The 72,089-nt window shown below is 40.5% G+C and overlaps 2 protein-coding genes across 3 annotated transcripts; both read right to left on the reverse strand.

The window, feature by feature from the left end:
- Positions 1 to 7,815: 7,815 nt before the first annotated feature.
- Positions 7,816 to 13,871, reverse strand: LOC104216145 (small ribosomal subunit protein bS6m-like). 2 transcript variants are annotated; one of them, XM_009766144.2, is made up of 3 exons: positions 13,682 to 13,871; positions 9,611 to 9,823; positions 7,816 to 8,272 (listed from the first exon to the last, which is right to left on the reverse strand). In XM_009766144.2, the coding sequence occupies exons 2-3, from the start codon at positions 9,791 to 9,793 to the stop codon at positions 8,012 to 8,014; spliced, it is 444 nt and encodes a 147-aa protein (XP_009764446.1). In that variant the 5' UTR covers positions 9,794 to 9,823; positions 13,682 to 13,871; the 3' UTR covers positions 7,816 to 8,011. The 2 variants fall into 2 exon arrangements, with proteins under 2 accessions (XP_009764446.1, XP_009764448.1); XM_009766146.2 differs by having other exon boundaries at positions 9,611 to 9,819; positions 13,682 to 13,768.
- A 13,726-nt stretch (positions 13,872 to 27,597) lies between these two features.
- LOC138868420 (uncharacterized) lies at positions 27,598 to 28,008 on the reverse strand. Its single transcript, XM_070145972.1, has one exon. The coding sequence runs from the start codon at positions 28,006 to 28,008 to the stop codon at positions 27,598 to 27,600; it is 411 nt and encodes a 136-aa protein (XP_070002073.1).
- Positions 28,009 to 72,089: the final 44,081 nt, after the last annotated feature.

Below are 72,089 nucleotides of genomic sequence, written 5' to 3' on the forward strand. Positions count from 1 at the left end.
AATTCTTGCTTTACTTGTTCATGTATCTACCCCGGTGGGTGATACTGTTGTTGTAGACCATGTGTACAGGTCATGTGTGGTGACTATTGGGGGTCTGGAGACCCGAGTGGATCTATTGCTATTGAGCATGGTGGATTTTGATGTCATTTTGGGCATGGATTGGTTATCTCCGTGTCGTGCTATTCTAGACTATCATGCTAAGACAGTCACTTTGGCTATGCCGGGGTGTACCGCGGATAGAGTGGCGTGGTGTGACTGATTATGTTTCTAGTAGAGTGATATCTTTCTTGAAGGCCCAACGTATGGTTGGGAAGGGTTGTCTTTCATATCTAGAGTTTGTGAGGGATGTTGGAGTTGAGACTCCTAGTATCGATCCTGTCCCAGTTGTGAGGGATTTTCCCGATATGTTTCCTGCAGACATCCAGGCATGTCATCGGACAGGGATATTGATTTTGGTATTGACCTAGTGTCGGGCACTCAGCCCATTTCTATTCCGCCATATCGCATGGCACCAGCAGAGTTGAAGGAATTGAAAGAACAACTTCAGGAACGCCTAGATAAAGGGTTCATTCGGCCTAGTGTATCACCTTGGGGTGCACCGATTTTGTTTGTGAAGAAGAAGGATGGCACGATAATAATGTGCATTGATTATAGTCAATTGAACAAAGTAACAATTAAGAACAAGTATCCTTTGCCTTGCATTGATGATTTATTTGATCAGCTTCAGGGAGCGAGAGTGTTCTCCAAGATTGATCTCCGTTCCGATTTTCACCAGTTAAAGATCAGGGATTCAGATATTCTTAAGACTGCCTTCAGGACCAGATATGGTCATTATGAGTTCCTTGTGATGTATTTCGGGCTAACCAATGCCCCAACAGCATTCATGCATTTGATGAACAGCGTGTTCCGGCCTTATCTGGATTCGTTCGTTATTGTATTCATTGATGATATTCTGGTGTACTCGCGTAGTCAGGAGGAGCACGCGGAGCATTTGAGAGTTGTGTTGCAGAGATTGAGGGAGGAGAAACTTCCTGCAAAATTCTCCAAGTGTGAGTTTTGGCTCAGTTCAGTGGCTTTCTTGGGACACGTGGTGTCCAGTGAGGGTATTCAGGTTGATCCAAAGAAGATAGAGGTGGTTCAGAGTTGGCCTAGACCGTCCTCAGCCACAGAGATTCGTAGCTTTCTTAGGTTGGCAGGCTATTATCGCCGGTTTATTCAAGGATTCTCATCCATTGCATTGCCCTTGACCAAGTTGCCTCAGAAGGGTGCTCCATTTGTATGGTCGGACGAGTGTGTGGAGAACTTTCGGAGGCTCAAGACAGCTTTGACCACAGCTCCAGTATTGGTTTTGCCATCAACTTCAGGTTCATATACCGTATATTGTGATGCTTCGAGAGTTGGGAATTGTTGTGTATTAATGCAAAAGGGTAGAGTTATTGCTTATTCTTCTCGTCAGTTGAAGCCCCATGAGAAGAACTACCATGTTCATGATTTGGAGTTGGCTTCCATAGTTCATGCATTGAAGATTTGGAGGCATTATTTGTATGGTGTATCTTGTGAGGTATTCACCGATCATCGCAGTCTTCAGCATTTGTTCAAGCAAAAGGATCTTAATTTGAGGCAGCGGAGATGGTTGGAGTTTCTTAAGGATTATGATATCACCATATTGTATCATCCGGGAAAGGCCAATGTAGTGGCCGATGCATTGAGCCAAAAGGCAGTGAGTATGGGGAGTTTGACAGATATTCCAGTTGGGGAGAGACCTCTTGTAGTTGATGTTCAGGCCTTGGACAATCGGTTCGTGAGGTTGGATATTTCGGAGTCCAGTTGGGTGTTGGCATGTGTGGTTTCTCGGTCTTCCTTATATGATCGCATCAGAGAGCGCCAGTATGATGATCCGCATTTGCTTGTCCTTAAGGACAAGGTTCAGCATGATGATGCCAGAGATGTGACCATCAGTGACGATGGTGTGTTGAGGATGCATGGCCGGATTTGTATGCCCAATATGGATGGGCTTAGAGAGTTGATTCTAGAGGAGGCCCATAGCTCGCGGTATTCTATCCATCCGGGTTTCGCGAAGATGTACCAGGATTTGAGGCAACACTATTGGTGGAGAAGAATGAAGAAAGATATTGTGGGATTTGTAGCTCGGTGTCTCAACTATCAGCAGGTAAAATATGAGCATCAGAGACCGGGTAGCTTGCTTCAGCAAATGGTTATTCTTGAGTGGAAGTGGGAGAGGATCACTATGGACTTTGTGGTTGGACTTCCTCGGACTTTGAAGAAGTTTGATGCTATTTGGGTGATTGTGGATCGGCTGACCAAGTCTGCGCACTTCATTCCTATGTGTATTACTTATTCTTCAGAGTGGTTAGCAGAAATATATATCCGGGAGATTGTTCGACTGCATGGTTCCAGTTTCTATTATTTCAGATTGGGGTACTCAGTTTACTTCCCAGTTTTGGAAGTCTGTTCAGCAAGAGTTGGGCACTCAGGTGGAGTTGAGCACAGTTTTTCACCCTCAGACGAACGGGCAGTCCGAGCATACTATTCAGATATTGGAGGACATGTTGTGTGCTTATGTTATTGATTTCGGAGGTTCATGGGATAAGTTTCTACCGCTTGCAGAGTTTGCTTACAACAACAGCTACCGGTCGAGTATTCAGATGGCTCTATATGAGGCTTTTTATGGGAGGCAGTGTAGATCTCTAGTTGGTTGGCTCGAGCCCGGTGAGGCTAGGTTATTGGGGACAGATTTGGTTCAGTATGCCTTAGAGAAGGTGAAGGTGATTCAGGGTAGCGCACTCGCAACAGAAGAGTTATGCGGACCGGAAGGTTCGAAATGTGTCCTACATGGTTGGTGAGAAGGTTTTGCTGAAGGTTTCGCCCATGAAGGGTGTTATGAGATTTGGGAAGAAAGGAAAGTTGAGTCTGCAGTTCACTGGGCCTTTTGAGGTGCTTCGGAGGAGTGGGGAGGTGGCTTATGAGCTTGTTTTGCCACCTAGCATGTCGAGTGTGCATCCGGTATTTTATGTTTCTATGCTCCGGAAGTATATTGGGGATCCGTCTTATGTTTTGGACTTCAACATGGTTCGGTTAGATGATGATTTGACCTATGATGTGGAGCCAGTAGCAATTTTGGGTCGTCAGGTTCGAAAGTTGAGGTCAAAGGATATAGCTTCAATGAAAGTGCAGTGGAGATGTCGGCCCGTGGAGGAGGCTACCTGCGAGACCGAGCGGGAGATGCGGAGCAGATATCCTCACCTGTTTGAGGCTTCAGGTATGTTTCTTGACTCGTTCGAGGACGAACGTTTGTTTAAGTTGGGGAGGATGTGACGACCCGACCAGTCATCTCATGAGTTACTGCTCCGTTTTCCCATATTTTAGCTTCTTTACCCTTCGTTATCCGTGTTTTATGTGATCGGGTTGATTAGTTCGAGTTCGGAGAGGATTTGGTAAGAAATGAGACACTTAGTCTCTTTTAAGAAGGCTTAAGTTGAAAAAGTCAACCAGATGTTGACATATGTGTTAGAAGGATCGGAAGTGAGTTCCGATGGTTGGGTTAGCTTCGGGAGGTGATTTGTGACTTAGGAGCGTTATCGGAATTGGTTTTGGAGTTGTAGAGAAGATTTAGGCTTAAATTGGCGAAGTTGATATTTTGGCGGTTTCGGTTGATAAGCGAGATTTTGATATAGGGGTCAGAATAGAATTCCGAGAGTGGCAGTAGCTTCGTTGTGTCATTTGAGATGTGTGTGCAAAATTTTAGGTCATTCGGACGAGATTTGATAGACTTTTCGATCGAAAGCATAATTTAAGAGTTCTTGGAGTTCTTAGGCTTGAATCCCCTATTAAATTGGTAATTTGATGTTGTTGTGAGCGTCCCGATGTTTTGAACAAGTTTGAACGATGTCATAGGATGTGTTGGTACAATTGGTTTGAGGTTCTAGGAGTTCCGGGTAGGTACTGGGTAGGTTCCGAGATGTTTTAGGCCGAAAATCATAGCTGTAGCAGGTCCAGAAGGGTTGCAGGCCTCGGAACTCACCGCGCGGACCGCACAAAAAGGAGTGCAGCCGCGGTATGTGCGGCACAGACCGCACAAAATGAAGTGCGGCCGCGGTGGTTTTGTGCGGGCCGCGGTGGTTTTGTGCGGACCGCGGTGCTTTTGTGCGGACCGCGGTAGTTCTGTGCGGATCGCGGAGGCTGAGATCTGAGGGGTACTCTATAAATACGAAGTTTTGGGTTTTATTTAATATTTTGACCTAGAGAGCTTGGATTTTGGCGATTTTTCGAAGGTTTTTCAAGAAATTCATCGAGGTAAGTGATTCTAACTCAGATTTGGCTGGAGTACATGTATCTATCATTGAATTCATCATTTAATTCATGATTTGGGATGGAATTTGGAAAGAAAATTGTGAAACCTTTCAAAAATATATAATAATGATTTGAAGGACCAAATGGTATTGGAATTGGATAATTTTGGTATGGTTAGACTCGTGAGGGTATGAGGATTCTGAAAATATAAATTTTACCTGATTTCGAGACGTGGGCCCGGGGCTCGGGTTTTGCTAATTTCGGGATTTTTGATATTTTTCGAATGTTTTCGCTTGGGCTTTGTTCCCTTAGCATATTGTGACGTATTTGTTCTGATTTTGGATAGATTTGACGTGCGTGGAGGCCAATTCGAGGGGCAAAGGCGTCGCGAGCTAGAGAATTAGCCGGTTCGAGGTGAGTAATGATTGTAAATGATGTCCTGAGGGTTTGAAACCCCGGGTTGCACATCGTAGTGCTATATTGAGGTGAGACACGCGCTGAATGATGAGCATGTGGTCTTTTACTAGTGGAGATTGTGACTTGGTCCGTCCCGATTGATGATTTTACCGCGTATTTGACCAAAATTTATTTGTTATCATCACGATTTGAGCTAATTGCCATATTTGGGATTTGTGCCAACTATTTGAACCCTTCGGGGATTTTTATCACTATTTCCTCACTGCTTTGACTTATTATTTGAACTCACTCCTGTTGATGTCTACTGTTTTACAAACTCAGCCACTTTTACTCAAATTTGAAAACTTATATGATATTTCTAAATGATGCTTTGGGCTGAGAACTACTGTTTTACTAATGTCCGAGGGGCTTGTGATGATTTTCGGACTGAGTGAGGCCGAGGGCTATATATGAGGATATGTTGAGTGATGTGAGGCCGAGTGTCGAGTGATGTGAGGCCGAGTGCCCAGTGATGATGCCACGAGGTGACTTGATATAGCGCTTGGGCCGTAAGCGGCCCCTCCGGAGTCTGCACACCCACAGTGAGTGCGGGTACCCATTATGATCTGAGAGTGAGCCCGAGGGGCTGATACTGTTCTGAGCGATTGATACTGTGCCCGAGGGGCGGATTTCTACTTGTTATTTACCTGTTAATTTACTTGTTTTACTTGTTTTAAAAAGGGATATCATTTGATTTCTTCATTGATTTACTGCTTTAAGTGATTTTACTGCTTGATATGGAATTGCTTTGTGCCTTTACGTGTTTTCATACTTTCAACCATTATTTATAATTGTTACTCACTGAGTCAGATTACTCACATTACTCCTTGCACCATGTGTGCAGATTCAGGCATCGCAGAGTCCGCTTCTGAGTGTTGATTCTCCCAGTCCAGGCAGTGATTCGGAGACTACGAGATAGCTGTTGGCGTTCGCAGCCCCGTGCCTCTCTTATCTTATTATTTTCATGTTTGTTAGAACTATTGTATCAGATTTAGTATTCAGTAGACTTGTATCCGAATTTCTTAGTTGCTCATGACTTGTGACACCCCTGTTTGGGCTGTGTCGGAATGGTTCTTACTGAGGTTATCGTTAATTCCGCAAATTATGGATATTATATCATGCTTTAGAACTATTTATGATATTAACTGTTTAAAAGAGGTGTTCTGTTTGGTCTGGCTGGTCTTGTCTTCACGAGAGGTGCCATCACGACCGGGTTCGGGAATTGGGTTGTGACATGCATCTCCTGCTCTTCTGCTATTTGAGATATCAGCATCACTTGTTCTTCTAGAACATATGTAGTTATGTGCAATAATTGTTGATTGTCAATTTCCATTATTGCATTACCTTCTGGTTGTTGATTTTGTATTTCTGATATTTCAACAACAAATTTGGAACCTTTATAGTATGGATCATTTTTTAAAAGCATCATACACAAGGTGGGATCTTCATCTTTTATCATTTGTATTCCCTTAGCAGTACCTAGGTTGATGTTAAGCCATACTTTTGCTTCAAACTTGTTGTTGTCGAACTCTATAACTTGAAATTTTTTACTCATGAATTCTTCAAATGAAGTCCCATCATTTATAAGAAAAAGCTTTGTTTTATGATCTAAGTACTTGTAATATGCTGTCCATTTGCCATCGAATGCGTTAAGCAAGAAATTTGTATACATCCTGTATTTAATGAACCCAAATAATTAGATATTTAGAAGTAATATTATTTAAAAATATAACTCCAGTATAATAAGCTGAAATTATTTGAGATATTCATATTAATAAAGCAAATTCCAGCTTATTATTCTGGGGTTACTGCAGTCACACATACTTTCAGTAGAATATACTGGAAATGTCTAAGTTTTACATATTAAATTAACAAACGTCCAGTATTCTATACTGGTGTTTTGTTCTATAACATTTTTTTTTATAGTAGTTTGGATGAAAGATACTTCTAGTGTAATACATTGTAGCTTTTTGAATTTTGTAGATTAATACAAAAAGCTCCGGCGTATTATACTTGGTTTTGTTCATTTTTGGAATCAAGCATTGTAAAACCATTTTATGAGATTTTTCCAGTATAATAAGCTGGAAGTATCTCAACTTTAGATATTAATTTAGAAAGGTCCAGCAAATTATACTGGCGTTATGTTTTGCGGGATTTTATTTTATTTTTTGTGGTTTTGAACAATGTAGATTTTATTAGTTACGATCTAAATTACAGAAAAGAAGGTATATAATACAAATAAGCACAGATTAACGCATTGAGAAAATTAGACATTAACACAGATTAAAGCATTAAAAACAAACCAGAAAATTCGAAGAATCAAAATTTTTTACTGATACTTTGAATTTTCTGGTTTGAATTACAAAGAGAAGAATCATAGATTATCACAAATCAATTTGTGATTGTAGAAGAAATTCAAACTAGTTAAATTCAAATAATCAGACAAATAATTGAGAGAGCTTACTTGGATTTGCAGATTGACGTCGCAAGATTGTGCTAAAGAAGAATATGAGGTCAAGTCGCGTAAATTTAATAAACAAAGTAAGGGTATTTTAGTCAACAAATTATTACCGTGCTAACTTCGCGGCTAAGTATCGTTGACCTTTGATTTTGTAGCTAAATTTGATTGACCAGGCGTAAAACCGGCCATTTATAAATTTTTCGCAAATTATTTTCATTCACATATCTTGATCCAAAAATTATTGATTAAGGGCGAAAAGATCATATCATTCAGAGAAAAACTCATCCACATATAGTATTTACACAAAGCTGCAAAAATTTATCACATGATTAAGCAATAAATTAATATGAAAATCCATATTAATACCGTGATTAAGTGAAAAGTATATATTAAAAATGTGTGTTATACATTTATTTTTTTGGTGTAAACATCAAGTTCGAGTAAGTCTTTTTTCCGATATTTGGCTACAATGGATCAGCTCACTCCCAAGTTGGGTTTATTGATTAAACAAACTTTACCGTCTTTTTCATCCATGCGAATTTCCATGTGCTACCGAGTTTTGAAATCATACAGTGAACAGAGACTCATTGGTTAACAATCTGGATTATTTGAGAAAATTAAACTGTATATCTAGTTTCTAGGCAACAAAAGCCATGCACTAGAAAATTCTCAGACAGACTCCACATAGCTTCTTGGCAAACAATTATGTTCATTGAGATAGTACAATGATTGCTGACGAACAGGCAAAAAAAGTGTGAGCTCATAGTGAAATTCATCAGCCTTCTACACTTTGTTTCTCTCAGTTTCATCGGTTTCACCGTCGTCGTCGTCGTCATCATCTTCTTCTTCTTCATCCTCATACAAGTTGCTTCTGAACGAACTTAGTTCAGCCTTGGAATCATCTTCACTCAAAAAGTCCGATCCAAATTTGACGTCTCGATGCTTAACCAAAAGCCAGCGGAGCAAGCGGTCTTCTTTGTTCAGGTAATGCAGCTCATTGTTTAAACTGGGTGGTGTCATCACTGTCATTTGCACCAGTTTACCCTAAGAAACATGCAATATCCTTGAATTTATTAAGAATAATCAAACACTGAGGACAGGCACTCAAATGTAAAGTTTGACAAAAGAAAAATTAACTTCTTTCGTGAAAACGCAGGAGAAAGTCCAATCCTTAAGCTCTCAGAGGTGTATTGTCATTTGTGCATCACAGAAGAATGGTCATTGCAACAGTCCCTAAAGGGCTAAAACTAATTTGGAGTTTGGTTTATCAGGCACCAAAATAATGGAAAGCAGCAGAAGAAGAAATGAGGCTGGGGATAAATAGCTCTCAAACTGCTAAAAGGGAAGAACTCTTGAAAGTGCTGGACAGAAAATTGAAAATTGGAACGACTAAAGGTCAAAATTACAAGCATGAATGAAATGCTTATGAGGGTTTCAAGGATTTATCTATAAAAATGCTCGAGATTCAATTAAATGTTTACTAACCAACAAAACAAATGGCAGATTCTCCAATGGACTATAATTTTGTAGTAGTTTCTTTGAATTGATCTAGTATCTTGATTTTAAATCTTTTTGCCAGGTACCTTGATTTTAAATCTTGATCTGAAACTAGTTTTCATTTAGCAAGATTGCCTATGTTTTTTATTCTTGATACAGTGAATAATTTTATCAAATACAGCAAATAATTTTATCAACAATGGGAAAAGCTTCCGTATACAAGAGATAAATCAAAAACTTGAGAATCTATATCAGAACATGAATCTCGATGAAAGATACCCAGTCACATATACAAATACGAACCTCAAGGGTGCACCAACAAGCTATCAAGTCAAGAGGTTATTCCTCAAATGTACAAAATCATTTTTTTAGATTATATCATTTTCAATCCCCTAAATGTGCATGTGTAATATGTGAGACTGTGTTAATTTACATCTAAATGTACACAAATATTATTCTACGACATGCAGCCATTTGAAAATTTTATCTTTTCGCCATCAAAAAAATGCAGCCATCTGAAAAATTCTTTTTCTTTTTTGAGCAAGGGGAGGAGGATAGTGCAAAAAAAAAGAGTCTGGGAAGTTTGTCCACTGCGGAGTATGGGGATTAAAAGTAGGAATTTATCATATCTTTTATTAAACGGGCTTTTCCGATAAATGGCAGAATTTCATACATGGAAAAGGATAAGGTAAATATGGCAGTGATGATATGTCAATAGACTAATAGTTTTCTGCAGGGTTGTCCTTTGGGAATTTTGCAGGAAACCCCTTTGTTTTTCTGGGGACCCCACAGTTAAATGTTATGGGCCTTTCTGATAAATCATTTACCTATTAGGAAAAAAAGGGCTGATGTAACATTACTGAAAGGATAGGCAGAAAGGCATACCTGATAGTATCTTCCATCTAGTTTCTTAATGCCATAACCCAGTTGAACAGTTCCAAATGACTTTAAATCTGCAAGCACACCATTTCTTCGATAAACATGCTTCCCGACCTTTACAACAAGGTCCATCAGAGCCTCGTTCTTTACATGGGGTTTCAGCAAAAGCATACAGTCGTAAAGTGGCATTTTTTGTGTCCTCTTGATTCAACCAACTTCCTGAATCACAAAATTGAACTGCATCAGACCATGGAACATGCAAAGCTAAGAGTCTAAGACAAGATGCACACTGCAACATGCCAACAAGATGACTAACGCCAACTCAAGCAAGAAATCCATTAATGGAAAACATAGTCCGAAACTCTGTAACACGTCATAATATTTTCTTAAAAGCATAGGCAGAAACTTCATAACATGTTGTGATATTTTCTTAGTAGCACAACTGAAGTTGGAAACATTTTTTCAGATAAAGTAATATTTTATTGATATTCCAAGGATCCCCTTGGTATACAAATGGTTTACAAGACAAGATTCGTAAACATTTGAAGGAGAATAAAGAAGAATTCTCGTAAGAAATGTAAAAGCAGAACATAAAGGATGTTTCTTTCTTCTGTTAAACAACACAAGAAAATTCTAAACGTGACAAATCTGAATCATTTATGACACACACACCCGAGACAAAAAGAGTATGATAGATGCACAAGAGGGAAATATGAACAAAACATATAAAAAAGCAATAGATATCAACTTCCAATAAGGACCCATGAGAAATAACAGTTTGCACGTGCTCTGTATTTCCATATTTTATCTTTCAAGTCTCAATGTTTAAGAGGGTGTTTGGCTAAGCTTATAAGCTGGTCAAACTGGCTTATAAGCACTTTTTGGCTTATCTAATTAAAAGTGCTTATAAGTTAAGTGCTTATAAGCCAAAAACCATAAGTTGGTCTCCCCCAACTTATCAAATTTCAGCTTATAAGCACTTTAAGTTTGACCAAAATATTTACTATTTTATCCCTAAAATACTTCTTTTTAAAACAAAACTCTTCGTATACCCAGTTCTTCAGCTGCATATTATTAATTTCAGCACTTTTATCCAAACACATAACTGCTTATTTTTTAAATCAGTTTCAACACTTAAAAGTGCTTTTCAGTACCTAATGCTTATCAGCTACTCTAAATCATCTAAGCCAAACGGGCTCTAAAGATGGTCAAAAAATCTCACGCTCCCCCTAAGAAGTGATTGAAATTTTGTGGTTTGCATGAACTAAAGGGATGATTGGAGATGTTGATATAAGGAAAACTCAAACAAACTACACCCTTTGATCTTGCTTTGGGTTAGCTTAGGATGCACTTCCTAATAATGGGTCAAAAGATCCACGGCAATAACTTATGACATCTTCCTATTTCATTCTGCGTAGCTTTAAGAACTACCTTAAATAGAAGGTGACAGACTCCAAATGCACCAAAATACAAACACGGTTTTTTTATTTCACTTTTTGCTATAGTACAATCTCTATAATTTAATTTAGAATATATTTAAGCTCTTAAAAAATAAATAAGTCAAACTAGAGTGACCATCTCCTAATACCAGAGAATTATAAAAACCCAAGAACTTAGTGTTCTGCTGAGGCTCATCAGTAGCAAAGGTTGACATTGGAAACCTTGAAATCAAGGAAGAATGGTTCTTAGAATAGAAGCAATCCAATAAAAACACCAGCAGCCTAGATGTAACTCGATCTCTATTTCTATAGAATATTCAAAAGTAGCACCAAAAAGGACGCTAGCGCAGAGTACAATATGTAATTGAATAATTGAATGTTGTACCAGTTAGAACTAACTTCTTCCTTTCTTTTTTCTGAGAAGGTAAAAGACAGTTAGAACTAACTTTCTAACTTTGTTAAACTCTTTTTTTTTAACAAACTTTCTAACTTTGTCAAACTTTTGGAGCACCAAAGAAGTTCATGTAAGCATAAATGATTGGGTGCATTATGTGGAGCTATGTTTTAGTGTAGATTGTCCACTTGCTTGTATAGCACTTGTAAACTTAAGTTTTTCCTCCCCACCATCAAGAATATTTACCTTATCAAAATATAATATGGAATTGAATGGGGAGGCATGAAAATTAGCAGGTATAATATTTCTTTTTCTTTTTGATAAAGTAAATTTTTTATTGAAATCAAAAGCCACCGGCACTAAGATGGTGCTGAGCAATACAACTTCAAAGATTATAACAGCCATTCCTGCAAAGAGCTAACACATTCTATTAGTTTACCCTCATCAAACATATCAGTTAGATTATACCGTGAAGCTAAGTTACATAAGCATCTATACTTCAACATATCAATAGATATAGATTTGCTCTCAAACATATTTGTTTCTCTCCAAACTGTCCAAAAACCACAACATGGAGTTGATTTCCATATATTTATAGTAACATATTTAACCTTAATTATTTCCAAAATATACTATCACAACACATTGACAACTAGAAAGTAGACATTTGATCAACTTCATAAGTCGCAAGAGATGCCTTCACTTACCTAGCAAACCACTTTTAAAAAGTTTGTTTTTATGAAGTAACAAAATTCTATTGATGAAGGGTGCAAAAAAATACCTGTATACAATAAGAATACCAAAAAGTAGAAAACCTTACAAAAAGATATGATTTTCTACAAGTCACTCAATCTTCTATACAAATGAAAATTGTGCGGGTGCACCAAAAAGCGATAAGAGATAAGAGGCTACTCCTCAAGTATAAAAAATCATTTTCTACTCCTTCAAAAGCTCTCATATTTCTCTCCCTCCAAACCGTCCATATAAGTGCTAGAGCCACTAGTACTAAATGTATAAGTACTACTAGTACAGTATTCAAAGGAATTCCAATATATCTTCACATCAATCAATAAAAAGGAATCTAAACATGTGTCTTTGCCTGACAGCATATGGTACGAGCTAACTACTTTTTCTTCTCTCTGGTCAGAGTTATACTAAATGGATTGTGAGTCACTGAGTCTGGTTTTATCGCACTCCATCTCGCTTTTAAAATTATACTATGGCACTAAAAAAATTCAATTGAGGGAAAATTGGCACATCCAGTGTCTTTACAGTGTCCAATTAAAGGACTCTAGTATCTCATGACCAGGACAAAAGTTAAAAGTCTGAAAGAAAAAGAAAAAAAAAAGCTGAAAGACAATTGCCCCACAGATTGTTGTTGTTTTGTATTCCACGAATGTCGGTTTTGGACAAGAACAAGATAGGAAATTGACATTTATTCTAAATCAAAAAATGAATTCTTCCAGTACTGGTAATTTTTATTAGGCAGGGGAGGACATGAAGGACATGATTTAACATACACTTAAAGAAGAACCATGTAAAATATTGCTACCCCTTTCAAATGTAATCCAGTTCAAGGTATGCAACGAAAGCACAATCTATTAATGCGAGTATCGTTGGTCAAAAGGTTTAGATGAATAAGATTATAGAAATAACAATAGGAGTTAATGCTTAGGTCCATGATTTAATGGTTTTCTTTAGCAAATTATTTGCCCCACTACAAGGTTTACTAACAGGATAATGGCAAGACTCTCTGAAAATACAACAAAAAATTAAGAATTTTTGTTGTTAGAAATACCAAATAATTCCCTAATTCTCTCATCCTAGCTTTGAGGATTCACGTTAAATCTCCGGTAGAGATTCACTGAAACTCTACAAATTGACAACGACATGAACTGTGAATTCGTCCTTACTATAACTATTTATAAACCAACAAAGACACATTTTTATGAACAGTCATTTTAACAAAACATTCTTTCATGAAAAGCCGCATCATTTCAAGTGATACCTTTTTGAACATATCATTTCAAAAACATAGTTACATAGATCAGAAAAAAGGAACTTCTTCATACTGGCAGCTCACAGATACTAATTTTTAGCTGTCAGAAACTTCATATCATCGCTAATCGAACTATTTTAGCTTTAAATTCTAGCAATTTAAACCTCAGAATTTGCATTTACACAAGTGTTGGTTGCCTATATGTATTTCTACTAGAGTATAAGAGAGAATGATAACTGGAGTACCTGCAATGGAGGTCAGTGCGATTGCGAGATCGCCGGAGATTAACTCAGTCAGTTCAGTGAGTGGGTTTGAAGTCGGACTCAGGGGAGTTATTCGGCCTACTAGGTTTTTACTTCTCGTTCGGAAGTCGTATTGACCCTCAAACTTTTAGCGAAGATGCAATTTCGTCCTTCTAAATCTCAAATTGCGCCCGCAACATCCAATTGTTTTTTATGTTTATATTTGGATAAGTTAAAATAGTTTTGTTACTGCCCATGCCAAAAAGTACGTGCCCAAATGAATATAATTTGTGTTTAAATATTCGAAAATATGAATTTTGTATATTTATATGCTCACTTACTTTAATTATTTCTTATTGTTTCCATCGATAAATACTATTTTTATTTTATGTAACAAAGTTTGAGTTGTTACGGAGCTTAACAAAAAAAGAAATTTTTTTGACAATAGATATTTATGTGGTTAAAATATTCTTAAGAATAAAATGATAATTTTAGGTTAGCTATTTTCAAATTTAGAAAGTTGTCATTCTTTTTAAAATGAACTAAAAAAGAAATATTTATCACATAAAAATGGAACAAATGAAGTACTAGTAGTTAATGAGATGCTTACAGCGTTATTCAAAAATTTTGGGTTAAAGGATATCAAGTAATCGGTAAGCAAATAAATTTGAACAATGTCATAAGGATGATAACTATCTATCTATATCTATCTATATTATTATAAAAGCATGAATACAACGTCGGTTTACAAAAATAACCTTATAATATTAAGTATGATAACTCATAATAAAATGATATAACCGAAATTCTAGATATTAACCTTATAATCCTATTAGTTTTAGGACATAATACTACATGTTAATATTTAGGACTTTAAAATTAACTAATTTTTGGTTATTAAATCTTTCCTTATTGAACTAGGTAAGAATTCATAAATAAAAACATTAAATTTAACCTTGTATTGGAAGAACTTAAAGAGAGAATAGCCTAAATACGTATGGAAAGGCTTTGAAAAAATTTGGATTTAAAAAAATCGAAAGATTATAAACTCAAGAGTCCACTTTGACTCAACGTTTTAAAAACTAATAATAGTATATATATATATATATATTACCTTCTTTATTTATATTAGAAATTGAAGGAATGTTTTTTTTTTTTACTTTGAACAAAATACAGTTCCTTCATAAAAGTTGTAGTTGCATTTTATGTCGATTTTAATTAAAATTAGTTTTAAGATTATTTTATTTTATTTTTTGTTTGATCTTCATGATTTTTTCTATCTTTAATTATTTAAATATAATCAACATTTAACATTTACAAAAAAATTATTTACTTTTCATATCATAAATCAAACATGTTGTTTAATGCAAAATTTACCTGAGTTTTCAACATACCATATAATATTAAGTATAATAACTCATATTAAAAGGACATAACCGAAATTCTAGATACTACCCTCATAATCCTATCAGTTTTAGGACATAATACTACACGTTAGGAATTCTATTAGTATAATTACTTCCGGGCTATCTAATTCATATAAAATTGAACAAGTAAATGTCTTTAGTCATGTAATCCTATTACTTTTAGAATATACTTCTTAAAAATTCCTATTAATAATTTAATTTTAAAACGTATTATAATGTCCCATTACTAATTTAACTTGTGAATGTATTATATTGTCCAAATTTATTTAGAAAAAAGAGAGCCTATATTATTATAAAAGCATAAATACAATATTAATATACCAAAGTAGCCCTAAAATATTAAACGGAAGAACTCATAAGGAAAGGATATAACTGCAATAACTTATTTTTTGGACTACAATACCTTCTACACTAATTTTTAATATTTAAGATTTTAAAATTAATAAATTTTGGTCTATTAAATACTTACTAAAAATATGTAGGAAGGTTTAATAAAATTAATTTCATAAGAATCCTCCGTATTGGCAATACATTATCACTCCATAATATCCAATACCAAAAAAATAAAATTAATATTAAATGGACCGCATAAAGAGTCGAAACTGAGGGGGGGAAAATACTCCCACGCTAATATATTTTAATATTAGATTTGAACTATTTTCCTACTCAAATAATATATTTTTTTATTAATTTTTTGTGTAATATTTAAAAATTCCCAATTATTAAATAACAACTAAGAAAATATTTAAGAATATAAATGTGTGAGAAAGAAAAAAAAATCGTTGGTAAGAGTCAATACGACTAATGATTCTACAGACGTAATGATCTAAAAGTGAAATGTCATATCAATATTTTATTCTTTGAAAATAAAATTTATGGTGGATAAAATTATAATTAATATTAAATATTCAAAACAAGAGATGAACTAATATTAAGATCTGATCAGCATATAATAAATTTTTTTTTATGTTAAAACCAAATAATTAAATCTTTTAATTTTATTTAGCAAGAGAATCCAATTCAATTATTTTTTAAATTCATCATATGAGTAAAATTCTTATTCAAGTTAAAAAAAATCTTAGGGAACATAAATTTATTCCATAAAAAGAGCGTTAGAACACAAAGTAAAAATGTTAGTATATTATTAAGAATCAAAATGATATACAAGTGTCTGAAGAAGCACAGTCAAAGCTAAATCCTAAAAACGAACAAGCTTTCAAGACTATATTATAAAGAGTTGACTCTGCTATAACGAGACTATTCTTTGTAGATGCCTCCGGCGGAATCGAAATAATATTTCTATGTCATGCGTTACTTGCAAATATCATATCAAGAGGCATGAAGCTGTTAGCAATAATAGCAAGTGGTGTGCCAACAACTATTTTATTGTGGAACCACCCACTTTAGATTTGATATACCTCTTCAAACAACTTAAATAACCATCACAAATATATCAAAGCAGAGCAATGATGCTAAATTTATAAGGAAAGCAAAATTGATAATATGGGATGAAACACTTGTGGCCAAGTGTCAAACGATAGAAAAAAAATGCCCAGAGTTCTAGAGATATATTGGATATTAATGAACCGTTTGATCATCATTTAGATGATTATTGTATTATTATATATAAAATTTCTTTAATTAAATAAATTTTATTGTTCCTTCATATAAATAAATATTTAAATCATCACGTGTCATTATTAACGTGCAACGCACGTTGATAGATACTAGTACTATATTAAAAGCATGAAGGTCCTTAGCGAAATGCCGTTCGCCCTTTTTACCCTTTAAAAATCTATTTTACATTATATATATATAGGTTATAATTAGATTAATTATGCTAGTAACATTAGTTCATGGACACCATCAACATGTTAAGTTTGTTTGCTTAATATTTTATTTTATTTTATTTGCTATCATTTGAAATTCATTCTAGCTTTATTAACAGTTACGTCACACCATTTAATGCAACAATGTGTTAGATGTCTTGAGAGTAAAATTTGTTGACCAACTCAAATCCAGACGTCCGAAATAATATAACATATGCATCAAACTAACAATTAATTTGGTTATGATTTAGACAAGGTTAATCTGAAATTTGAACATGATTGTTGTGTTGAAATCATCCAAGGTAATGACAAATGTCAATAATTTCTTATGTAAAAATAGCACGGTATAGCCAGTTTTCGGACTGGTCTTTCAAAAATAGCCAGCGTTTACCAAGTCAATGAAAAATAGCCACTATTTTGTTGCAACAGAGACCGGTCCAGTAGAATATACTGGAGTTCGGTGCACCTGTATATGAACTCCAGCATATTATGCTGGACCGGTATACTTTGTTGGCTCCAGTATTATATACTAGAGACTGGAGCACTGGTGCTCCAAACTCCAGTATATTATGCTGGACCGATATACTTGCTGGAACTCCAGTATATTATGCTGGAGTTCTAGTTTACTTATGCTGGAACTCCATCATATTATGTTGCAGTTCCAGCATACTTATCCTGGAACTCCAGTATAATATGATGGAGTTTAAGTATACTTATGCTGGAACTCCAGCATAATATACTGGCGTATTTTCCGGGTTTTGAACAGTATTTTAGCCCAAATTTATCTTTACATGAAAAGTGGCTAAATTTCGATTACTTTTGAAATTGGGTTATTTTTGAACGACCAGTTATAAATCTGGCTATTTTTTAATTCCTCCCGTTTCTTATTCATCACGATTGATATCATAGGATGAGGTACTCGTTAATTTTAATGAACTAGTTACGATGAGCCCGGGCAAATAGTCAAAGTTGAAAGTCTTCTTTTCCTCCTCTACGTATTAATGAAGTATATATATTACATCTATTAGCTAAATATATAGTTGGGTATGTGACTATTTAAATTAATTCTTTTGAATAGCTTAAATGCTCATTAAATTCAAGCAAAGTTTAAAGAATTTGCTTCTTTCTTTTTCTAGACAAAAGCTAAATTTTCTTAAAATTTTAATTGACTCAAATGTTGCAGCTTTACGAATGAAAGCTCGCTATAATATAATCAAACCTTATCATAAACCTTATCGCTATAATTTTCTTAAACCTTATCGCTATATATATATATATATATATATATATATATATATATATATATATATATATATATATATATAATTTTGCTTTGGAGCTATTCTTATAAAGTTTTAGAGTTGAAAATTTTGATCTAAGGTCAAACTATATATTTTTACCTTTTTTTCTACATAAAGTTGATTAATGGTTTTTTATATTTTGTTTAGGTAAGGTTGTCGGGTTTGTAGCACTTTGACATTAGTTTTTTGTTTCTTTTTATGCCTTTTTTTTTATAACTAAACTTTCATGGATCCTTATTTTTAAAAATAAAAATAAAATAAGTTTATGTTGGATTTTTTACCATCTCATTCTCCTTTAATCCTGTATATTTTTGTATTTGACAGCGCTAATCAGCAAAGCAAAGTTGTAACCAAATTTATGTTTTCGATTTTTTTTTTGTTGGACAGATTTTGGCCATCTGATGTGGTTTCAAAAGAATCATATTTTTCTTTGGATAACTATTATCTTGTCAGAATTTTTCTTTACCGTTCTTCAATTTCTATGGCTTTATCTATCTTTTGTTTTGGGGTTTTATTTGTTTGCATGAATTTGGTTATTTTTCATGCCTTGGAATGTTATTTTAGTTATGAAACCTTTTAAAATCAATATTTTCATGCCTTGGAATGTTATTTTAGTTATGAAACCTTTTAAAATCGATATTTTCCTTGAAGAACTGGTATCATGTGTTTGACTCAAAAGATATTAAAACCTTTTTGAACAAATCAATCAAAGATGAAAGGGTAAATTTTAGCTAAATATAATAATCTCTAGAAAGAATAATAGGTAAACAGAAGATGGTCGTTAAGTTTCTTTTTATTCAAGAATAATAACATCTCTCCTTTGTTACAAGGTTATCGTTCCCCTTTTATACTAAGAGAGAAATTCTTCTAAATTGTAAAAGACAAAATACAAGGAATATTCGACGGAATATTCCTAATGCCCCCTAATGGGCTTATACTATTACAAGGGTCGTACAGTTTCTTCTTTGCCTTAAGGTCGTCTCCCTCGGGATGCCGACTCAAAGAGACCCCGTCGTTTGTCGTACTCGTCTTTGGTCGTGGTCGGTCAAATTTGGACTCATATAGTTAGTCCTTCCGCTTGTCGGGGTTGCAACCGGGTGCGTCCTCAATGAGAGGACTTCATGCATTCTTATGGAGAAATTTAATCTGTTGAAACATTACGGCGTGGCCAACAAGGGACGCTCAGCGTATTCAGCAAGACATCGAGTGATACACTTTACCGGGAAGTGATGTCAGCTTCACGTGCGTCATCATCACGTAGGTTTTCGAGGCAGGAATTGACGGCTTGATGCTTCGATTCTTGCGCTGCTTTGTGACCTTCCGCCTCGATTCTGGTGCCACCCAACCCTATAAATAGGTGAAGTGTTTGATTTTCAAAAAACTTTGGCCATTTCACTCTTGATAACTTCTTTCACTCTTCCTAATTTGCTCCCATATCCTTCTGTTTCTTCTTACATTCTTCGTTTGAAGCTTTTTCTTCCTTCTTCCTTTTGTGTTAACATTCCTTTGAACGATATTGTAAGCACGTGATTTTTGCCCTATATGAGAATTACTCCCAAAAAATTTCAAAAATAAAATGATTTTTCTTTGATGTGCAATTTGGTGATATTTTGTGATATTTTTGAATAATTATTTGTATTTGTCTGTGCATGTTTATTTGTTAAATTAATAAAAATACAAAAAAATATCGCATTTTGCATGTAGGATTTAATCCTACAATTATTAGTAATTAAGTTTGTTTTACAAAAGATGAAACATTACAAAAATAGGCATCGTTTGCATTTTTAGCATTTAATGTCCAAATATACAATTTTATGCTTAATTATTTCTTAATTGTGCGTTAATTGTTATTGGGAGTTAATTTGCGCTTTTATAACTTAATTCTTAATAATAGTTTTTAAGTATTTTTATAATTTAGTTTTAGAAAAATAAAAGAAGAAAAGAGAGCAAAAATATAAAGAAAGTCGGAATTGGGCCTCTTCTTCAAATTCAAGCCACAAGCCCAAAAAATGGCTCAACCTTCCCCACGACCCGGTCCATTTCAAACCGAGTCGACCCAATCCATAACCCAAATACCCAACACCCCCTATCTTGTAAAACAAAACAAAAGAAAAAAAAACAAAACCCTAAAAAAACCTAAACCATCCGCCGCCACCCCTCCCTATCTTCTTCTTCTCCAAGCATCCAAACACCCCTCCCATGGCTGCCCTTTACCCTCCATTATCACGTCCAAACGACCCCTCACGGCTTCATCTTCACCCTCACCATGGACGACCCAGTTGCGTCTTCATCTTCTCCATGTCGAGCTCAAAAAGCTCATCCATGGCTGCTCCTCCTCCTTCGTTCTTCGTCGAGCTTTAACCAACATTGCTGCTTCTTCTTCCTCACTTCAAGACAGCTGCTGCTGCTCGTCGAAGCTCCTGCTGCGTCGCTGTTGTTTCTTCTCCTCCGAGCTGCTGCTTCTCCGCCATGGACGAGCACGCACAGTTGCTCACATTTCTGCTTCGGCTTGCCGCGTCGCCTTCACGCTTTTGTTTTCTTGCTGCTTCTTCTATGGCCAAAGAATCCCAGTTGTGGTTGCTTCATCTTCTTCGTTGTTCGTCGTTTCATTTCCGGTTAGTTGGTTTTTGAATCTCATTTATTGTCCGTAATTTTGTTTGATATTTTTCGGATCCGAAATCGTTAAATGTTTGTTTCGTTCATTATTTTGTGAATTTTTCAGTTTGTTTCATGTTTGTTTTATCGTTCTTGTTTATTGTTTAGGTAAAAGTTGTTAGTTTAATGTTGGTTAGATACAAATTGAAGTTTAATTAATTGTTTCTTCAATTTGTTTCATGTATTTTATGTATTTTCCAGAAATTGTTAATATTGTTAAGTTCAAGTTTAAATTCATAATTGTTTCTTCTTAGGTTTTGTTTTGTTATTTGCCTAAAAGAATTTAGTTGTAATAGGGAAGTATGTTGGTTTTAATCATTTGAATCCGTCGTGTTGTTTTTGTAAACTTAATTTATGTTCATACTTTGTTTGGTTGATCTTGAATCCGAAATTTGTATAGTTTGATTTTCTTGTTTATTGTTTATCATTTATGATTATTTCTTGAGTTTGTCTCATAATCTTGTTTAAGTTTAATATAGGAATTGTTTGTTGTAATGTTGTTAGATTTGATTTTAAGTTCAAATGATTATTGAATTTAGAAATCTGAATATACTTGTTTGTTGTTGTTGTTGTTGAATCTGAAAGTAGGTTTGTTTGTTGCTAAAAATATTGTTCAATCAAAATTTTAGTTGTTCTTTGTTGTTCAATTTGTGTTCATGTGATATTGTTGTTGTGTTGTTCATCCATGTTCATATGATTTGTTATTTGAATTTGTGTAGAAATTGGTCATATTGGCTATATTTTGGTTGAGTTTGATTAATTGATTGGTTATAGCTGATGAGGGTAGTTTGGTAAATTGTAGTACGTCCGGGGGGGGGGTAAAATAGTAATTGCAATAAGGTCGGAGGGGTAGTTTAGGAATTATACATTTTGTAATTTTTTATGTTAAGCATGGGGGACAAAAGGTAATGAGGTGTAGGTGATATAGTTGTTTAATATAAATGGGGGACAAGACAAAATATAGTGGAGGGAATATGGTAATTGTTTATGGTAGGCATGGGGGACAAAATATAATGGGGTGGGGTTGATATATTTATTTAATGTAATGGGGATGAGTGAGAAGAATAATGGGTTTGGTAGGAAAACGTATTGATTTATTAGTTAATTAAAGGGTTTGGAAATGTGTTATATATAGGAAGTCTTGAAACATAGGACAGAGATAGACAAGAGGAGAATACAGAAGAAAATTTTAATAGAGAGGAAATTCCGAAAAATACTAAGACTTCAGAAAATAAAAAGAAAAACATTGTGGAAATTAGAAGAGAGAGTAGTACACACCTGATAAATATTTTGATATACGGGTTTAGAAATGAAGGGTTAAACATTAATTAGCCTTTCAAATCTGAAAATTCCCTTAGTTTCTGTCCGTTTTTTGTTGACAGTGTTTCTGGATTTTATTTTGATTTTTAAATCTGTCACTGAGATTTCTGTTGACTGGATTGCTGGTTATTATTGTTGTTGCTGTGTTACGTACTTCGTGGCTGACTTTCTTCTTCTTATATTGGCAATACCAGGTACACAACTGTAATTTTGGCCTTTTGTAAGCTGAAAGTGAAGAATGGAAGTTTAAATTTTTAATTTAGTTTTTTTTAATTAATTGCATTTAGATTATTCATGTATTATTATTCTGTAAATCACTGTCATTTGGCATAACTAGGCATGTTATAGCGATATATTAAATAACGCCTTAACCGGATTATTAGGAAATATATTTAAGCCTGATTACTAATTAAAACTGTTTAATAATCAAAATAGAAGAAATAACGTAAAAATGGCGTTATTGAATCAGTTTGGCAAAAATTGACTAAGTTCCTTATTCATAAGGTTTTTTGTCAACATTAAGTTAATCGGAATCATGTAGTTAATTTCAGTTAAAACATGAATTAGTTTGCGAATCAAGTATTAGGACATGAGGTGAATTAAAACAAGGTTAGTTAAGGTTAAATTGTTTAATTTTTAGAAATATGGTTTAGTAATCAAGTTTTTTTTTCAATTTTCAGTATTTGTAAATAATTAATTTCAATAAGCTTAAGTCATACTAACAATATGAATTTTAATCCAACTATGGGATAATTAGTTTTTATTTTATTTTTTGACAATTCCATGTTGTTTGTAATTATAATTTTAGTAATATTACTTTCCATTAATATTTGTTTTAAATTAGTAATTAATATGTTATTTTTAAGTATGTAGAGATTGACTTCATAATTATAGACAAACTTAGTAATAATAAAGATGTAGTCATTAAAGGGTATTCATAAAATAAGGGAGGATCTCGCTAAAAAATAAATAAATATAAATAATACAAAAATTGCAGTCCTCCAATCTTATTTTTTTTAATATAAGAAAATACCTAGATTCCGAGATGGGCGATTTAGTAAAATTCACAGTCCTACCTAATAGTATCATAACGCGTAGTATTTTGGCGCATATTTAATAAGGTTATTTTCTTAAATACGGGTGTACATTTATGTAACCCAAATCACGATCTTGACGAAGTCAAAATGCGTCAACAAATCACGTGTGCACTGGTTGTGGCGTGGTTCGAGATGCGTTTTCACGACGTTGCAATTTTGTATAAAATAAATAATGATAAAAGCGGTTTTAAAAGTTAAATTTGCATATAAGTTCTTAATTGTTTAAAAATCAGATAAATGAGCCAAATATGACAATTGAGCGACCGTGCTAAAACCACGGAATTCGGGAATGCCTAATACCTTCTCCCGGGTTAACAGAATTCCTTATCCGGATTTCTGGTACGCGGACTGTAATACAGAGTCATTCTTTTCCTCGATTCGGGATTAAAATTGGTGACTTGGGACACCCTAAATCTCCCAAGTGGCAACTCTGAAATAAATAAATAAATCCCGTTTCGATTGTCCTTTAATTGGAAAAAACTCCCTTGTACCCTCGCGGGGGCGGAAAAAGGAGGTGTGACAGATATTATGCCGAGGTCTCGTCGTTCTCATGAAGAGGTTCCTGAAGCCACCCCGTCGTCCATGATGCCCCCTTTTGGCGGCGAAGATACGGTGGTAGAAGAGGGTGACAACCTTCCTACAGTAGAGGAGTTACTACTGAGGCATCCCTCATCCCGGAGTGACTTCCTCAAAGATCCCCCTCCTGCTTCGGACCCCGTATTCTATGAGATAGAGCAAGTTCATATTGATGCTCTTCGTGTAAAGTATGGCATTCCCGCTCATGTAGAAATGGTTCCGGTGCGGAGAGATTACGTGGATGTCCACAGACCTGGGTATTGCGCTTTCTATGATTACCCTTTTATGATCGGTTATCTCTTCCTCTCTTCCCTTTAGCGGAAGAATTTTGTAGGTTCTACCAAGTTTGTCCAACATAACTTTCTCCATATACGCTCAAGGTACTTCTGCTATTGACCAAGTATGCAGAGTTGGCGGAGTGTAATGCTTTTGTCCACCACCTTTTGCACCTGTTCACGCCCGGCTTCCACAGGGGTACCATGGTGCATTTGAGGCTTCGTGGCACGAAAGGGCTAGTGGTTAGAACAGATGACCGGGCAAGCCGCAAGTTTTGACACAAGTACTTCTATGTCAAAATCGACATGTCGCTGATTCCGCCAGGTTCCCGGAGCGATGAAATGAGACTCGTAAGTGTCACCGCCCGCTTTATTCTTCCTTTGTCTGTATTCATTTTAAAGTTTGTTTCTTGTTCGCAGCTCTGGGACGTCCGCCTCGCCCTATTGCGGATATCAAGGGTTGGGTAGCCTATCTGTTGCCTCATACAGCAGAGACTCATGATTGGTCCGCTTTCGTGAGCATTACGGCCCTAGAGTCTCTTCTGGTAAATACTTTCCTTACCACTTTGTTGGTCGTACGACCTTGTTTATTAATACGACCCTTCGTGATGACAGGTCGTGGAGCTTCCAGGCGGAGGGCGCCAGTCCCTACGTTTCGATAGGCCGTTGCTGTCGCAGACGCGCAATTTGTTTTGAGTGAGTCTGTTCGAGAGGGCCATCCTCAACCTATTCATTTAGAAGGTCTCTCTCAAGTCATGGTAGTGAGGGACGAGTCCTCTAACAGGGATGAGTCGCTATCGAGAAAACGGAGGAGGATGGAGCTTGGGAAAGGCATGGTCGTGGATGCTGACAGAAGCAAGACGTTGCAGACGATACCTGTGCCCACTTTTATTGTTGATGCCATCTTGTCGGGGAGGTCTCCCCGAGTGGAAGGAGCTCACCCAGGAGTCGGCTCGGTACGCTCAGCTGAGGGCGGTGCATCATCCAATGTTGGAGGTTGCCGGGTTGAGGGTGATGACTCAGGCTCAGATGTCGACCCAGAGGATGTCAATGAGTTCGTAGGTTGCCATACTCATGTGGAGATCAGAACAGAAGGGTCTGATCGTCATATAGTCGTTCCGGGGGGCTACAACTTGTTGCTGAACTACGAGCAAGTGGCGTCTGCTCTAGCTCCTCTATGTGCTACCCCTGAGAATGAGGTACTTAGGGCAATGAGCGACGTGGAGTTGTCTCAGAAGGTCGCCGGTATGGCTTTACAGGTAGGTGCCTTTCCTCCCCTTTTCGTTGGGTTTGTATGATGATCGTCGTTTTGCATTATGTTTCTAACTTCTCCCCCTTTTTTGTCAGACCCTCATCATGGAGATTGAGCGAGAGCGTAGGGAGAGAAAATGAACGGGCCTTTATGAGAAGATGTCGTCCAAATATCAATAGTATCATGCTAAGCACTGTGCGATGGTCGACATTTATCATCAGGACCCTGAGTTTCAGTTATTTCGTGAGGGGCTCAAACAGCGGGAGGACCAACTAGAGCGTAAGATCGAGGAGTTGAAGGAGCGGGATTAGGAGCTCATGAAGGCTGTTGCTCGCAATAGTGAGCTCGAGGCTTCCTTTAAGGTAAAGGACGGCGAACTTGAGTTGAGTAGGGGGTGATGGCCGAAAATGCCGACTTACAGGCAAAGGTGGCCGGTTTGACTGTTAAGTTGAATGCGAAGGCAGCAGAGGTAGAGGGGCTTAAGGGCGAGCTGAGCGTTGGCACTGATAAGTTGGCGGCAGCTATTTCTGGAACCACATATTTGGAGAACGCCCTCCGCGTTTGCAGGTCGGAGCTGGCTGAAGAGAGGGAGTTCTCTGGTCGTAAGGTTGCAGGGCTCAAGGGGCGTGTCAAAAAATTATAGGCAGAGCTGACTGCGTTAAATGGACAAATGGCCTTTCTGAGGGCGTAGGATGCAAGTCGACATTCTCAGCCTTCTACGTCTCGTGCCTCAGCCAATATGACCGTGCCCCATCGTTTATATGAGTTGTGGGTCCTTGCTGAGGCTCGACTCGATGTGTATAAGGCTTTTCATGCCAAGGGAAGGGTTACTGAGGCGGAGCTTCAGGTTGTGCACACCGAAGCTCGTGCAACTCGTGAGGCATGTAGATACGACCCCCTCACACCTGATGGGGATGACATCAACTCTGATGATGCAAACCTCCTTGCTTCGGATTCGTGGTACGAAGATGCTTACCCCACCGGGGATGATGTGTAATCTTTGTTTGTACTTGCTTTTGTTTTGGGGTTTTTGCGGGGGGCATACTTGAGCTCGTTTGTAAGGGCAAGTGTAAATAATATTTTGATGTAATGTAAAATTTATTTTGTCGATTTGTTCTTTCTTGCATTTGTCGAACCCATGTTATCGTTGATGACCTTTGCCATTGGGATGTTGTTTCAAACTGTCGTTGAAGTAGGATCCCATCGTAGTTCGAGCGAGGTCGAACTCATATTATTGCTGATGGCCTTGGCCATTGGGATGTTGCTTCGAACTATCGTCGAAGTAAGATCCTGTCGTAGTTCGAACGAGGTCGAACTCATATTATCGTCGATGGCCTTGGCCATTGGGATATTGCTTCGAACTGTGGTCGAAGTAGGATGCCATCGTAGTTTGAATGAGGTCGAACTCATATTATCATCGATAACCTTGGCCATTAGGATGTTGCTTTGAACTGTTGTCGAAGTAGGATCCCGTCGTAGTTCGAATGAGGTCGAACTCATATTATCGTCAATGAACTTGGCCATTGGGATGTTGCTTCGAACTGTCATCGAAGTAGGATCCCGTCGTAGTTCGAACGAGGTCGAACTCATATTATCGTTGATGGCCTTGGCCATTGGGATGTTGCTTTGAATTGTCGTCGAAGTAGGATCCCGTCGTAGTTCAAATGAGGTAGAATTTATATTATCGTCGATGGACTTGGCCATTGGGATGTTGCTTCAAACTATTGTCGAAGTAAGATCTCGTCGTAGTTCAAATGAGGTCGAACTCATATTATCATCGATGGCCTTGGCCATTTCTTGTTGGGGATTTGATCGTATTCCCGCAGGAAGATATGTCGACTTTGTTCATGCAAAGGAGGTTTGATTAAATTATTGTGAGAATCACATGTCGACTCTGCACATACAATGGAGATTCGATTAAATTCCTGTGAGAATCACATGTCGACTCTGCACATACAATAGAGATTCGATTATCTATATCCATTCCCTTCATTACTTCACTCCGGAGATCATGTCGTCGGGTCAAGGTAATGAACAACACTTCGATCCTTGAGGCGTTTCCCTTGACGCCTCGTTAAAAACTTCCCTGGGAAAACCCGATTGGGACAAAACCCGAGTGAGGGAAAAAGAGTATGACTTAGGTGACACCTTCTTTTAGAAGTGGAAGTACTTGAGATGGGCGATATTCTAGTTGTTTTGGAGTAGTTTTCCCCCCATTGTTTCTAATAGGAATGCTCCTTTGTTTGCTGCAGCTATGATTTTGTATGGTCTATCCCAGTTCGTTCCCAATTTTCCCTCATTAGGGTCTTTCGATGCTTGTGTTTTAGCTTTAAGGACGTAGTCTCCGACTTTGAGAGGTCGCACCTTGGCTCTCTTGTTGTAGTATCTTTCTACTTGCTGCTTCTGGGTTACCATTCTTATGTGGGCCATGTCTCTTCGTTCTTCCGCTTCATCCAGATCTTGTAGCCTACTTTCGTCGTTGCTTGGCCCGCTCTCGTTGGAGTATCTCAAATTGGGTTCTCCGACCTCGACGGGTATAACTACGTCAATCCTGTAGACCAGTGAATATGGCGTTTCTCCTGTGCTGGTTTTTGGCATAGTACGGTATGCCCATAATACTTCTGGTAGTAGTTCAAGCCATAGCCCTTTAGTATCCTCAAGCTTCTTTTTCAATATATTCCATATTACTTTATTGGAGGATTCAGCTTGACCATTGGTGGCAAGGTGATATGGCGTGGAGAGTATTCGTTTAATGTGCCATTTTTCGAAAAACTTAGTCGTTCTCTTTTAGATGAACTGAGGTCCGTTGTCGCAGCTGATTTCTTTGGGGATGCCAAAACGACATATTGTGTGTTTTCCATATGAATGCGATGACCTCCTATTTACGTATCTGAGTGTATGTACCTCCTTCCACCCATTTAGAAAAGTAATCAATTAAAACCAAAAGGAAGCGCACCTTGCCTCGTCCTGCTGGGAGGGGGCCAACTATGTCCATTCCACACTTTATGAATGGCCATGGTGAAGTGACGGAATGAAGGAGTTCCCCTGCTTGATGTATCATAGGGGTGTACTTTTGACATTGTTCACATCTCCTGACATAGTCCGCGACTTCTTTTTTCATGGTGGGCCAGTAATACCCGGTGCGGATGAGGCATCGGATGAGGGCGCGGTTTCCCGTGTGGGCACCGCAATGACCTTCATGTAATTCTTCCAATACTCGCCTTGTTTGATTTGGCCCAAGATATTTGGCTAGGGGGCCGCCGAACGTTCTTTTGTAGAGACCACCATTTACGAGGCAGTATCAAGCTGCCTGTACCCGGAGTTTTTTTGGCTTCTTTTTTATCTTGCGGGAGTGTTCCATCCTGCAAATATACTACGAGGCAGTTATGCCAGTCCCAAGTTAAGTTTATAGAATGTACCTCGACGTGGACTATTGCATAATGGAGGAGGGTGACCACGTTTTCCTTGTTGATATTTTTGGTGGCCGCAGCTAGTTTGGCGAGGCCATCTGCTTCGATATTTTGCGCCTTGGGTATTTGGTCGAGGCGACATTCATCGATTCTGGCAGTAGTTTGTGGATTTCCGACTGGTACTTTTGTAGTCTCTGCTCTTTGATTTGGAAAGTCCCTGTGACTTGGTTCACCACGAGTTGAGAATTGCAATGGAGTATGAGTCGCCGAGCGCCATATTTGAGGGCTAACTTCAAACCTGCAATCATAGCTTCATACTCGGCCTCATTGTTAGTCATCTCAGGGCATCGTATGGACTGGCGAATTACTTTGCCTGTAGGGATTTCGAGGATGAGTCCTAGTCCCGATCCCGAGGCATTAGAGGCACCGTCGGTGTATAGGACCCAGATGTCAGTATGTGTGGAAGTGCGGAGTGCTTCCTATTCTACTTTGGGCAATATTTCCATGCTGAAATCAGTGACGAAGTCGGCGAGCACCTGCGACTTAATGGCAGTTCGCGGTTGGTACGTTATGTCGTGCTCGCTTAGTTCTATGGCCCACTTGGCTAGTCTACCTGATAGTTCGGGTTTGTGTAGGATACCTCTTAGGGGGAAGGTTGTCACCACCTTTATGGGGTGACATTGAAAGTACGATCTAAGTTTCCGTGAAGCTACGACCAATGCCAGAGCTAGTTTTTCAAGGTGAGGGTACCTTGTTTTGGCATCGATTAAGGTTTTGCTGATATAGTAAATTGGAGATTGCATACCTTTATTTTCGTGGACCAAGACTGCTCTTACCGCAACTTCAGAAACTGCTAGATACACAAGTAGACATTCACCCGGGTTCGCTTTGGCGAGTAGTGGTGGCGAGGATAGATACGTTTTCAGTTTTCTCAGGGCATCGACGAATTCTTCGTTCCATTGCAGCCCGTGGTCTTTCCTTAGCCGTTGAAGAATTTGTGGCATCTATCCGAGGATCATGAAATGAACCTTGATAGGGCGGCTATTCACCCCGTTAACTTCTGTACCTATTTTTTGCTGGTCAGTATTTCTGGTATTGCATCGATGGCCCTAATTTGATCCGGGTTGACCTCGATTCCCCTTTGTGACACTAGGAAACCGAGGAACTTTCCTGAAGTTACGCCGAATGCGCACTTTTCAGAGTTTAGTTTCATCCCGTACTGCCTTTATATCTTGAAGGCTTCCTTCAGATGACCGATGTGATCCTCTTTCTTTGTCGACTTCACTAGCATGTCGTCGATGTAAACCTCTATGGTCTTGTGCTTTCTTACATGTTTCTTGTCACTTGAGGAAAGGTCCTCCCACCAGTCTAGTAGCAATGGTGGAATGTTGCTGACCATACCGAATCTGGGGACCTCGTGCCTCATTTTCTGCAAAACAAAAAAGGTTAGGCCCTTCTCCCCCACCAGACTTAACTATTTGTACATTCATGATTAGCATATTGGCATTTAGTTCTCCAAATTAATGCACAGAACGTGGTTTTGTCCATTGGGATTATGGAAACCCTGATGGACTTTTGGATAAGGCTCGTCTTAAAGGATCATTATGTGGACAACATATTAATCCAACTAGATTTGACCCTGATGCATGCATAATTTTAATCAGAGTAAGGTTACTATGTGGGTCTAGATTGGTACCCTCAAGCCGACAACTTGAGGGGGAAAGGCACGGAACCGTCGACTACACCGCTGATCGACTAGTTTTACCGCAAATAAGCCTTTCCAAATTTAAGGATAATAAATTAGAAGAGCGCAACCACTCATCAAGCGTTGCTATAGGATTTAATACACACGAGTGGAATATGATGTTGAGCATGATTTATGCTGCAATAAAGAGCATGTTGTCAAGTATTTGCACGTAAGAAAATAAAAAATGTAGTATTTAAATAATTGAAGAGACAGTTACAGAAAAGAAAACAAGGAGACAAGTTAGTTACATGAATAAAGAAATCATAAATGCCAAAAATGCCACGCAAATCCTAAAAATTGTACACCAAGAAAATTTTATTTTATTTTTTGATTTCTTTTGGAGTAGTTTTCGTGAAGCAAACATCACGTGCTCACAGCTGCCCCTCTTTGTCCGAAAACACAAAGAGTTTTCGTGCAAAGATAAAGTGAGCAGATACGAGCGATTTTTGCCCGTTGGAATACTCCGTGTGAAGCATTTTTTGAAAAGGTTTAACCGAACCTTTGCTTCAAAGGTTTCCTACATATCCCTGGCTAAAAGGGAATCAGGTTAATGTAGACTACCATGGGACTACAATTTTGTTATTACTGCTGCTGCATGTTGTTACTACTGCTTACCGATCTCCTTGTTACACTGTGCTCAAAAGAAAACAAGAGGCTAGACTAAACTAGGAATTAAAAAATCTTATCTATCTTCCACTCACTCTGGTTGCCTTGCTTTCTTGTCGGCTTGTGTTTCCTCTGGTGCTTTTCTTTCGAAAACTGTTGGGGATGACACTGGCCTTTTGCTTTTCTGAACACAAGTTTTATCATTTCGTTCTGTCTGCTGGGGACACTGCTTCCTACATTAAAGCTTGTTATGCTGGAGATTTTTGTTGTAACCCTCCGCATTACTGACTTCTGATTTGATCTTGAAATGTATTCCTCTGTTCTGCGGGCGGGCTCCTGACTCAAACTTGACTTTTGAAAGATGACACAACCTCCATTCTCCAGGCGGGCTCCTGACTTCAACAGTAATTCAAAAATATAACAACTTCCATTCTACAGGCGGGCTCCTGACTTCTTCAACAATTTAAAAATATAACAACCTCCGTTCTACAGGCGGGCTCCTGACTTCTTCAACTTTTAAAATAAACAACCTCCATTCTACAGGCGGGCTCCTGACTCCAACTTAAAATTTAACAACCTCCATTCTCCAGGCGGGCTCCTGACTCCAACTTAGAATTTAACAACCTCCGTTCTACAGGCGGGCTCCTGACTCCAACTTAAAATTTAACAACCTCCATTCTACAGGCGGGCTCCTGACTTCTCCAACTTAAAATTTAACAACCTCCATTCTACAGGCGGGCTCCTGACTTCTCCAACTTAAAATATAACAACCTCCGTTCTACAGGCGGGCTCCTGACTCCAACTTAAAATTTAACAACCTCCATTCTCCAGGCGGGTTCTTGACTTCTCCAACTTAAAATATAACAACCTCCGTTCTACAGGCGGGCTCTTGACTCCAACTTAAAATTTAACAACCTCCATTCTTCAGGCGGGCTCCTAACTCCTTCAACTTTTAAAATAAACAACCTCCGTTCTACAGGCGGGCTCCTGACTCCAACTTAAAATTTAACAACCTCCATTCTACAGGCGGGCTCCTGACTTCAACAACTCCTTAAAAATAATTCAGCCTCCATTCTCCAGGCGGGCTCCTGACTTCAACAACTTTTTAAATGTAACACCTCCATTCTCCAGGCGGGCTCCTGACTTCAACAACTTCTTAAATTTTAACACCTCCATTCTCCAGACGGGCTCCTGACTTCAACAACTTTCTTAAAATTTTAACACCTCCATTCTCCAGGCGAGCTCCTGACTTCAACAACAACTTTGAAAATAAATCAGCCTCCATTCTCCAGTCGGGCTCCTGACTTCAACAACTTCTAAAAAATAATTCAGCCTCCATTCTCCAGGCGGGCTCCTGACTTCAACAACTTCTTAAAATTTCAGCCTCCATTCTCCAGGCGGGCTCCTGACTTTAACAATTCCTTAAAATTTCAGCCTCTATTCTCCAGGCGGGCTCCTGACTTTAACAATTCCTTAAAATACAACACCTCCATTCTCCAGGCGTGCTCCTGACTTCAACAATTTAAATCATCTTCTTTCAACTGCTTCCCTCAAAACTGGTGTTTTACTCCGCTGAAAACTGCTGGGGAGAACACCGATATTTTATTCACAAATATGTTATTTTCCTTCTTCAAAGACTACTTCCTTTAAAGCTGGTGCCTTCCTTCCACTTGGAACTACTTTCCTCAAGCTGGTGTTTTCACTTTTCTGAAACCTGCCGTGGATAACACTGCTGGGGAATTATCTTCCTTCTTTAAGACTAGTTACTTTCCTCCCTTTAACAATGGCGGGGATGATACTGATTCAAAGACCACTACCCTTAAAACTTGGGTTTTCTTGCTTCTTCCATGATTGCTTTCTTTAAAACTTGTATTGCTTTCTCTCGCATACTGCTGGGGATTTCACTTCTTTCAAAACTCGTGTTATCTTCCCTCTTCCCTAAGTGGCTATCTGATTTCAAGAAAATTTTCGTAATGAGAGAAAATTTTCTGCCCCAGTTTGATAATTTTCTTTGTGCCATGTCTTCCCGCTGTCAATAACATTTCATTTACCTGCTTCAAATCAAAAAAAACTTTGTTAGTTTAAAACATGGTGAGTGGTCGTGCCACTCCTGCCGGGGATGGTTTTCCCTTCTCCCTTTCCCTGCTTTGCGTTTTATTACAAAAACTTGCTGGGGAGGATATTATTCGTTGGGGATGATATTCCTGCTGGGGATGGTTTTTCTTTTCTCTTCCTTCCCTGCTCTGTGTTGTCTGACCATTGCGGAACTTGGTCGAGAATCTGTCGGAGTTGTTCCTGTATCTCGCAAATCTGCTGGGGATCCTCATAAACTTTTAACTGTTGCTTTTCTGTTTTTCTCCAACTTCCCCTGGAAATTTGGTCCTCTTGGGATCTAGACCCATTCATCATTTGGTCTTTCGACCAACTTCTTTTTGCTTTGTCGCCTTATCTTTGGCCTGTCCTATTCGCATTTTGCTTTGCACCACTTTGGCAACTGGTAGTAAGCTCTGAAAATCCTTTTCAAAAACAAATTGCTGGGGAGGCAAAGTCTTTAAACCAAGAAATGAAAAAGTGATGATTTCAAAAAAAATAGAAAAAGAAGAAGTCTTTATGAACAAATGCTGGGGAAAAAGAGAGAAAAGAACTTATCTGAATGGTACAACCGATCCCAACGATCATGTCGTGCATTCTGGATTAATCAACCCAGTCTATTTGTATCAATCAATCTTTCGGACGACCTCATCTTGCCGGGGATAAACAAACACTCAACTCTTTGCCAAATGCGGACCCTTTCCGCCAATCTTGCCTTGTCGCCTCATAGTGCCCTTTGAGGGGTTTTCACTAATAAGACTCTCTCATTTCTCTCAACTCCCGTCGCCTTATGGTGCCTGTGAAGGTTTTCACCGATAAGACTCTCTCATTTTATTTCTCTCAACTTCCGTCGCCTTATGGTGCCTGTGAAGGTTTTCACTGATAAGACTCTCTCATTTTATTTTATCTTTTCAGCTGGGGATTTGGAGTGTGGCCGATATGAATCTCTCTGCTGGGGATTCTTTTCGGCTATCAATTCATTTCTAGTCCATAATCCTCTTCTCTATCGGGAATCGGGGTGCTATCCCCGACTTCCGTTTGCGTGACTTGGCACTTCTCGAATACTGATCGGGAGGTCTTTTTTGGACATCAATAGGGGTATTTGTGTATGGATAAAAGGAAAAGGGGTATCAAAAGTTCAAAATAATTTTGATGGGTAGAACAGTACAACTCTTGGAATCAAACTTTCTTACCAAAATTACAAACGCAAACTTCTGCCCCAGTTTTTCTTGCTTGGGGATTTTTATTTTTTGTTACACTATGTTACATTATGCACACTATGTTACACTATGACCGAGCCGTGAGGCGCCTACGTATCCTTCTTTGAGGAATCAGGTCAAACGTAGTTCCCAATTCCTTTGTTTTTCTTGTTACCTTTCTTTTGTCTTTATTATCATTATTTTTCTCTTCTCTTTTCTTTCATTTTCATTAATGATTCCAAAAGAGGGATATGAAAGAATAAATAAGGCTCAAAAGGGGAAGCAAAGGTTAAAGTGTTTGGATAGAAGAAAGAATTGCCTCCATCATTTCATTCTCCGCTAAATGCCAAGTACAAACAAACAACAATTACAATTAAAAGAAGTCATACATAATATCTCTTAACTGCGTCAGAATTGATAGCCATGTCGACGCATTTCCCTTCGATGTCTGTTAAACATAAAGCACCATTGGACAACACTCTGGTTACAATGAATGGCCCTTGCCAATTCGGGGCGAACTTGCCCTTTGCCTCAGCCTGATGTGGGAGGATGCGTTTCAGCACTTGCTGGCCCACTTCAAACTTCCAGGGACGCACCCTTTTGTTGTATGCTCTTGCCATTCTCTTTTGATACAACTGGCCATGACACACAGCTGCCAGTCTCTTTTCATCAATCAAGTTCAGCTGCTCCAAACGGGTTTTGACCCACTCGTCATCATCAATCTCAGCTTCAACGACAATCCGAAGGGATGTAATTTCAACTTCCGCCGGTATTACTGCTTCGGTTCCGTATACCAACAAATAAGGAGTTGACCCTACCGAAGTACGGACAGTAGTGCGATAACCCAACAATGCAAATGGTAATTTTTCATGCCATTGCCTCGAACCTTCTACCATTTTCCGAAGTATCTTTTTATGTTTTTGTTGGCCGCTTCAACTGCTCCATTCGCCTTGGGATGATACGGGGTGGAATTGCGGTGTGTAATCTTAAACTGCTGACATACTTCTTTTATCAAACCGCTGTTAAGATTAGCACCATTGTCCGTGATGATCACTTTCGGGATCCCAAATCTACAGATGATATGGGAGTGAACAAAATCTACCACTGCCTTCTTGGTTACCGACTTAAAAGTTTTAGCTTCAACCCACTTAGTGAAATAATCGATGGTCACCAGAATGAACCTATGACCGTTGGTAGCTGCCGGCTCAATAGGTCCGATGGCATCCATGCCCCAGGCAACAAATGGCCATGATGCTGACATTGTATGCAATTCTGTCGGCGGAGAATGAATCAAATCTCCGTGTATCTGACACTGATGGCATTTCCGCACGAAACTGATACAATCACGCTCCATAGTGAGCCAATAGTACCCTGCTCGAAGATTCCTCTTTGCCAACACATATCCGCTCATATGTGGCCCACAAACTCCAGCATGTACCTCTGTCATAACTGTCGTGTCTTGACTAGCATCTATACATCTCAGCAATCCCAAATCTAGGGTTCTTTTGTACAACACTCCTCCACTAAGGAAGAAACCATTTGCCAATCGCCGAATGGCTCTCTTTTGATCTCCGGTGGCCTGCTCTGGGTATATCCCCATCCTGAGGTACTCCTTGACATCATAAAACCATGGCTCGCCATCCATTTCTTCCTCTATGATGTTGCAATAAGCATGCTGATCACGAACCTGGATATGCAACGGGTCAATATGAATTTTGTCTGGGTGGTGCAACATCGATGCTAAAGTGGCCAAAGCATCGACAACCTCATTGTGAACTCTTGGGATGTGTCTGAACTTTACTGATCGAAATCACTTGCTCAGATCGAGCAAACATTGTCGATATGGTATGAGCTTCAAATCCCTTGTTTCCCATTCGCCCTGAATCTGATGCACCAAGAGGTCCGAGTCTCCCAAGACCAAAACGTCCTGGACATCCATGTCTGTAGCTAGCCGTAGACCCAAAATGCATGCCTCATACTCAGCCATGTTGTTGGTACAATAGAAACGCAGCTGAGCCGTAGCAGGATAATGATGTCCTGTTTCAGAAATAAGTACCGCTCCTATTCTAACTCCCTTCGCATTTGCGGCTCCATCAAAGAAGAGCTTCCAACCTGGTTCCTCAGGTAATTCCAACTCATTTATATGCATCACTTCTTCATCAGGAAAATACGTCCTCAACGGTTCGTATTCTTCATCAACATGATTCTCAGCCAAGTGATCGGCCAGTGCTTGGTCTTTCATGGCCGTCCTCGTCACATAGACGATGTCGAACTCCGTGAGTAATATTTGCCATTTCGCTAACCTCCCTGTGGGCATAGGCTTTTGGAAAATATACTTCAGTGGATCCAAGCGTGAAATGAGATAAGTAGTATATGATGATAGATAATACTTCAATTTCTGGGCCACCCAAGTTAGGGAGCAACATGTCTTCTCGAGTTGAGTGTACTTAACCTCATATACTGTAAACTTTTTGCTGAGATAATAGATGGCTTGCTCCTTCCTTCCTGTAATGTCGTGTTGTCCTAATACGCAGCCAAACGAATTCTCCAGGACCGTTAGATAAAGAATTAACGGTCTCCCCGGCTCAGGGGAACCAACACAGGTGGATTTGATAAATATCCTTTGATTTGGTCAAATGCCTCCTGACATTCTGCCGTCTATTCTATCGCAACATCTTTCTTCAGTAGCCGAAAAATGGGTTCACAAGTTGTTGTGAGTTGAGCAATAAATCTGCTGATGTAATTCAACCTTCCCAACAGACTCATTACTTCTGTCTTGTTCTTCGGCGGTGGCGAATCTTGGATAGATTTGATCTTTGACGGGTCCAGTTCAATACCTCGCCGACTGACGATGAATCCCAACAGCTTTCCAGATGGAACACCAAATGCACATTTGGCCGGGTTGAGCTTAATATCATACCTTCGAAGTCTTTGGAAAAACTTCCTTAGGTCTGCTATGTGGTCTTCCTGATGCTTGGATTTTATGATCACATCGTCCACGTACACCTCAATCTCTTTGTGGATCATGTCATGAAACACAGTGGTCATTGCTCTCATGTACGTTGCCCCAGTATTCTTCAAACCAAATGGCATTACCCGGTAGCAATAAGTCCCCCACGGTGTAATGAATGCCATCTTTTCCGCATTTTCTTCATCCATCAGAATCTGATGATACCCAGCATAGCAATCTACAAAAGACCCGATGTCACGTCCGGCACAATTATCTATCAAGATATGGATGTTGGGTAATGGAAAGTTATCCTTTGGGCTTGCCCTGTTTAGATTGCGATAATCGACGCACACCCTGATCTTCCCATCTTTCTTCGGCACTGGTACCACATTAGCCAACCAATTAGGATATCGAGTGACTCGAATAACCTTTGCTTGTAGCTGTTTAGTTACTTCTTCTTTAATCTTCACACTCATAGCTGTCTTGAACTTCCTCAATTTTTTCTTGACGGGAGGGCATGCCGGGTCAGTGGGCAATTTGTGAACCACTAAATCCGTGCTCAACCCCGGCATGTCGTCATACGACCATGCAAAAACATCTTTGAACTCAATAAGTGCTTTGATTAGTTCTTCCCTGATATTTAGTGCAATGTGGATGCTTATTTTAGTTTCCCGGGTATCATCTGCATCCCCTAAATTGATGGCTTCTGTGTCATTTAAGTTGGGCTTAGATTTCTCTTCAAACTGGCTTAACTCTCTGTTTATCTCTTCGAAGGCTTCATCCTCATCGTATTCCGATTCATTATCATAATCGATCTCTTGTACAATTAGTTCGGAATTACATTGATTTTTTAGACCGAGTTGAAGATCCGTTGTGCATGCCATGTCATTAGAAGCAGTATGAAAAGAACTGTTTAGAAAGAGAAAAGAAGAAAACAGAATTAAAACAAAAATAAAGAGAGAAAACTTTCACTTTATTAAACTGCGGGATAACAGAGTTTCACACTTTTGCCGAATACAAAAAAAATAAAACAAAAACTGGATTACAACTCTGGAATAATCCAGAAAACAAGAAAGAAAAATCCAGAGCCTACTACCAAGACTCTCTCCGGGTAGGAAGAGGAGTAGCTGTCCAATTGTTGACATTAGCCCTAGGCCCCACAAACTGTATGTCTGCTTTACTGGAACCCTCTCCATCTTCTATCATGTTGACATCAGCGAACAGCCTTTCAAAGCCCTCATTCAAATCTCCATCTGTCCAGATTAGTGGTCCGAGAACTTTCGGGACCGACAACTTTCTGAAACCTGCTCTAACAAATGATCTGGATAGGTGCGGGATTGGTTTAGGAAGGACCCAGACTCTTTTCTTCAACTTGCGGGCCCGCTTTACATCCACTACGGTCGGCTTGAATCCTAGCCCAAAAGTATCCAGGTTCTTGGGTAAGGAAACTGGCTGGATAATACCCTGCAGATCAACCCCAAACCCTTTCCTGGTACAAACCCACTATTTAACATTTCCGAGGCTATCATGAAGGTTGCAACTGCTATTCTGGGAAGTGGGAGGCCCCCACCCACAGGAATTTTGTCTACTGAGAATGCGTCAAAAACCTGATAGACCCATGGGCCCTTGTCATCGTCGGTTTCTATGAAGGGCACAATGGCATCACTAACGGCATGTGTACCGTCATCCCCGTGTACCACAATCTCTTGCCTATCCCATTCAAATTTGACCATCTGATGCAGTGTAGAAGGCATTGCTTTGGCTGCGTGGATCCAGGGTCACCCCAACAGAAAATTATACGACACCGCCACATCTATCACTTGAAATTCCATGGTGAACTCGACCGGACCAATTGTCAATTCTAGTATAATATCACCCACTGTGTCTGTACCGCCCCCATCAAAACCTCGGACGCAGACGCTATTCTTGTGAATCCTATCATCATCAACCTTCAGTTTGTTCAGAGTGGCCAAAGGACAGATATTGGCACTGGACCCATTATCAATCAGTACTCGAGTTACCATCGAGTCTTCGTATTTCACAGTCAGGTAGAGTGCTCTGTTGTGTTCTGTACCCTCTACTGGCAATTCATCGTCAGAAAATGTCACTCGGTTTACCTCGAAGATTTTATGCACTATTTTCTCCAAATGGTTCATTGAGAGCTTGTCCGGATCATGGGCTTCGTTCAGAATCTTCATTAATGCCCGACAATGATCTCTTGAATGGATCAACAAGGATAGCAACGAAATCTGGGTCGGGGTCTTCCTCAACTGCTCTACAATGGAGTAGTCCTATGCCTTCATCTTCTTCAAAAACTCCTCTACTTCCTCCTCCGTCACTGGCTCCTGTATTGTTACAGGATTGGCCCTTCTCAATTCCGCGGGAGCAAAACACCTTCCCGAACGAGTTAACCCCTGGGCCTCGCATACTTCTTCCACAACCTCCTTCCCCTTATGCATCACCGTCACTTGACTGTAGCTCCATGGCATAACTTTCTCACTTGTTATCGGCAACTGCATTACTGGCCTGATAACAACTGGTTCTACGCGAGCCCCCTTCACAACCAACACTGGGGTGCTTGGTACTCCCTGCAGTACTACCCTGACCGGCTCTGGCTTCATCGCAACAACAGACGAACCTTTCCCCATTATCACAACTGGCTTGTCATCTACCCTTCCCAACTGTACCACTGCCTTTCCACTGGTCGACTTTTCGTTTGGACTGGCACAAATCATCATTACCGTTTGTGAGGGTTTCTTGGGCTCTCCTCCTTCGTGTATTAGTTCGATCATGTGAGCCTTGTGGTGCACCGACAACGGGTTCTCATTGATGTTGGGTGCTTCTGGTGCCTGAACCTCGATCCTATTTGTGTCAATAAGATCTTGTACGATAGTCTTCAACTTCCAACACTTCTCAGTATCATGCCCGGGAGCCCCCGAACAATATTCACAGCTTATTGAGTGGTCCAGATTTTTGGGAAGGGGATTTGGCAATTTGGGCTCAACAAAACTCAATAGGCCTAACTGCCTCAATTTGTGGAACAGAGTAGTATAGGTTTCTCCCAGTAGAGTGAACGTTCTCGACCTCTGCACCCTTTTGTTCCTGAAAGCCTGATTTCCACGGAAACTTGACCCTGAAGGATTCCTGTAGGCCCTTGGTGGTGGATATGTGTTTTGTGGAGGTGGATATGTGTTTTGTGGAGGTGGATATCTATGTTGGGGAGCCAGCACACGCCATTGCGGGCGAGTCGGAGGCTGGGTGTAAGTTTGGGTGTGATGGATGGAGAAATGTGGCTCTTGTGGTGGATAATAGAGTTGTGGAGGGTTGCAAGGAGTGTATGGATAATTTGGGTAATGGGGTCTGGGTTGGTAGCAAGGGGAAGGACCTCTGGATCTGGACCAAGTACCTGCTTCGACTGTTGCGACCTCCTCTCTCTTTTTTTTCCCGAGCGCACCTCCCGTGCCGCTTTGGATAGCCTGAGTTGTGGCCTTGATTGCCGAATAACTCATTATCTTGTTGGACCTGAGTCCCTGTTCAACCATACCGCCCATTTTTACTACTTCATTGAATGATTTACCAACTGACGTCACCAGGTGACCAAAGTAAGTCTGCTCCAAAGTTTGTAAGAAGTAGTCCACCATTTCACCTCCCCTCATTGGTGGATCGACTCTTGCTGCTTGTTCTCTCCAACGGAATCCGAATTCCCTAAAGTTTTCTCCAAGCTTTTTCTCAAGTTTCAACAGTGTGAGACGGCCAGGGACGATCTCAAGGTTATACTGGAAGTGACCTACAAATGCTTGTGCTAGATCATCCCAGGTATACCACCTGCTAGGATCCTGCCTCGTGTACCATTCTAGTGCGGACCCGCTTAAACTTTGACCAAAATAAGCTATCAGCAGCTCATCCTTTCCACCTGCCCCACTCATCTTACTACAGAAACCTCGTAGATGTGCCATGGGATCACCATGTCCCTCATATAGATCAAACTTTGGCATCTTAAAACCTGCCGGCAATTGAACATCGGGGAAGGGACACAGATCTTTATAGGCCACACTGACTTGGCTGCCCAATCCATGCATATTCCTGAAGGATTGCTCCAGGCTTTTCACTTTACGGAGCACTTCATCCTGCTCCGGATTCTTTACTGGCCTCTCAATTTCTATCGGGAGCTGAAGGCGAGGGGTGTAAGTGTATGGCTCGGGTGCTTTGAAGGTGAGTTCGGGAGGATAGTATTGGTTGTCGTGAACCTGAAACACTGGTTCATAAGATGATTTTTGCAATGTGGCAGGTGGAGGTGCCACGAAAATAGGAACAGTTGGTGGAGGAGGGTTTTGTTTGGGTGGTGAAGCTTGGGGATTATAGAAAGTTTCCCCTTGATAGTATTGGGCAATGGGGAAGCTCGTTGATGGACCAGTGGGAGGGTGTTCCGGAGTCCGAGCCGGTGAGAGGGTAGGAGTAGGGGGAAGGGTTGGTGATGTTTGTCCCCTAGCCCAGGCTAGGTGCATCCCAGCTATCTCTTGTCTCAACCTGTCTACTTCCTCCTTCATCATTTGCATCTCTGTCTTTTCCTCCTCAACACTTTTGTCCGAACCAGACATACTTTCCGGAATGGGCCCTTTTGATCTTGTGTGGTAATGGTAATCTGCCAGAATGTTCTAACGAGCTAACTATTTCGAAATCTCTGGATCAACAACAAACTTGTTAGCGTTAGAGCTTAACACATATTGCAATTTCACGTTGGGGATGCAATGTTCCTAAGCAGTTTAACCATTTCTAACATGTTTTTGCTTTGATTGCATGCGTCATCCCGGCTTACTCTCTCTTTTTATGTCCTTTTTTCCTTTCTTTTATTCACAATGCCTTTTCTTTTTCCTTTTTTTTTCTTTTTAGTGATGGTCGAATCTTATGTGGATTGCCTACGTATCATGTCCCCGCATAAATCAGACCGTGCGTAGTTCTACCACAAGTGCGGAAAATAAAGACACCATTTTTGGATTTTCAACCTTTACTAGCAAAACGTTTTATTATAAGACAAAACATTTTTGAAAGGAAATTAACAGACTTGATACAAAATTTTATGCCAAAACGGGAAACACAAACTCCGACAGACAACAGACTCTGAAGATAAGGAAAATACAGACTCAAACTATAAATGTTTCAGAGTTTTGAATTTTGGCGCCCGCGGGGCGTCGTTCGGCTTTGTCGCGGATTTTGGTGCAAGGCCCCTTTGCAGATCTTTCAAATCTTCCATGATCTGGTGGACATAAATCATTACGGAAGCAAGGAAGGTGGTGCGGGACATATCCTCACAAGCTAGGCACTTTATGGTGATGTAGTGCCCGATATCATCGATTCTTCCCTTGATTATGTCCTTTTCCATATACAATCGCTCTATTTGTTGATTCCGCGTCCCCAACATTTGAGCGTTGTAAAGGAGTTGATCCTGAAATTCATTCATCTGTTTCTCCATTCGGGCCATTAGATCATAGTAGCGCTTCCTATCTGCTCTGGCATCTCGGGCTTGTCAGAAGATTCGCTCTTCGAGAGTGGATATTGTTTCTCTTAATAGAGCGATGCTCCTTTCGTAGTCCCTCTTTATTTGTTGCATAGACCGTGCTCGCTGTTCTGCCTTCTTTATCCATTTCACCTAGATTTTCTCTAGACCAGCTTTAGATTTTTCAAGGTCTTCTTGATATTCGAGGACTTTCTTCTTCAGACCGTTTATGAGCTTTTCATCAGCCCGACTTCTCTTCGGGTTTCTGGCAACTATTTTCATTTCCCGGATTTGGGCTTTGAGGATCTCGCTTTTCCGAGCTAATTTGTTCTTCTCTCCTTCATTGGCAGCAACTTGCACCTTGCTCTCAAATTTTAGATCCTTAATCTGTTGTTTCAGCTTACCTATTTCAGCCCGGTATTCGCGCTATTTGGCTAACCAGTCCCACGGTTCTTGCGACGCCTCAATGAACTCTTGAATGTGAGGTTTTTTGGCTGGTCGTTCTGGCTCATCTCTTACAACATCTCTCTTCCTGTACCAGGCGATATAAGCCGGTGAGACTTCACCTCTGGATAGGTCGCGCACTCTAGTGTTTACCGTTAAATACTGGCATTCATTCCATATAGAACGAATGGCTTCTTCATGAAATTGGCCGTTGGTACCAACCTCGATTGCATAAATACTGAGATCTTCATCTGGGTGTACCACCTGACACCTCCCTAACTACCTCATCACCCGGTAAGGCGCATAAGGCTGAATGCTTCAGAGTCCCATTAAGAGGAAGTAAGGACCCGTGGCGGGCATGTACACAATTTCTTCAACCGGAAGCCAACTCAATGTCCACCCTATTTGTGCTGCAGTGATGGTGCGAAGGCAAGATACCCAGTCTTCAGACCCTTCTGGCAATTTGAGCCCTGAAACCCTCGTGTTATATCCTTCAATGCAACCTTCGTTTGTAGATCTATAGCTCGTATACTGAGGATGATGACACACGTGCTCGATCATCCACATCTGCAATAACAAATTGCATCCTTCGAAAAAATCTGCCCCTACTTTACAGGCTGTGAGAGCTCGGTATATCTCGGACACTATCATAGGGGCAAGCGTGCTTTTGTTGTTGGTAATCAGGACCTTGACGACTCCAACCACCTTCAAATTTAATATTTCTGTCTTTTCGAGGAAACACCACAATGCCCAAGAATGCTACCATGAAAGCGAACCGCCTATGTTCATCCTATTTTGTACGATTCCCTCTACTGCAAACCCCGCTTTCCAGATCGTCGAACCCTCCTATATGCCCATACCTCTGGTATATGAACTGCAAAGTAGAAAAACCCCTATCTAATTCAGAGTACGGGACTCCCTTGCTTATCTTCAGCAGATCCATGAACTTGTGCGAATTGACGGCTCTTGGAGCAATCAGATATTTGTGCCTTAGCCCCTCAGTAATGTCCATATAACCTTCTACCTCTTCTAAGGTTGGGGTGAGTTCAAAATTCGAGAAGTGGAATACGTTGTGGGCCGGGTCCCAAAATGTAACCAAAGCCTTTATGATGTCACATTTGGGTCTGACGTTCAACAAACTGGTGAGACCTCCCAGATATAGTTTGATCTTATCTCGCTCTGACTTTTCCAAATCTTCCCACCACAAGCGCAACTCCAAAAGGATCTTGCTCCTAACAGTTATCGGCAAACTTGGACCCGGGCTCATTCTGTATGTTTGTTCAGGGTGATTAACACTCATTGGACTCAAAGAAAAAATAAACTAAAATTGACACACATTAAAATAAAACTTCGGTCTAGTCAATACGGCCTTTCAGCATTTCGAAGAAGATTTGTAGGTTGTGTTTTACCAACCGGACAAAACATTGAAAATGACAAAAGTGGCTATTTTCGCAAAAACAGCCTTCCGACGTCTTTTTAGGGACATTCGGCTATTTTTACAAGAATGGAATCACCCGACTTATTTATGACAAAAGATTAAAATGTTTGACATTTTTTGGCTATTTTTGCAAAAGGGGAGGTTGGACCCGATGAGGGTTGCCTACGTATCTCACATCCTGTGAGAATCAAACCGGCGTAGTTCGGGCCACGACAATAAACTAATTCCGACAACTAGACTTGTTTAAACAAATTACACTAAAATTTTCAAAATTTTGGCAGAGTTCGCTAGTAACTCAGAATTATCTCTCTACACTGCTATTTTTTTTTAATATTCCAGTATTTTCAGAAGCCGGTCAGCATGCAAGTGTGCATCAAGTAAATGCGTAAGACAAACAGGATGCATCAGGATGGTCTTTTCATTTCAGGTTGCTTGTCCTAGACGGACCCAACCCCTATGTTGAGTCCCCTAAGTTAAGTGCACATGATGCAAACCAGCGTTCCTACTAGGGATCCGACATGAGGTTTTGTTATACTAGGTTTATCCTGGGTGTTTGTTCTAGACCTGGCTTACCCGAGCGGACAACTTGAGCCGAGGATGGGAACTGCGTACCGGTAACCAAAAGATAATCCGGTTTTGCAACTCCTCCGAATCCTCGTTCTATTTTGGGATATGACACTAACAGAAAGAAGTCACGACCAGCGTGCACTCCTCAAGAAAGAGAAGAGAGGGATTTCGTTTCAGTTTATATATACAGTTCAGATAATATCAAAGCGGTAAGAGCAACATTTTGCACATTTAGGCTAAAACATGTAATAAAATGAGATAATAAATAAAGTCAAATAATAACAATTATTCTAAGCTCGAATTTTTTGAACCCTGAACCAGAGATTCTGGGCAACAGTCCCCAGCAGAGTCGCCAGAGCTGTCACACCTGCCTTTTACCTATACCCCGTAAAGGGAAGTAAAAGGGAGTTTTTCCAATTAAAGGACAATCGAAACGAGATTTTATTTAAAGATTCAGAGTCGCTACTTGGGATATTTATGGTGTCCCAAGTCACCGGTTGAATCCCGAATCGAGGAAAATATTGACTCTGTTTAACAGTCCGCGAACCCGAAATCCAAGTAAGAAATTCTGTTAACTCGGGAGAAGGTGTTAGGCATTCCCGAGTTCCGTGGTTTTAGCACGGTCGCTCAACTGTCATATTCGGCTTGATTATCTGATTTTATACAATTATGAACCTATGTGTAAATTTTAACTGTTTACCGCTTTTGTTATTATTTATTCAAAGAATTGTAATGTTGTGAGAATGCATCTCGAATTGCACCACATAAATGTACCCGCAATTTTCGATACGTTCCAACTTCATTGAGATTTGGATTTGGGTCACATAAATGTGCATCCGAGTTTAGGAAGATAACATTATTAAATACGCGCCCAAAGATACTAACACATTGTTATTTTGAGAAAAAGCCGTAAAGTTCGCTATGCGGCCTGTCTCGAAATCTAAGCATTTGAAATAACTGTCCGTTGAGGGCCCCACAGTTTGTGTATTCTTGTTTGTCGAGGATCGTCTCATTCACTATTTTTAAAGGAATTTGCAACGTCATGGACATGCATATCGAACCACGTCACAATCAATGTACCCGTGATCGACGACACATTTCGACTCCATTGAGATTTGGATTTGGGTCACATAAATGTGCACCCGAGTTTAAGAAAGTAAATCATTAAAAGTACGTGCCTAACAGTGACTAACGCGTTATTACTTTTGGGAAAAAGGCCGTGAAATTCGCTAAGCGGCCGATCCTGAGTTCTAAGTATTTTATATATATACATTTAATGAGGGCCCCACAATTTTGCATTATATTTGGCGAGGCTCATCTCCTATTTTAAAGGTCCACCCTAAAGTAAACTATGATTTTTCTATATTATTTGTCTCTAAAAAATCCTCATTAATTAATATTATAAAATTCGAGCTTCAAGTTCAAGTCAAGATCCAAACAAAAGGGAGCGCCTTTCAATTTGGAACCGCTACCTAACTTAAAACTCACCATGGGCCGTTTGACTACTAACGAGCCAATTGCCAAAAGGCCCAGACCACATAATGTACGCTTTTGGACAAAAATCCCAATTTTTCTGATTGTGTTTACCAAATAGCATTAGAGTTCAACATCATACATTTATTCAAATTAAATACTTCATTTATGTCCACTTATCAAACAGCCACTTCGTTAAATGGTGAGCCGATGCTGATATTAATTATTAATCTACACTATTAAACCTATATTGAAATAAGGAATTCAACAGGACGGGAGAGTTGACATTAATAGCTAATCCGTTAGTATTAACTAACGCAATATGAAAATTTGCTTAAAATATGTGTTTATCTTAAAATCAAACTGGACCGGGCCATAACAAGTTTAAACAGTCCAAAGATCCAACGGAATACGTACAGAGGCCTACTGAGATTCTTCGTTGTACTATCATCATCAGCTAAACCAAACTAAATTGCTAAACACATGGAAATACATATAATTAATCTAACAGCATACTATTAAACAATCCACATTAGTTCGAGTACGTTCCAATTCACACAAAGTAAATATAATTGGAATGAGCCTAAACAAATACAAACTACCTATCATTCGTCCTATTGCTACATCTTGAACACAGATACTATGAAGCAGGAAAACGTGCATTTCTCAATTCATTTTCAACTTCAGCTTCAAATTCAAGCTTACATCAACACATGGTTTCAGAAGTGTGTACCTGGAAATGTTTACAATGGGAGAAAAGGAAGATCAGCAACAGTAATGCAAACAACAATTGCAACAGCAGTGCAACAACAAATAACCAGCAGCTATCAACAACTCCAGGTATAGAGCAGAAGTAAAAGGAAGAAAGTTCTAACTATTTTCAAGTCCAAAACCAGACAAATAAAGATAACTATTCTCTTTTAATTTTTTAGCTTTCAGAATTCAATCTTCAGTTTAGTATTCAAGTTTTCTTTTTTTTAAAAACTCCAGCTCTCAAAATTTTTTTCTTCTTCTTTCTTTCAGTCCTAATCCTTCTCTTTATATAGCCATCCAGACCTGCCCTCTTGTTCAAACTTTTCTGCCCGACCCCCTTCCCCCACTAAAAATCTGTCTTTTTTCCACTTAAAACTCACTAAGGAAAGCTTTTCCTTATTATCAGCCACCCCATTCCCTTTTGTTCCCCATTACATATTAATTTAAAGACACTAACATCCCACTAACATAACACTAACATTAAAATATTATCCTAACTGTTTCATTCCCAAATCACCCCTGAAACCCCATAATATTACTGCCCCCTAATACAACCATTCCACTATATTAAAACTTTTGATTCTAAAATCTGCTCAACTAGCAATTAACTAAAACTAATTTGATTAACAGCTATAACCAATTCTCTTAAGTTCTGAATGTAGCCTTATGACTCACTACTATCTAGTTGACATTATCATACCAATACTGAATTCAAATCAGTTGTCAGATTCATTTCAGACCCTAGACAGTAGGATTCGATTCATCAATTGCTTAAACTTGAATCAAACAGCAACAAAAATAAAGGCTAAGGCTATTAATGACCCAGAACACCCTAACAGGGCATGACACAACAGGTTTAGGTGACAACCAAAATAGCAGCTGTGATGAAGCAGTTCGATTGACCAAACAATTCAGAACATTTCAAATGATTAAGAAAAAACAATGTGACGAACTGAATATACCTACAGGCTCAGTACTAAGTTCAACTACACCAACAGGCTCGTTTCAACACAACATTTAGGACAGAAACGAAGTAGGAGGGGAAACAGACTAGCATGAACCATGAAATCAAAACCAACATTATACTACTATCATGTTCAATTAACATTCAGGCCTACCGGACTAATCGATGACACTTATTCAATCGATTACACAAATTATAACATATAACAATTACAGCAAACAGAAACAATGATAGAATTGGTCCAAATAAAAGGTCTGGTGGAGAAGGACAAAATCAAACGACAATAATTGAAAAAACCCATAAAATTACACTCAACAAAGTAAACAGAATAATCAAAACCAAAAATGGAATAAACAAAACAAAGAAAAATACCTCCAGAACTCGGAAACATGGGCAACCCTGATTTGAAACCAAACTTGAACTTTTTGAGGTCGAACGGACCTTAATCGAGTGTTCTCAACTGAGAACACTTCGACTAAGGTCCACTAGACATCCAACTTCCTTTGATTTAGACAAATTTCAGTCTTTGGTTTTCTAGGGTTCTTGGGATTCGATTTAGGGTTCGAGTGTTTCCAGCTAGATTCGAACCAAACCCATGGTGGTTCGGTGACGAGGGAGGTCAGGGACATGTCTGGTTTGAGTTTGGGATTGGTTGGGGTAGATCTAGTTTTGCTCGAATCTTCGATTGAAAATCCGAGGGGTTTGAGGGTGGTTCGAGGCCAACGGGTACTGGATCCATAACGAGGGTGGTCAGATGGCTTAGGGGTGTTAATTTGGTAGTCATCGGAAGAGGTGAGATTTTAGGCTGATTCTTCGATTGAAGATTCGAGACGTTGGGTATTGATTCGAGGGAAACTGATACAAGATCTAGAAAGAGGATGTCGTGGGGAGGCTATGGTGTAATTTTGGGCGTGTTTGGACCACCGGAACCACCGTGAGGCGATTTTCGGTGGGCGGAGGACGGTGGTTGAAGGTGGCGGACATGTTTGGTCTCTGAAGATCAGAGACGAAGGTGGAAAGGGGGGGTATGGCTTTGGGGGCGTGGGGTAAGGGATTGGTCTTATATACGGAGGGGGTGTTTCAATCTCGGCCGTTAGATCAATTAAGATCAACGGCCAGGATCAAGGAGGTTAAGCCATACGACGTCGTTTGGTTTAAGTAAGGGGAATGGGTTGGCCCGGGGGTGAAGTGGATCGGGTCGTGGTGAGGCCGTTGGATGAAAGAAAATGGATGGCTCGGATTAAACACTTGAAACAGTGTCGTTTCAAACCAAGCCAGGGCTGCACTGGACCGTTTGATCTGTTCGATCAGCGGCTCAGATTGAAGACGCCTAAACGGCGTCGTTTAGGCTATCTGAGAGATCAGGCATAATGGACTGGGTCATTGCATTGCATTTTGGGCCTGATTTTGGCCTGGCCCAGTCCGACTCAGCTAATTATTTTAACTCTTTTCTTTTCCTTCTTTTAATTAACAATTAACAACAACTCTAGAAATAAATTGTAAAACAAAATTGATCTACAAAAATATTAATTAACCCTTAACAACAAACAACACACAAGTTAAAACATTTAATTAAAAATTAAAAACAAAATCACACAATGGCACATTTAAATGACAAAATTACAACAATTACATATTTTTTGTGATTTTCCTTCTTTTAAAACCACATTATGGTTTAATTAATTCCTAATTGTAAGAAATAGAAATCCTAAGTGCACATGCCACATATTTTTTATTATTTCAATTAATTATAACAGGATAAACATTCACAGACAAAAACACAAATAATTATCCAAAAATGCCACGCAGATCCTAAAAATTGTACACCAAGAAAATTTTGTTTTATTTTTTGATTTCTTTTGGAGTAGTTTTCGTGAAGCAAAAATCACGTGCTCACAATAGGGTCCATAACCAATGCAATTGTTACGATCCTGAACCCCAATCCCGGTCGTGATGGTGCCTCTCGTGAAGACAAAGCCAGCCGACACTTCCCATTTCCAATTATCAGCAGTTAAGCATTTAGAAATAGTCTAAACATGGATAAATAAACCAAAATTTAAGCAAATGATAGTATAATATGCGGAATACAACCCAAACACAGCCCGATACCGGGGTGTCACTAGTCATGAGCATCTATATAACCTAATACAAGTCTGAAGAGTCTACAAACTATTAAAAATGTCTGATAAGAGATAGAAAAGATAAAGAGGGAGAAAACACAGGTCTGCGGACGTCAAGCAGCTACCTCGTGAACTCCGAATGTCCGCTAGGAGCTCTCAACTCGCACTGGCAGGATCAGCAATGCCTGAATCTGCTCACAGGGGTGCAGAGAGTAAACTGAGTACTCCAACTCAGTGAGTAGCAAATGTAAATAAGGACTGAAAGCAAGAAATCACGTAACGCACAAAACATTCTATAATGAAGCAGTAAAACCATTTAAAAACAGTAAAAAACTGAAGGACATGTAAAATTCTTTAACTCAAATGTAGTTTCATGAAACTCCTTTTTCAATAATTAAGTAGGTAATTGATAATCAATTATGAAAAGTAAACACATAAAGGCTCGCCCCTCGGTACAGTATTAACAAATCCGCCCCTCGGGCAACATCTCAGAACAGTACCAGCCCCTCGGGCAATCACATAGAACAATACCATCCCCTCAAGCTCATTCTCACATCACAATGGGTACCCGCGCTCACTGGGGGTGTACAGACTCCTGGAGGGGCCCCTTACGGCCCAAGCGCAATATCAAGCCACATCGTGACATCATCACTAGGCCCTCGGCCTCATATCAATCAAGCCACCTCCTAGCATACATATCTCAGGCCCTCGGCCTCATAATCAGGATCAAGTGTCCCCTCACAACATAGGCCCTCAGCCTTACTCAGTTAAAAATCTTCACAAGCCACTCGGGCAGTAGTAAAACATGTTTTTAGCCCAAAATATCATTTAAAAGATCATGTAAGTGTTAAAATAGAGTAAACATGGCTAAGTACGAAAAAAAACAGTGAAATATAATATGACTGAGTTCAAGTATAAATTCAAAACAGTGAGAAAATACCAGTAAAAATCCCCGAAGGGTTCAAATAGTTGGCACATGACCCATATATGGCATTTAGCCCAAATCATGATGATAACAAATAGATTTTAGTCAAATACGCGGTAAAATAGTCATTCGGGATAGACCAAGTCACAATCCCCAATAGTACACGACCCCACGCTCGTCATCAAGTGTGTGCCTCACCTCAATATAGCACTACGATGTGCAAATCTGGGGTTTCAAACCCTCAGAACATCATTTGCAATCATTACTCACCTCGAACTGGTCAAATCTCTAGCTCGCGATGCCTTTGCCCCTCGAATCAGCCTCCACTCACGTCGAATCTATCCAAAATCAGAACGAGGACGTCAAAATATATTAGGGGAACGAAGCCCAAGCGAAAATAATTAAAATACGACACAAATCCCGAAATCACCAAAACCCGACCCCTAGGCCCACGTCTCGGAATTCAATAATTTTTACATCAATAGGTTCCTTATCTCCCCACGAGTTCATACATATCAAAAGTTCTAAAATTCGACCTTAAATGGTCCTTCAAATCCCCAAGCAAAGGACTAAGTTTTCAAGCCCTAGTTTCCCCAATTTTCACCCTTAATATCCATGATTTGTAGCTCTAATCCGTGTAATAATAGCATAGGAACGAGTTTTAGGTCCAAATTCCTTACCTCAATGAAATTCCCTTGAAATCCCTCTTTCAAATCTTCCAAAAAGTTCTAAAGCCGAAGTCAAAAATGGTGAAATAGATCAAATTCGCGAATGCAACAATTTATACCTTCTTCCCAGACATTTTCACATCTACGGCTATATTTCCGCTTCTACGGTACCGCATTTGCGGCTCTTCCTCCGCTTCTGCGGAAATCACTTATTCCCCTTAGTCCGCATCTGCGGTGCCCTACCCGCATCTGCGACATCGCAGATGCGGTCCTCTTAGCCGCTTTTGCGGTTTCTTGCTTCTCAAGCCATTTTCGCTTCTACGATCAATTCCTCCGCTTATGCGGCGCCGCACCTGTGGTCCCAAGTCCACAGGTGCGAAAATACTTGAAGCAGCAAATTTAGCAGCTGCAACAAAATCCAAACTTCTCCGTTAACCATCGGAAATCACCCTGAGGCCCCCGGGACCTCAACTAAAAGCACAAACATATCCCAATACCTTATCTAAACTTGTTCCAATCTTCAAAACACCTCAAACAACATCAAATCAACCAAAACTCATCGGATTCAAGCCTAACTTTCTAAGATCTTCCGAATTCCTTTTTTGATCAGAAACCCAACCAAACCACGTCCGAATGACCTGAAAGTTTCTACACACATCCCAAATGACCCAACAGAACTACTGCAACTCTCGGAATTCCATTCCAACCCTTATATCAAAATCTCACCTACCAACCGGAAATCACCAAATTATCAACTTCGCCAATTCAAGCCTAAATCTACTCCAAACCTCCAAAACTCATTCCGATCACACTCCTAAGTTACAAATCACCTCTCGAAGCTAACCGAACCATCAGAACTCACATGCGAGCCCTCTAACACATAAGTCAACTTCCGGTTGGCTTTTCCAACTTAAACTCACTCTAAAGAGACTAAGTGTCTCAAACCTTACCAAATCCTTTCCGAACTCAATCCGAGCAACCCGATACCACATAACACATATAGAAAAAGCATAAAGAAGCAGGAATGGGGGAAACAAAGCGGTAACTCATGAGACGATTGGCCGGGTCGTCACATCCTCCCCAACTTAAACAAACGTTCGTCTTGAACGAGTCAAGAAACATACCTGAAGCCTCAAATTGGTGAGGATACCTTCTCCGCATCTCTCGCTCGGTCTCCCAGGTAGCCTCCTCCACGGGCCGACCTCTCCACTACAATTTCACCGAAGCTATATCCTTTGACCTCAACTAACCTGACGACCCAAAATAACTACTGGTTCCACATCATAAGTCAAATCATCATCCAACTGAACTGTGTTGAAATCCAAAACATGAGAGGGATCCCCAATATAGTTCCGGAGCATAGAAACATGAAATACCAGATGCACACTCGATAAACTAGGTGGCAAAGCAAGCTCATAAGCCACCTCCCCAATCCTCCGAAGCACCTCAAAAGGCCTAATGAACGGAGGACTCAATTTCCCTTTCTTCCCAAATCTCATAACACCCTTCATGGGTAAAACCTTCAACAGAACCTTCTCGCCAACCATGTAAGACACATCCCGAACCTTCTTGTCAGCATAGCTTTTTTGCCTTGACTACGCTGTACGAAGCCTCTCCTAAATCACCTTCACCTTCTCTAAGGCATCCTATACCAAGTCTGTCCCCAATAGCCTAGCCTCACCGGGCTGGAACCAACCAACTGGAGATCTACATTGCCTCCCGTACAAAGCTTCATATGGAGCCATCTGAATACTCGACTGGTAGACGTTGTTATAAGCAAACTCTGAAAGCAGTAGAAACTGATCCCATGACCCTCCGAAATAAATGACACAAGAACGCAACATGTCCTCCAATATCTTAATAGTACGTTCGGACTGCCCATCCGTCTGAGGGTGAAAATCTGCGCTCAACTTAACCTCAGTACCCAACTCTCGCTGCACAAACCTCCAAATACAAAGTAAACTGAGTGCCCCTATCTAAAATGATGGAAACGGGGACACCATGTAAACAAAAAATCTCTCAGATATAGATCTCTGCCAACCACTCTACAGAATAGGTAGTACACACAGGAATGAAGTGCGCGGACTTGGTCAACCGATCCACAATCACCCAAATAGCATTGAACTTCCTCAAAGTCCATGGACGTCCAACTAAAAAGTCCATAGTGATCCTCTCCCACTTCCAATCTGGAATATCTATCCGCTGAAGCAAGCCACCCGGTCTCTGATGCTCATATTTCACCTACTGGCAATTGAGACACCGAGCTACAATCCCACAATGTCTTTCTTCATTCTTCTCCACCAATAATGCTGTTAGATCCTGATACATCTTCGCGACACCCGGATGAATGGAATACCGCGAGCTATGGCCTCCTCCAGAATCAACTCCCAAAGCCCATCCACATTGGGCACACAAATCCGGCCCTGCATCCTCAACACCCCATCATCACTAATGGTCACATCTCTGGCATCATCATGTTGAACTCTGTCCTTCAGGACAAGCAAATGCAGATCATCATACTGGCGCTCTCTGATACGATCATATAAGGAAGACCGAGAAACCACACAAGCTAATACCCGACTAGGCTCCGAATTATCTAATCTCACAAACCGATTGGCCAAGGCCTGAACATCAACTGCTACAGGTCTCTCCCCAACTGGAATATATGCCAAACTTCCCATACTCACCGCCTTTTAGCTCAAACCATCGGCCACCACATTGGCCTTCCTCAGATGGTACAATATAGCAATATCATAATCCTTGAGAAACTCCAACCACCTCCGCTACCTCAAATTGAGATCCTTCTGTTTGAACAAGTGTTGGAGGCTATGATGATCAGTAAACATCTCACAAGGCACACCATACAAGTAGTGCCTCCAAATCTTCAACGCGTGAACTATGGCAGCTATCTCCAAATCATGAATGGGGTAGTTCTTCTCATGAGGCTTCAATTGACGAGAAGCATAAGCAATAACTCTACCCTCCTGCATCAAAACACAACCAATACCAACTCTCAAAGCATCACAATACACGGTATATAAAACTGAAGCTGATGGCAAAACTAGCATTGGAGATGCGGTCAAAGCTGTCTTGAGATTCTGAAAGCTCTCCTCGCACTCGTCTGACCATACAAATGAAGCACCCTTCTGAGTCAACTTGGTCAAGGGCAATGCGATAGATGAGAATCCCTGAACAAACCAGCGATAATAGCCTGCCAAACCAAGAAAGCTGCGAATCTCTATGGCTGAGGAAGGTCTAGGCCAACTCTGATCCGCCTCTATCTTCTTAAGATCAACCTGAATACCCTCGCTGGGCACCACGTGCCCCAAGAAAGCCACTGAGCTGAGCCAAAACTCACATTTGGAGAATTTTGCATAAAGCTTCTCCTCCCTCAATCTTTGCAACAGAACTCTCAAATGCTCTGCGTGCTCCTCCTGACTACGCGAATACACCAGAATATCATCAATGAAGACTATGACAAATGAATCGAGATAAGGTCGGAACACGCTGTTCATCAAATGCATGAACGCTTATGGGGTATTGGTCAACCCAAAAGACATCACCAAGAACTCATAATGACCATATCGGGTCCTGAAAGCTGTCTTAAGAATATCCGAGTCCCTGATCTTCAACTGTTGATAACCTGAATGGAGATCAATCTTGGAGAACACTCTCGCTCCCTGAAACTGGTCGAATAAATAATCAATGCGAGGCAAAGGTTACTTGTTCTTAATTATTACTTTGTTCAATTTCCTATAATCAATGCACATCCACATAGTGCCATCCTTCTTCTTCACAAATAGAACCGGCGCACCCCAATGTGACACACTAGGCTGAATGAACCCCTTATTGAGGAGTTCCTGAAGTTGTTCTTTTAATTCCTTCAACTCCGCTGGTGCCATACGATACGGCGGAATAGAAATGGGCTAAGTGCCCGACACCAGGTCAATACTAAAATCAATGTCCCTGTCCGGTGGCATGACCGGCAGGTCTGCAGGAAACACATCGAGAAAATCCCTCACAACTGGAACAAAATCAATACTGGGAGTCTCAACACCGACATCCCTCACGAAGGCTAGATATGAAAGACATCCCTTCGCAACCATACACTGAGCCTTCAAGAATGAGATCACTCTACTGGGAACATAGTCAGTCAAACCTCGCCACTCAATCTGTGGCACACCTGGTATAGCCAATGTGACTGTCTTAGAATGACAGTCCAGAATAGCATAACACGGAGATAACCAGTCCATGCCCAAAATGATATCGAAATCCACCATACACAATAATAAAAGATCCACTCGGGTCTCCAGACCCCCAATAGTCACCACACACGACCAGTACACATGGTCTACAACAACAATATCGCCCTTTGGAGTAGATACATGAACATGTGAAACAAAAGACTCACGGGGCGTATCCAGATAACGAGCAAAGTATGATGACACATAAGAAAAGGTGGAACTAGGATCAAATAATATAGAGGCATCTCTGTGGCAGACTGAAACAATACCTGAAATCACAGCATCTGAAGCAGCAATATCTGGTCTACCCGGAAGAGCATAGAAATGGGCCTAACCACCACCTGATTGACCTCCCCCTCTAGGGTGACCCCTGGCTAACTGACCTCTACCCCTAGCTGTCTGGGCGGGTGGTGAAGTAACTGGAGTAGAAGTTGAGGGCTGACCCCTCTGCTGAGACTGACCATCATGAAGACGAGGACACTGCCTCCTTATATGCCCAAACTCTCCGCACTCATAACAACTCCCCGGTATTAGAGAAGGGGACTGAAAGGAATCCCTCGCACCAAAGTGACTAGCAGATGCACTCGGCATGGAAGAGCCCTGAGCTGATGGAGCACGGGACGAACACTGAGCTGGAAGGGCACTAAGTGATTATTGGCCCTGATATGAACTGTGAGAACCATGACCTGACAATGCCCCATGATAACCTGGGCGAGCTGGCTGAGCATGCCTGAATGGACGACCTCTGCCGTACTGAAACTGACCTCTCGAAGGAGTACCACTGTAACTACCAGATCCTCGAGGCCTCTTGGCCTCCCTCTCCTCTTGCTCCTGGCAATGAACAGACTCAATCTTGCGAGCAATATCCACAACCTCCTCGAAAGTAGTACCAATCACCCTCTCCCTGGTCATGAGAATATGAAGCTGATAAGTGAGGCCATCAACAAACCTCCTAATCCTCTCTCTATCTATCAGAACCATCCAAATAGCATAACGAGCTAACTTAGAGAACCTCATCTCGTACTGCATCACCGTCATCTCTCCCTGACGCAACCACTCAAACTCCCTACGTAGCTCCTCTCTGCGGGACTACGACACATACTTCTCCAGAAAGAGAACAAAGAATTGCTGCCAGGTAAGGGGTGCTCACCAACAGGCCTATGCCTCTCAAAAGCCTCCCACCAAGTGAAGGCGACTCCCGAAAACTGATAAGTAGTGAAAGCGACCCTGCTGGTCTCCAGAATACCCGTTGTACGAAGCATTCTCTAGCACTTATCTAAGAAACTCTAGGCATCCTCGCCCTCTACACCACTGAAGGTCGGAGGTTGCAGTCTACCAAACCTCTCCAACCTACGCAGCTCGTCCTCCTGCATAGCAGGAACTACGTAGTCTTGAGTTGCTATAACTAGCTGGGCTGGATGTGGGCCTGGCGTATGAAGTCTCTGCACGACCTGCTCAGGTGTGCATGCGGCGGGAGTCTGATTGCCTCCCTCGGCCTGAGAAGTAGCTGCGGCTATAGTGGCTTAAACCACCTGAGCTAGGCCAGTGCAAACTGATAAGATCTGAGCCAAGTCCTCCTGAAGACCCGAATCACAATGGGCACAACTGGTGCTGCTGGAGGGCCCATAACTGGGACCTGATCCTGAACTGGGGCAGCTAGTGGATCTGCAGGTGTTGCCCTAGTTGCTCTGCCCCTACCACAATGATGACCACGTCCTCGGCCTCTAGTGTCCACGGCTGGTGGTACTGGTGGTCGTCCATCCTAGCCGGTAGCGCTTGTTCTCACCATCCGTGAGAAAATAGAATAACATAAGTTTAGTACTCGATCAACAAATTCGCACGACAAGGATTTTAAGAATGGGAAGTTTTTCCTGAAGGTTCTGCAGCCTCTCGAGGATAAATACAGACGTCTCCGTACCGATCCGCAAGACTCTACTAAACCTGCTCATGACTCGTGAGACCTATGTAACCTAGGCTCTGACACCAACTTGTAACGACCTTAAACCCCAACCCCGGTCGTGATGGCGCCTCTCGTGAAGACAAGGCCAACCGACACTTCCCATTTCCAATTATCAATAGTTAAGCATTTAGAAAAAGTCTAAACATCGATAAATAAACCAAAATTTAAGCAAATGATAGTATAATATGTGGAATACAGCCCAAACACAACCCGATACCGGGGTGTCACTAGTCATGAGCATCTGTATAACCTAATACAAATCTGAAGAGTCTACAAACTATTACGAATGTCTAATAAGAGATAGAAAAGATAAAGAGGGAGAAAATACGGGAGTGCGGATGTCAAACAGCTACCTCGTGAACTCCGAATGTCCGTCAGGAGCTCTTAACTCGCACTGGCAGGACCAGTAATGCCAGAATCTACACATAGGGGTGCATGGAGTAAAGTGAGTACTCCAACTCAGTGAGTAACAAATGTAAATAAGGACTGAAAGCAAGAAATTACGTAACACACAAAGCATTCTATAATGAAGTAGTAAAACCATTTAAAAACAGTAAATCCATTAAGGATAGGTTAAATTCTTTAACTCAAATGTAGTTTAATGAAACACATTTTTCAATAATTAAGCAGGTAATTGACAGTCAATTATGAAAAGTAAACACATAAAGACTCGCCCCTCGGGAAATATCTCAGAACAGTACCAGCCCTTCGGGCAATCACATAGAATAATACCAGCCCCTCGGGCTCAATCTCACATCACAATGGGTACCCACGCTTACTGGGGGGTGTACAGACTCCTGGAGGGGCCCCTTACAGCCCAAGCGCAATATCAAGCCACCTCGTGGCATCATCACTAGCCCCTCGTCCTCATATCAATCAAGCCACCTTGTGGTGTACATATCTTAGACCCTCGGCCTCGTAATCAGGATCAAGTGTTCCCTCACAACATAGGCCCTCAACCTTACTCAGTCAAAAATCCTCCCAAGTCACTCGGGCAGTAGTAAAACATGTTTGTCAACCCAAAAAAATCATTTAAAAGATCATGTAAGTGTTAAAATAGAGTAAACATGGCTGAGTACGAAAAAAAATAGTGAAATATAACATGACTGAGTTCAAGTATAAATTCAAAACAATGAGGAAATACCAGTAAAAATCCCCGAAGGGTTCAAATAGTTGGCACAAGACCCATATATGGCATTTAGCCCAAATCATGATGATAACAAATAGATTTTAGTCAAATACGCAGTAAAATAGTCATTCGGGATAGACCAAGTCACAATCCCCAATAGTCCACGACCCCACGCTCGTCATCAAGTGTGTGCCTCACCTCAACATAACACTACGATGTGCAAATCTGGGGTTTCAAACCCTCAGAACATCATTTACAATCATTACTCACCTCGAACCGGTCAAATCTCTAGTTCGCGATGCCTTTGCTCCTCGAATCAGCCTCCACCCATGTCAATTCTATCCAAAATCAGAACGAGGACGTCAAAATATACTAAAGGAACAAAACCCAAGCGAAAATAATCAAAATACGACACAAATCCCGAAATTATCAAAACCCGACCCCCGAGCCCATGTCTCGGAATTCAATAATTTTTACATCAATAGGTTCCTTATCTCCCCACGAGTTCATACATATCAAAAGTTCTGAAATCTGACCTCAAATGGTCCTTCAAATCCCCAAGCAAAGGTCTACATTTCCAAGCCGTAGTTTCCCCAATTTTCACAGAATTTTCATGATTTCTAGCTCTAATCCATGTAATAATAGCATAGGAACGAGTTTTAGGTCCAAATTCCTTACCTCAATGAAGTTCCCTTGAAATTCCTCTTTCAAATCGTCCAAAAAGCTCCAAACCCGAAGTAAAAAATGGTGAAATAGCTCAAATTCACGAAGGCTACAATTTATACCTTCACCCAGACATTTTCGCATCTGCGGCTATATTTCCGCTTCTGCGGTACCGCATTTGCAGCTCTTCTTCCGCTTCTGCGGAAATCACTTATTCCCCTTAGTCCGCATCTGCGGTCCCCTACCCGCATCACGACATCGCAGATCCGGTCCTCTTAGCCGCTTCTGCTATTTCCTACTCCTCAAGCCATTTTCGCTTCTGCGATCAATTCCCCCGCTTATGAGGCACCGTACCCGCAGTCCCCAGGTGCGAAAATACCAGAAGCAACAAATGCAGCAGCTGTAACAAAATCCAAACTTCTCCGTTAACCATCCGAAATCACCCCGAGGCCCCCCGGGACCTCAACCAAAAGCACAAACATATCCCAATACCTTATCCTAAGTTGTTCCAATCTTCAAAACACCTCAAACTACATCAAATCAACCAAAACACATCGGATTTAAGCCTAACTTTCTAAGATCTTTCGAATTCCGCTTTTGATAAAAAACCCAACCAAACCACGTCCGAATGACCTGAAATTTTGCACACATCCCAAATTACCCAACAGAACTACTGCAACTCTCGAAATTCCATTCCGACCCCTATATCAAAATCTCACCTACCAACCAAAAATCGCCAAATTATCAACTTCACCAATTCAAGCCTAAATCTACTCCGAACCTTCAAAACTCATTCCAATCACACTCCTAAGTCGTAAATCACCTCCCGAAGCTAACCGAACCATCGGAACTCACATCCGAGCCTCCTAACACATAAGTCAACATCCGATTCACTTTTCCAACTTAAACTCACTTTGAAGAGACTAAGTGTCTCAAACCTTACCAAATCCTTTCCGAACTCGATCTGACCAACCCGATACCACATAAAACAGATAGATAAAGCATAAAGAAGTAGGAATGGAGGAAACAGAGCGGCAACTCACGAGACAACTGGCCGGATCGTCACAACAATTAAGATGTTCAAGGAGTCTAATTTACATAACATAAAGTAGGGTACAACTTCTAAGCCAATTAGGAACTCAACAAGAAAATATGAAGTTATTTTAAATCATTTGAATAAAGAGAGTGCCATTTTCAATTAAAATACAACATCGAATGAATTATTACCCTTAACATGGTATTTAATAAATTAACTTAGTAGAAATTCCTTTTTAAGTAAAATACAACCTCATACGATTTAAGGGAATTCAATTGAGTAACTAATTGAATTAAAAATAAAACAATTATTGAAATTTGAAGTATTGAAATATAAATATAAATACATCGAATTATTGGAAACACTATGGGGTTCTGTCACAAAGGATCACATCGGTAAAGGAAACTGAACAGTTAAAAACACTTGAATTGATAACCATGAATAAAACACAACAAACAGAAAGTGCACGGCATCACCCTTCGTGATTTATCACTCTTCCTCACCATATGCATAAAACAATAATGTGGCACGTCATCACTCTTCATGCTTTTACTCTCAATAATGTGTCACGACATCACCCTTCATGCTTTTACACTCACAATATCGGCACAACATCACCCTTCGTGCATTAACACTCACTCACAATATCATGCACGACATCACCCTTCGTGCTTTACACTCTTCCTCACAATATCATGCACAACATCACCCTTCGTGCTTTACCTCTTCCTCACCCAAACAATAGAAACAATAACATTCTGGCAAGGGAATCAAAAATAGAAACAATAACATCACGGCAAGGGGATAAACAATAGAAACAATAATATCTCGGCAAGGGAATCAACAATAGAACCAATAACATCCCGGCAAGGGAATCAACAATAACCAATCTTGTTTCAACAGTTAGCTTCGCAATATAGATCTCAACTTGAGTCAATACTCAACAATGGTCAATTACCAAGAGAATGTCATAAGTCTTGTTCAACATGAATAATCGTCAATTTAAGCATGAATAATACATAATAAGGATCACGGAAAAACCAGGAAGCACAATAAACTTAACAAAACAACAAGACATAATAAGCATGTGATAACTACACCGGTAACCACAACAATTGGACATGTAACATATTTGGACGAAGTCATAGAGGAACTCACAATCAAGAAATATCAACACAATAAGAAAGACAATCACTTCAATTAAGGGTTAAGTAACACGTAAGAATTAGAGGAAAGCTAACAACATCATATGGAGAATATAGAGGTAATTTAAGCAATAAAACTCAATCATAACATAATACTTTCCACATAATGAACATAAGGATCTAAGAACCATAGAGGCAAATTTCCCACAAATAAGTCCGAGCACACACACGTCACCTCGCGTGCATGGACTACAAGTAGCATAGAAGACTCAAATCCTAAGGGGAAGTCCCCCACACAAGGTTAGGCAAGATACTTACCTCAAAGATGCAAATCGATACTCTAAAATGCACTTCTCGGGTGACAAGACCTCCGGACGGCTCAAGTCTAACCAAATTAACTTCAAAGCACAAATAAGACACATAAGAAACTATTCTGGATCATAAAGTCTCAATCTTTTACAAAATCCAACAATCGGTCCAAAAGTCGACCCCCAGGCCCGCACCTTGGAGCCCGTCAAATTTTACAAAAACTGAATACCCATTTCAATACAAGTTTAACCATATAAAATTTATCAAATTCCGATACCATTTGGTCCCTCAAATCATGATTTTTCATTTTAGAATTTGTCTTCAAAAACCAAAATTTTCCTCAACCCAAATCACAAATTAAATGATAAAAATGACGACAAAATAATTGAATATAATCAATTCTAGGTGAAGAACACTTACCCAATCGTTTTTCTTAAAAAATTAACAAAGAATCGCCCAAAACCGAGCTCTAGAACTCCAAAAATGGTGAAAATGGTAAACCCGCGGAATAGAGTACTATTTATTCTGCCCAGGTCTTAAAGCATCACGAACGTGGAGGAAGTATCGCGTTCGCGAAGAAGAAAAAATGAAGGTGCCCAGGTTGCTCATCGCGAATGCGACAGTGCGTCCGCGAACGCGAAGAAGGAAAGTCTGATGGCCCAAAGACTGCTCTTCGTGAACGCGTGAACTAGTACGCGAACGCGAAGGGTGGGATGGCGTAACTACGCGAACACAATAGACAGATGCGAACGCGATGAAGGAAGAGACAGAGCTTCACGAACCCAAGGCGTGTTACGTGAACGCAAAGAAGGAAAATGAAGCGACAAGCAGAGACACTTCGCGAACGCGGAAGGAGCTTCGCGAACGCGAAAGAGGATAGCTGATACTAGAAACAGCAGTTCAAAAACAAGGAAAAATGATCCGTAGTCCACCCGGAACACACCTGAGGCCCCCGGGACCCTGTTCAAACACACAAACAAGTCATATAACCTAACACAGACTCGCTTGAGGTCTCAAATCACATCAAACAATGCCGAAACAACGAATCACACCATGAATAGAACTTAGGAACTTTCAAACCTACCAACTTCCAAAACTCATGCCGAAACCTATCAAATCAACCCGGAATGATGCCAAATTTTGCAAACAAGTCCAAAATAACATAACGGAGCTGTTCCAACTCTCGGAATCACATTCCGATCCCGATATCACAAAAGTCAACTATGGGTCAAACTTTTCCCTTTTCCAAACTTCAACTTTTCCAACTTTTGCCGAAACGCCTCAAATCACCCTACGGACCTCCAAATCTAAATCCGGAAGCGAGCCTAAGTCCAAAATTACCACATGAAGCTGTTGAGATCACCCACAACCCATTCCGGGTCCGTTTACTCAAAATTCCAATTCTGGTCAAATTCTCACCGCTTAAGCTTCCAAAACTAGATTCCTTCCCTCATTTCGACTTTGAATCATTTGATAACTGAATTCAACCATGCACATAAGTCGATACACATAATATGAAGCTGCTCGTGACCTCAAACTGCTGAACCGAAAAAATTGCTCAAAATAACTAGTCGGGTCGTTACATCCTCCTCCACTTAAACATACGTTCGTCCTCGAATGTGCCCGGAGTCATTCCAAACCCATCGAACCACTACATGAGCTCACCATACATACACCTGGGGGTGATTCCCCATCTCCCAACCTAAGCAGAACTGACAATGCAACTTAACTGAAGGTCTCATCTCCTCCTTAGCCCATAGCCTTAGAACAGAACCCAAACCTCAACATTTGAAATTCATCATAGTATCCAAATTCCACATCATCACACCGCATGAACCTTAACAAGATGAATCGAGCCAAAATTCCAATCCATGATTCAATCACATGCTGCTCCACACAACTCAAATGCCTGAAGCAATAACCTCTAACCCCCATAGCTGCTCAAATAACATCTTGGATGCCGGCAATACACTAAATTGAATATAACCTTTTTTCGGACCTCCACATCGTTGATCATGATAAAGAGACATGTGGGAACTCATATCAGCCTATGAAGACAACAAGTCAAGAAGCTTTCTCGCCCACCAAGGGGCATTACCTAAATCTTAGCAGAAACACCCTCATACTTCCAAATACTCCTCACCCCCAATACCATAGTACTCATCTCAGGTATAAGAACCTCATCTCAACCAATACAAGCAACCCAATTAGCAGCTCATCACAGAACCACACAGATTCTCACACTATACAGTTCGTACCTCAAACCAGCAATAACTCAATTATGCAGCACAAATAAAGAAAAGCAAAGTGTAAGAATTATCTAACGAGTACAACATGTGTAACAACAAAGGTATAGTTTTCATCAAATCGTCCCACAGAGGGAAAATACAACACTAAATAAACACAAGGAAAGGGTATCCCACATAACACCTGCTGCGGCGTGCAGCCCGCTCCCAAATGCTCATCGAGCCAAAAATGCTCCGGTTCACTGATCATATAAATGCTAATGTCAAGTATAACAAAGTACACAAATAAAACTATGGAAAAATGAATGAAAGTGCTAAAACATGAAAGAAGCAAGAACAACTAAGGTGAAATGAGCAAATCAACATTACGAGGGCTATCTTGCCCGCATCGCCATAAGACCCGAATAGAATTACAACATGCGTGGGGAATAATCATACAACCTCACCGCCTAACACAACATAAAAGAGTAGCACATATCATAGGCTAGGGGCACAAATATTATCCATTCTGCCTGATAGCATAACCATAATGACGATCTTACGGGAGCACACAAACTTGACCTGATACAAGATACATATTCTCATTGAGCTTTCGAATAGCCCCCAACCCAAATCCTGATTATTTCCAAATAGGTAAATATCCTTTCCAAAAATCTACAACGACCTATCAATCATGCATGCTATTAACTACCTCATCCTCAACGTTCCTTCACAATCCGCAAACATGAAATGGTCCACATATGAGGGCATCTAGCCCCAAAACCTCAGGAATACCAAAATTTCCATACTCAAACTCAACTACGCAAATCAAATGGCTGTTATATCACTTATACCCTATCATTCTGCTGAAGCACTCATATAGAGTTTCTGGTCGCGTAACAAAACATGAACCTCGAAAGCCTCAAAACCTAGTAATCACCATGATGCCAGCCACACATCCGCAAACCAAACCTCAAGGCCCTTTCCAAAAGTGCACACTCTTCATATATGATAGCCAACAATGCCAACACCCTATTAATTGCTGATACCTATTCAGGAGAAATTCACAATGTACAACATATTCCTTATGCTCATAATAGCCAGCCGACTCGAGCCATTGACCAAACCATCAAGAAATCCCCAAGATCCGCCTGCACGCAACTAAGCCATCAGGACTGCATATCCCCAACTTAACTGAGTCACAGAAACCGTCCAATCCAAGAGTGCTGCCACAAATGCCAGTAGAGAATTCCCATTCAAAAGGACCATTTATTTCCATTGCTATGTTGATCTAACACCACTAAACTGACTCATTTCTTCGGATAGACGATATGCAATAATTCCCATCAAAGCCCCACATACAGATAACCCTAGCACGAACCATGTAGCCCAGAAGCTCATAAACCACCACATTTCCTCTGAAGCACCCCGTCCTGCCGCAGCCATAATGCCCACGCTAAATAGACCTTCTGTGAATCTGAAGTTGTTCCCCCAACTCCCTTGATGCTAAAATGTAGATCCATTAATGACGTAAAAATACTGCAAGCCCCAACATCATCCCGTGTAAGATCTCAGACCTTGGTCATACCCCAAATCCGGGAACCTACCAATACTACGTATACATATACCTTAGGCTAAAACTGATATAAATATGGGTCTACAATCTGAATGTATCCATTGGACTCCTCCACATGGCGCAAAGCCATAGAAAACAACGTCAGATGATCCACAAAACTAACCTTCACAGATTGTACAACACAAATCACAAGGTACTCTAATACCACCAACTATTCCAAATCAACATCCACCTCGTGCCCTTGCCACAATCGCGATGACTAGTCAACCAATAAAACCTTTCCAAGCTCGCACTCATCATTCAGATGTCGGAAACCGCTGCACCTCCATAGGAACAACTTAATAGCCTCTCAATACCTTCGTATCTTCAGTCTCGACGACACATTGAGACAATGCTTGAGCATCCCTGGCTCCCTCGTGGCCTGTCTATAGCATCATACCCCATTGGCGCATAGCGGACACTGAGAGCATAATATTATACTGTCACGACCCCGGTTCACCCTCCGTGAACCATCATGATGACACTTAGTCTCTATGACTAGGTAAGACTAAAATGCGAAAGATAAACCAATTTGCAGAAGAAAACAAATTAAAATAGAAATATAGTAATAAAAAACGTTTAAAAGTGCCACTCGGCATACATAATATTAACTCTCAAAAACTAATACATTTTCCCAAAACCCGAAAACGCATAAATCACAATCTACGAATATAAATAAAATGCTCTAACTCCAGAATGTCTACATCAACAGAAAAGATAGAAGGGCTATCACTACAAGATAGAATGGAAAGGGACTCCTCGGTCTGCGGATGCGACAGATATACCTTGAAGTCTCTGGAGCAGTCACCTCGCCTCAAGGGTGATAGGACTGAGTCGAAGTACCTGGATATGCACATGAAAAACATGCGCAGAAAGGGCATGAGTACACCACAACGGTACTTAGTAAGTGCCAACCCTAACCTCGGTCGGGTAGTGACGAGGAAGGTCAAAGCCCTACTGAGATAAATAAAAATATAAGGTATGATAGAATAAGGTAAGCAATATAGTTGAAAGCTAACAATAAGAATTAAATATAGGAATATAAGGAACTCAATAACGGAAATAGAGGCAAAAACAATCACAAGGAGATACCATTTTTCACAAGGATAATAATCAGGGATCTCTCAGTATCTTGAGGATCTCTTAGTACGCTCACTATATGCCAGAGATCTTTTCATATCCCGATGATTTCTCGGTATCCTCAATATATGCTAGGGATCTCTTGGTATCCCGAGGATCTCTCGGTATCCTCAATATATGCTAGGGATCTCTTGGTATCCCGAGGATCTCTTGGTATCCTCAATATACATGCTAGGGAACTCTCGGTATCCCGTACCTCATCTCAAATCATAAATACGTGCAGGGGATCTCCCGGGAAGCCGTCCCGTAGTCCCAAAGTAAAACGCACAGTAAAAACACAAGGAATACTCAATTAAGCTCAATTTCGTACCAAATAAAATGGGTAGTTCTAACCTAACATGCTTCACATAATGCAATTAAGGTAGTTTAAGCAAATAAGCAATTAAGTCAATTAAACATGCTTTTTCTAAGCTAACAACATGCTTAAATTGTAAGTAGTATAAAACAGGAAAAAGGAACACAATTGAAATTACTTAAAGAAAACCGGATTTTCAACAATTAGCTCAAGTACGCACTTGTCGCCTCACGTACAAGGCATTTCAATTATCAAATATACCAAATCCTAGGGAAAATTTCCCCACACAAGGTTAGGCAAGCCACTTACCTCAAACCAGCTCAAATCAATTCGAAACCACGCTCTTGCAACGAGTACTCGACTCCAAATTGCTCAAATCTATTCAATTCAATTTCATAATGTAAATAACACTTCAAGTAACTGATTCTACAAAGAAATTCTTAGATAATATGTGAAATTAGGGAAAATGACAAAACGCCCCTCGATACCACATCTCAAAATCAGGTAAAATTTACATTTCCAAAATCCTCACACTCTCACGAGTTCAGTCATACCAAAAGTACCAAAATCAGACCTCAAATGGTCCCTCAAATCATCACTCAAAGGTCTCTAATTAGTCAAGCCCTAACCCCCAAATTACCACTGATTTTCCTTAAATTTTGATGTTTATAATGATAAAAATTACCCCAATAACGAGTTTAGGGACCAAAGACCTTACCCCAATGAATTCCTCTGAAAATATCTCTTGAAAATGCTCCCCAAGGCTTCTTCCCGTTTGAAAAGAGGTGAAAATAGCTCAAATTCGCGAAGGCAAGAATTTATATGTTTCTGCCCAGATAATCCGCTTCTGAGGTCATGGGACCGCACCTGCGGTCCCGCTTTTGCGGAACTAACGTCGCATCTGCGATAATTCACTTAAGGCACTGGGCCGCATCTGCGCTTCTTCTACCGCACCTACAATCTCGCAGGTGCGCCCATACCACCACACCTGCGTAAACTGGCTTCCAAGCACTTCGCCGCATCTGCGTATCCTCAAGCGCTTCTGCGATCACGCACTTGCGGTCCCCAATCTGCAGGTGCGGTTATGACAGAAGTTCAGCAGCTGAAGCTGCTCAAACAAATTCCAAATTCTTCCGACAACCTTCCGAAACCATCCCGAGGCTCCTGGGACCTCAACCAAAGGCACCAACAAGTCTAATACCATTGTCCAAACTTATACCAATCCTTAAAACACCTAAAAACAACATCGAAACGACGAATCAACCGCAAATTCAAGCCTAAGAACTCCAAAACTCTAAAAAACACGCTTTTGATCAAAAAGTCTATCAACCTCATCCGAATGACCTGAAATTTTGCACACACGTCACATTCAACACTACGGAGCTAATACAACTTCTGGAATTCCATTACAACCCTCAGATCAAAATCTCACTATCGAACCGGAAACTTCAAAATTTGACCTTTCGGCATTTCAAGCCTAAATAAGCTACGGACCTCCAAAACACAATCCCAACACGCCCCTAAGACTGAAATCACCCAACGGAGCTAATAGAACCATCAGAATTCCATTTCGAGTCAGTCTTCACACTGTTCTGACTATGGTCAAATTTCCCAAATGTAAGCTCTCATTTAGGGACTAAATGTCCCAAAACTCTCCGAAACTCAAAACCGAGCATCCCAGCAAATCAAAATAGCAGAAATAAATACGGGGAAAGCAGTTAATAGGGGATCAGAGCGTTAATTCTTAAAATGATAGGCCGAGTCGTTACATCCTCCCACACTTAAACATTTGTTCGTGCTCGAACGAGCATAGAGACATACCTGAAGTAGTGAAATAATGAGGGTAACGGCTACACATATCCTACTTGGTCTCCCAGTTCGCCTCCTCGATCGGCTGACCCCGCCACTGAACCTTCACTGATGCAATGTTTTTTGACCTCAGCTTTCGAACCTGCCTATCCAATATCGCTACTGGCTCCTCAACATAAGAGAGATCCTTGTCCAACTAGACAGAACTGAAATCCAACATGTGCGACGGATCACCGTGATACCTCCGGAGCATCGAAACATGAAATATCGGATGAACTCCTGCCAAGCTGGGAGGTAAGGCAAACTCATAAGCAATCTCCCCAACATGCCGCAATATCTCAAAAGGGCTAATAAACCTCGGACTCAACTTCGCCTTCTTCCCAAATCTCATAACGCCCTTCATAGGTGAAATCCGAAGCAGAACCCGCTCTCCAACTATATAGGAAACATCACAAACCTTCCGGTCCACGTAACTCTTCTATCTGGACTAGGCTGAACGGAGTCTATCTCGAATCACCTTAACCTTCTCCAAAGCATCTTGAGCCAAGTCTGTGCCCAATAATCTAGCCTCACCCAGCTCAAACCAACCCACCGGAGATCTACACCGCCTACCATATAAAGCCTCATACGGTGCCATCTGAATGCTGGACTGATAGCTATTGTTGTAGGCAAAACTCTGCCAATGGCAAGAATTGATCCCAAGACCCTCCAAACTCAATCACACACGCACGGAGCATATCCTCAAGGATCTGAATAGTGCGCTCGGACTGTCCGTCCGTTTGAGGGTGAAATGCTGTCCTCAACTCCACCCGAGTACCCAACTCATGTTGAACGGCCCTCCATAATCGTGATGTGAATGGAGTACCTCTATATGAAATGATGGAAACTGGAATACCATGCAAACGAACAATTTCCCAGATATAAATCTTCGCTAGGCGCTCCGAAGAATAGGTAGTACACACAGGAATGAATTGAGCGGACTTGGTCAGCCGATCCATAATCACCATAATAGCATCGAACTTTCTCAAAGTCCGTGGGAGCCCAACTACAAATTCCATGGTGATCCTCTCCCACTTCCCCTCCGAAATCTCTATCTGCTGATGCAACCCACCCGGTCTCTAGTGCTCATACTTAACCTACTGACAGTTGAGGCACCGAGCTACAAATCCAACTATATCTTTCTTTATCCGCCTCCACCAATAGTGCTGCCTCAAATCCTGATACATCTTCGCGGCACCTAGATGAATGGAATACCGCGAACTGTGGGCCTCCTCCAGAATCAACTCCCGAAGTCCATCAACATTGGGTACACAAATCCGACCCTGCATCCTCAATACCCCGTCATCACCAATGGTCACATCTCTGGCATCTCCATACTGAACCTTGTCCTTGAGGACAAGCAAATGAGGGTCATCATACTGACACTTCCTGATACGATCAAATAAGGAAGACCGAGAAATCACGCAAGCTAGAACCCGATTGGGCTCCGAAAGATCCAATCTCACAAACTGGCTGGCAAAGGCATGAACATCCATCGCCATAGGCCTCTTCGATGCTAGTAAATAAGCCAAACTCACCAAACTCTCTGCCCAATGACTCAAGGCATCGTCCACCACATTGGCCTTTCCCTGGTGATACAAAATAGTGATATCATAGTCCTTCATCAACTCTAACCATCTCCTCTGGCGCAAATTTAGATCTTTTTGCTTGAACATGTGCTGCAAGCTCGGATGATTAGTATAAATCTCACAAGGAACCCCACACAAATAATGATGCTAGATCTTCAGGGCATGAACAATTGCAGCTAACTCAAGGTCATGGATAAGATAATTCTTCTCGTGAACCTTCAACTATCTGGGAATAGGCAATCACCCTACCGTCCTGCATCAAAATCGCTCCAACGCCAATCCTCGAGGCATCACAATAGACAGTGTAAGACCCTAAACCTGTAGGCAATATCAAATTTGGGGCTGTAGTTAAAGCTATCTTGAGCTTCTGAAAGCTCGCCTCACACTCTTCCATCTACTGGAACGGAGCACCCTTCTGGGTCAGTCTGGTCATAAGGGCTACAATCGATGAAAACCCCTCAACAAAATGATAGTAATAACCCGCCAAGCTAAGGAAACTGCGGATATCTGTAGCTGAGGATGGTCTGTGCCAACTCTGTACGGTCTCTACTTTCTTCAGATCCACCTGAATACCCTCACTCGACACCACGTGTCCAAAGAATGCCATGGAATTCAACCAAAACTCACATTTC

This window comes from Nicotiana sylvestris, chromosome 5 (genome assembly GCF_000393655.2).
Source record: "Nicotiana sylvestris chromosome 5, ASM39365v2, whole genome shotgun sequence".
Classification (NCBI taxonomy): domain Eukaryota; kingdom Viridiplantae; phylum Streptophyta; class Magnoliopsida; order Solanales; family Solanaceae; genus Nicotiana; species Nicotiana sylvestris.

What these genes read in the sequence shown, in the direction of transcription:
- LOC104216145 (XM_009766144.2), bottom strand. Translation starts at nt 9,793, where the DNA reads ATGCCACTTTACGACTGTATGCTTTTGCTGAAACCCCATGTAAAGAAC. An exon ending in TAGATGGAAGATACTATCAG is followed by an intron (nt 8,273 to 9,610) that starts GTATGCCTTTCT and finishes CATGTTTCTTAG; the next exon opens with GGTAAACTGGTGCAAATGAC.
- LOC138868420 (XM_070145972.1), bottom strand. Translation starts at nt 28,008, where the DNA reads ATGCCAAAAACCAGCACAGGAGAAACGCCATATTCACTGGTCTACAGG.